The following is a 60948-nucleotide window of genomic DNA, read 5'->3' on the forward strand; positions in this document are numbered from 1 at the left end:
GGAATCATCATCACCTACAATTAGGTATTTCCTAATTGTATAAAAATAAAAATGGACAAACTAAAAGCTGGGAAAGTAGAAATTGCCTTGTAATATGTCCCTGCAAGGAAAGGTTTATTTATTTATTTATTTATTTATTTATTTTAATTTCAAAATATGGTACAAATATTAACAAAAAAATAAAGAAAAAATACAAATAAAGAAAAACTTTAAAAAGTGATCTTTGTGGTTAAAGCATTTTCCATTTCTACATTTATCAAGTGATGCCCTCTGGTGGACACTTAATGTTAGCTGCATAATGTCACAATTAATACATTTGAAGTTTGCTAATGAAACTAAATATTGGGCATATTAATTATCACATACAACTCGGTTACACACAATACAATCTGGTAAAAATCTAACATTAAAAACTCATGTTAAGTTTCATAAATGCAGGAAAATGTTACATAAAAAGCATTTCTCACATATTATTTCTTCTTTATCTAATACTTTATGTATACTAATTAAAAAAGAAAAAGTAAACAGAGAGAAAACAGAAGAGAAAGAAACTAGCTTGTTACAACACATAACTTCATCTCAGCTAGTTAGCATGTCAGCAGAAGGCACAATACAAATATATTAACATAACCATGTTATAGATTAATCAGCTAATTATGGATAGTTATAATAACATAAAAATAATCTCGGTTATGATTTTATTGGCATCTGAAGCATCTTTATCTGTTTAGACTTAAATTCTTCCTCCACTTCACCTAGTTTGACATAATCACTAGTTTAAAAAGAAAGAAGAAAGCACCAATCAACTCAAGCATGTCAGCGTCACAAGAATTCATCGCTACATTTAGATAAGCCAGAGCCGAGTGATGTGGTCTGATAAAATGAAAACTGAACTCTTAAGCCACAATCACCAATGTTTGTAGAAAAAAGAAAATAACTTGCCAACTGGTAAGCATGAGGATGGATCTACAGTATTACAAGCTATGTGGTTGTGTGGCAGCCAATACAGGTCATGTTATTGGAGAGAAGCATGCATTCTGTTCAGTATCAGTATAACCTGGAAGGATTTTTGGGCCCCCTGACAACTTTGCACTCTGGGCCCCCTATCTTATCACAACCCGTACAACATTTTTATTTTTCATTAAAAATTATCATTAATAATAAACATGAACATAATCATGATTGCGCATTTAATAAGAGACACGAAAAACAAATTTCAGTTTGAAAAGTTTATTAAAAAAGCAAATCATTTAATAGAAATAACTATACAATAAATGACTGTCATTTTAGTGAGTTTGGTCTGTGTTTCTAATGGAAATATTGGATTCCCTATCATAGGAACTTCTTCGCTAAGTCATGACATAACTGAGACACACCAGTGGTCACGTGGTCTAAAGCCCTTATACAATCACGCCAATTCATTGGCTGATGGTGCTTGAGTGATGCCCATAAGGAGCTCCTGATAAGCGTCAGCCCAAAGCGCCATTCCTCAGATATTCTGTACTTCAGTGCATGGATTTGTCTAGCCCGTGTTGTTCCTAGTGACTCACATCCAGGTGAGGATTATTTTCTCCCTTTTTGAGTGGCAATACAGGATGTCTTTTAGGAAGTGCTTACCTCCGTGCACACGGTTCATCGTCGGCCAAAATTCTCACGACATGTGTGAGAGTCGTCTGGGGTTTTGCTACGCTGAATCTGCGTTGGAGGGATCGCATTTCCCGCAGTGTGATCTGATGAACATCATGACATCACTCTGGCTGCGTCTCTGCTAGTGCAACGCGGCCGCTTGACACATGGGAGGCCGGCGTGGAGGCCGAAGAGATGAGAGATGAACAGCAGGCCGAACTTCGAAGATGGATTTCCAGGCCCTCGGTAACTTACAAGAAGTTGCTTGAGGTTGTTGCACTTGCAGGACGTCATGGAACTACGCTGAGCTTCTGATTTGGCGCTGAGAGCTACCAAGCATAACGCTCGGTCTGTTGGACAGAACACGGCGGGCCTTGTGGCAGCGGAACGCCATTTGTGGCTTACGGTCATGGATATTTGTGACAAGGACAAGGCCTTTTTAATGAACGCCCCTGTTTCACAGTCTGGACTGTTCGGTGAAGCCCTCCAGTAGGTGGATGAGAAGTTCCGTGCTGTGAAGCAGCAAACTGCCGCTTTCCAGCAGATGCTTCCTTAGCGGGAGAGGGGAAAGCCCCGCTGCAACTCCGATGTGCTCATGTTTGTCATTTTCACAACGTCCCACCAGCAAGCCGCACAAAGCAGTGGACACGAGTTTTGCGCTCCCTCCAAAGGATTGGGGTCCTCGTATGTTCCTGGATGTTGGTTTGGCCCCATTCAAACGGCCAGCCAGACACCAGAAGGCGAGCCTGACGTGCTCACTGTGAAACAAAGGGTGAGCCTCCAGTGTTTCCCCTAGGACTTTTTTCAGCAGCTGTGCTGTTGTGTGCACGTCCACAAGCCCGCAACGCCGGACCCGTATAAAGAATAGATTAAAACAGGGGTGTCAAACTTTGAAAATGTGGCACCAGCACCTGCTTTGGTAGCACCCATGCAAATAATATTACAGGTTATGTGCATTGAAATATTCTGGCCCATTCTACGAGGAGCATGGCATCCTCATGGGCTTTGGCTTGGGGTGTGTCCTTGGAGGACATCTGTATGGCGGCAGGGTGGTCATCTCCGCATACTTTTGTTCGATTTTATAATAGGAATGAGGGTTTGACTCCTGCTTCCCAGGTTCTTTCTGTTGGAACATGAGTAAATTCAAAGCTTTTATATGTTTTAGCTCACTTGTGTGCCGCTGTATGCATGCCACACAGGTTTAGACAGTCTTGGGGGTTCTGCTGGGACCCATATTAAGGTGCCCCTGCCTGGAAGTTTCCCAGCCAGTAAAAAAAACAAAGATGAAAAATGGATATTGTAAGACAATATATGATCCAAACGTATACGAAATGTAACTATGGAAAATAAAGGTTTTGTGATGGACTTCTCAGTTCCTAGACTTCTTGCAATATTTAGAGAAAATGTTTGGATGGTTCTCATACATGCAGTGCTTGCAAGACAAGCTAGAACATCTTGAATCTGATCTTGAAGCATTCTGCATGCTGTACGGAAAGAGGGGGAAACATTTTTGGCGAGCTGTGTTTTTGTGTTCAGTGTTAATTGTCAATATATTCAGCAAATAAACAGAAAATTTGCACTAAAATCTACAAAAGACTAGTTCACTTCAGAGGATTTTTTTTTTTTCACATTGAAAATCAACAAAACATTTAATCTGTCAAAATATTGTTCAAATTTGGCTTAATAATTACAATAATAATGTTAGTCTGATTAAAAAAAATCATGAAAAAATAAGATCTACTAATCTTAGAATTGTAACTTTTTATGTCATAAGTATGACATTTAATCTCATATCATGACTTACTATCTTATAATTTTCATTTAGTATATCATAAACATGACCTTTTTTAACTGGTAATAATGAGTTTGTATTTCAACATTATGACTTTGAATCTGATAGTAAATACACTATTCTATTATTAATTATTTTTAATTATTAATTAATACAATATATTAATTATAACAATTATTATAATATATATACAATATTTTCCCCCATGTGGTGGAAATAGGCTTCCGTACACCATCTGCAAAGAAATGCTAGAACTTTATTCAGAACTAACTTCACTTCAATTGTCTACCCAACTGGTCCCAAGATAATTTGTATTGGATGTATGAAGTCAGTTTCTGTAAGTTCACATATGTGTTCGTGTCCTAGCAGAGTAACCACAGGTGTAGTTTATCACATTAACTATGGGCACCTTCCACTAATGTTTGACAACCAGAAAGTGTCCAAATACTTTTTGTCTTTATTTTGAAGAGTATAGCTATTGTTTAACCACTTAAAACCCTCACAAACTTCTTTTTGTTCAACATTTGCTTGAAAGGTGTACTTGTGCTATCTTCCTTAAAAATAAATGCCTCCTGGCTTGATATTTTTTTTCAAATGAAATGGCATTTTTAAGTGTGCCTTAAAAGGATAATTCACCAAAAATATAATGATATTAACCCTTGTACATTTTTAATCGATGCAAATGACCCACAGCCTGTAGATGCTCAGCAGGAAGTTCTTAATGGTGTAGAAGACCAGCATTTGATTATATACAGAAAACAGCATCCTATCTGTAAGTCGGACAATAAAAAAAGGGCCATCTTGAAGAAAAAGTGTTTCTACAATGTTCCAAATATCTGTTCTGTGCTTGGAGAAGAGTCACCTTGGCCTTCACAAAAATTATCTTGGTTACTGTTGTAACCTCCGTTCCCTGATGGAGGGAACGAGACGTTGTGTTGATGTAGTGACACTAGGGTTCACTCTTGAGAGCCCCGTACACCTCTATTCTTTTGAGAAAAGGCCAATGAGAATTGGCGAGTGGAATTTGCATGTCACTCCCCCGGACATACGGGTATAAAAGGAGAAGGAATGCCCACTCTCATTCAGGTTTTGTGCTGAGGAGCCGAGACAAGGTCATTTCAGCATCTAGTACTGCGTTGTGGCAAGAGGGACACAACGTCTCGTTCCCTCCATCAGGGAACGGAGTTATGACAGTAACCAAGACATTCCCCTTCTGTCACTCACTCAACGTTGTGTCGATGTAATGACACTAGGGGTCCCTATAGAAAAACGCCACAACAGGTGAACCGTGTTACGTGAACTGCTGATGCAGGTGCAAGCAAGCTGCTGTGTGTGTAATAGCAGGTGCATCAGTCTGCACGTAACCTCCCCCAATGCCCCAAAAAGATGACATGTATTTCCCCACATCCTTGAGGGGGGGAAGCGACATAACTAGCATGGGAGCAGGCTGCGCCAGCCACGGCCTTTTCTCTCTATGTTTTCTCTCCACAGAGTAGTAGATCCGGCTGGGGCCATCTAACACTATTATACGCATCGGGGAAGGTGTTCTTTTCCATTCCTATTCTTTCAGGGGGAAAAGACCACGCGGAGACCACATCCTGCCCAAAGGAGAGGTCAACATGTGGCAATACGACACGTGGGCTCACCAGCCGCACATGGAAGGGGCGCGGTGGTAGGTCCTGCCTCGAGTGGGAGGAGCTCTACAAACACGGTGGCCGGGGGCAGAGAGGGCCCTGCCCAAGGGAGATGCAGGTTTGCTGACAGGGAGACCGTACCACAGAAAATACAACACAGGGGGTTACCTGAGTAATTGGCACCTGTGGAGCACCTATCCCAGTACAGGGCATATTAGTACCCGTAGTGGGTCTTGCTGCGAACTTCTCCGCCGAATTCGTGAGCCACGGGGCTAGGGAGGAAGGACATCCTGGGTCCACGACTTCGTGAACTCGACTGGGGGTAAAAGCACACGCTTTCACCTCAGGGAAGGGAAAAGGCACTATACGCAAGCGATACACCCAGCCAGTTGTTCTGTATTACCAAACTCTACCTGTTCATACCTGACAAAACACAGGACAAAACCGGCTCAACACGGAGATTGTAAAATCTCGCAAAGGTATTGGGTGTAGCCCAGCCCGCTGCTCTGCAGATGTCTGCTAGAGAGGTGCCATGGCCCAGTGCCCACGAGGATGCCACACACCTAGTAGAGTGTGCTCGTATTCCCAAAGGGGCGGGCATGTCCTCGGCCTGGTATGCCAGGACGGTGGCATCCACAATCCAGTGGGCAAGCCTCTGTTTGGAGACAGCGTTCCCTTTCTGCTGTCCCCCGAAGCAGACAAAGAGCTGCTCAGAGCATCTAAAGCACTGCGTGTGATCCAAGTAGGTGCGCAAAGCATGAACCGGACACAGCAATGACAGGGTTGGGTCTGCCTCCTCCCAGGGCAGTGCTTGCAGGCTCACCACCTGATCCCTGAAGGGGGTCATGGGAACCTTGGGCACATAGCCCGGCCGGGGTCTCAGGATCACGTGAGAATCTGCCGGCCCGAACTCCAGGAAAGTGTCGCTGACAGAAAACGCTTGCAGGTCCCCAACCCTCTTGATGGAGGTGAGCGCAATCAGGAGGGCCATCTTCAAGGAGAGGGCTTTCAACTCGATTGACTCTAGTGGCTCAAAGGGGGCTCCGCGAAGACCCAGGAGGACTGCGGAGAGACCCCATGAGGGGAAGAGGTGTGGCCTGGGAGGATTCAGCCTCCGGGCGCCTCTGAGGAACCTGATGATCAAGTCGTGCTTCCCTAGGGACTTACCGTCCACTGCGTCATGGTGGGCATCTATAGCGGTTACATACCTTCAAGATGTAGGAGGACAGCCACCCCTCCAGCCTCTCCTGCAGGAAGGAAAGCACTGACCTGACTGCGCATCTCTGGGGGTCTTCGGCTCGGGAAGAACACCAATTCAGGAACAAGCGGCACTTCAGGGTATAAAGCTGCCTCGTAGAGGAAGCTCTGGCCTGAGTGATTGTGTCTACCACTGCTGGTGGTAGGCTACTTAGGTCTTCCGCGCTCCATCCAAGGGCCAGATGTGGAGGTTCCAGAGGTCTGGGTGCAGGTGCCAGATGGTGCCCCGTCCCTGAGAAAGAAGGTCCTTCCTCAGGGGAATCTGCCAGGGAGGTGCTGTCGTGAGGAGCGTGAGGTCCGAGAACCAAGTCTGGGTGGGCCAATATGGGGCCACTAGGGTGACTCGTTCCTCGTCCTCCCTGACCTTGCACAGGGTCTGTGCAAGTAGGCTCACTGTGGGAACGCATATTTGGCAGCCCCTGGGGCCATCTGTGTGCCAGTGCATCTGTCCCAAGGGGGGCTCCCATCAGGGAATAGCAGAGCGGGCAGTGGGTGGATTCCCGGGAAGCAAACAGGTCTACCTGTGCTTTGCCGAATCGACTCGAAATCAGCTGGACCATCTGTGGGTGGAGTCTCCACTCTTCGCTGAGCGTCGCCTGCCGCGACAGTGCGTCCACTGTAGCGTTGAGGCTGCCCGGTATGTGAGTGGCCCGCGGTGACCTCAGCCACCGCTGACTCCAAAGGAGGAGACGGCAGTCGAGTTGCAACATGCGAGGAGAGCATACGCCGCCTTGGCGATTTATGTACGCTACTGTCGCTGTGTTGTCCGACCGGACCAACACATGCTTGCCCCAGATCAACGGCAATAGCCTCCGCAGGGCGAGCAGTACAGCCAGCAACTCTAGGCAGTTGATGTGCCAACCCAGTCGCAGTCCTGTCCAGGAACCAGCGGCTGCATGCCCGTTGCACACGGTGCCCCAGCCCAACTTGGAGGCATCTGTGGTGACCCACGATGCATCTGGACACCTGCTGTAGGGGAACTCCTGCCTGCAAAAACATGAGGTTTGTCCAAGGGCTGAATAAGTGGCGGCAGAGCGACGTGATAGCTACACGATGTGTGCCGTGGTGCCATGCCAATCTCGAGACTCGAGTCTGAAGCCAGTGCTGAAGCAGTCTCATATGCATCAACCCGAGTGGCGTGACCTCCGCTGAGGAAGCCATGTGTCTCAGGAGCCTCTGAAAGTGTTTCAGTGGAACCACTGTCCTCTGCCTGAATGACTTCAGGCAGTTCAGCACCGATTGTGTGCACTCACTTGTGAGGCATGAGACCGAGATTAACTCCATGCAGAGAAAAAAGATGCTCTGAACCGGGGAGAGCCTGCTCTTTTCCTAGTTGACCCGAAGCCCTAGACAGCTGAGGTGCCTGAGCACCAGGTCCATGTGCACGCACAGCAACTCTCGAGAGTGTTCTAGAATCAGCCAGTCATCGAGGTAGTTGAGTATGCGGAAACCCACTTCCCTTAACGGGGTAATAGCTGCCTCTGCGACTTTCATGAAGACGCGAGGGGACAAGTACAGGCCGAAGGGGAGGACCTTGTACTGGTACGCCCGGCCCTCGAAAGCAAACCTTAGGAAGGGTCTGTGTCGAGGTAAGACCGAGATGTGGAAGTACGCATCCTTCCACCCTTGTCCAAGCTCTGGGCGAGGGGCACTAAAGGGACAATCGCGTCTGACGTACCTGGAGGTGGGGGCTAGCGGCGGGGAGGAGCAGGTGATGATATGTCGAGGAGTGTAGTTTCATCCTGAGGTGGCTGCGCTGAGGGGGACCGTGGAGCACTTACCCTGCTCTGCGTATCCGGCATAGGGCAGATTAGCAACTGAGGAAGAGGACCTCTCGGGACGTCCTTGAGACTCGTCACAACCGGTTGGCCGTAGGCATGGTGCAGCCGGGTGCGCGAAAGCAGGGGGACCTTATTCTCGCAATGAGAACATGAACCATCCACAAATGCTGCATCAGTGTGATCGCTGCCCAGACACGCCAATGGCTGTCGGTGGCAGAGAGATAACTACCGCATCCAGGAATCACACAAAGACGGAAAGGCATCTTTATAAAGACACGTCTTTAAAAAGACGTTTGTGGCAGCGGGGGTGTGGTCAAGCGTCTCTCCGGAGAGAGAGAAAGTGGTAAGGGCGCTTGCACCTGAGCTAGATTATGTCTAACACCTGTCTTTAATTACAGTGAGCACGGGGAGAGCGGCATAAAAGAGCCACACTGCCAGCAGACATGGAGAGAGAGAGACTGGGTCCCCAGAGTTATGTTTGTGAAGTTAAGAGTTTATTATAGGTAAGTTGCAGAGACTGTTATTTAACACGGGAAAAGTTATTGTTGTAAAGTTGAGAGCAGTGTGGTCATTAAAGAAACGTAACCTGTGAGTAGAGAAACCTGCCTCCCGTCTCCTCTTTTCCATGGAACATTCACACTGGTGCCGAAACCTGGGAAAAATTTTGGTTGAAGATGGACGGAAGTCACCCCGTAGAGTCTTCCCAGTTGGCTGAGATCCTCCAAGCCCTCGCTGGAGGAGGACACCCTTGGCGACGAGCAGACGGGGTGTGGGGTCTTGAGCCACGCAGAGGCAGGATGTGTTGAATAGCCTCCATCTGCTGCTTCACCGCCAAGAACTGCTGGGCAAAGTCCTCGACAGTGTCGCTGAACAGGCCAACCTGGGAGATGGGGGAGTCAAGGAACTGTGCCTTGTCAGCCTCTCTCATGTCGACCAGGTTGAGCCAAAGGTCGTGTTCCTGGACCACCAGGGTGGAGATTGCCTGTGACCTTCGTTGCCCGGAGAGCGAGGTCGGTGGCCGAGCGCAGTTCCTGCATCAATTCTGGGTCAGAACTACCATCATGCAGCTCTTTTAGCACCTTGGCTTGGTGTACCTGCAGGAGAGCCATGGCGTGCAGGGCGGAGGCGGCTTGTCCAGCGGCACCATAGGCCTTAGCCGTCACAGATGACGTAATCCTACAGGCCCTGGACAGGAGCTTCGGGTGCATTATCCACCTGGGGGATCACCGAATACCCCTTGGCCACCCCAACATCGAGGGTAGTGAGAGCGGGGGAGCTGAAAGATTGGGACCGGGTAGTAAAAGGAGCCCCCCACGATCTTGTCAGCTCCTCATGCACCTCCGGGAAGAAAGGAACCCGGGGCAGGTTGGCCCCAGGAACCAATCATCGAGCCGCAAGTGTTCAGGGGAGATTGGAGGGTTCCACTCTATACCGACGCTCGCGACTGCCCAGGAAAGCATGTCCGTCATCTCCGCATCGGCCTGAGACTGGGTGACCACACCCAAAGTCAGAGTGGACGAGCCCGCTCTCCGATGCTGTGCTCGATAACTCATCATCTTCCTGGGCCCCGAATAAGAGGTCGAAGTCACCATGAGACGAGCCGGCGGTCTTATCCGAGAGCCTGACCGGTGCAAGCGAGCGTGCTGAGGAATGGGAGGTCCGTGGGGGGTTACCCGGCGGAGGTGGTCCCATTGGAGTCCCCAAATCGCCCCCAGTGGTAACCGACGCGGCCTCATACCTGTAGGTAGAAGAACCGAGGCGGCGAGCCGCTGGGGTGGCTTGCTTTCTTACGAAGGCAAGCCGCGACCGCAACATTGCCATGGTCATGTTCTCGCAACGAGGACAAGACCCATCCACGAACGATGTCTCCACGTAGGCAGCACCCAGACACGTAAGAAAGCGATCATGGCCATCAGAAGCGGAGAGATAACGACCGCAACCAGGAATAACACACAAAAGGAAAGACATCTTTAAAAAGATGTTCCGTGTGTGCCGCTCTTTTAGAATTGAAAATGTACTCTTTTATTAGAATATACTCTTTTCTTTGTTCTGCCGAAGCGCCCAGAGGCGTTCTCTGCACTCCACGGGTGCAGAGGGGGAGAAGCCGCTGAAATGCACCGTAAATCCAGCAGTTTGAGGTGAATGGTAGAGAGAATTGAATTCAGTGCACTGAATGCAACCGCTCGGCTCCGAAGAGAAAATCTGAATGAGTGGTTGCATACCAGCTCCTTTTATACCTTTTATGTATGTCCAGGGGAGTGGCATGCAGATTCCACTCGCCAATTCCCATTGGCCTTTTTTCAAAAAGCAGAAGTATTTGGGGCTCCCAAGAGTGACCCCTAGTGTCGCTACATCGACAAAACGTCGAGTGAGTGACAGATAGGGAACAAAACAATATGTTACACTATAATGCTTTATTGACTTTTTCCAAACAAAGCCTTCCATTGTAAAGATAGAAATTAACTAAATTAGCAACAATTCAAGTAACATTAAACATTTTCCAAAGTCTAAATGGGAGTTTGACTAATTGAAAGAACTAATCCCCACATAGGTTGCATACTCATTGCAATGGGCATTAAATCTCTTAAACTCTCATCCTCCACAATATTAATCGGATGGTAGACTGTGGCTATCTGCTTTGTTACAGCAATCGTGAAGCTGCATTCAGTGCCAGTGTGAACTCCACATGAAAACCACTTACAGACAAAAATGTCTCATTCTTCGTTTTGGTGATAGTTAAGACTTGCCATGTTTCTGTGGTAATTAAAATGTTCCTTAGTTAGGCTGAAAAATACTTGATTTCTGTCACAAGTTCCATCTAGGCTTGTTTTGCACAACAAATAGCGTTAAGTGCTCCTTTCCCCATCACTTTATCATTGACATGAAGCACTGCTGTGTGTGTTTTTTATGTGTGCATCAGTGAAATGACTCCGGGCGGACACATTGCAATGGTTCCTCCCTTCCAACCAGTGTTAGTTCTGTATTAACGGTAAATGCATTATCACGATTAAGAGAAAATTAACTCTTTAAACTTTTTAATTAATCACATGCGTTAACGCATTAATTTTGACAGCTATAATATATATATATAAAAACATCAAAAATTGCTTTTGATTCATGCCCAGTCCCAGGAAAATTCATACAGGTCTAAAGACAGCACAAATATTGCCAAATTGAAATTTTGCGGACATTTAAAGATATTTTATCCATGATTCATCTCCGTATGCCAGCAAGTCTGATGTGTGACTGGCGAGTACACATGCCCACCGGCACATCACCGTAAACTTCTCTCATTCAGAAGTTACAAATGTTTTTGTATTGTTTTCTGGTCTGATTGAGTCACAGTATTAAAAAACGTCTGTGATTATTCCATCTGTATGAATGTAGGAGCTGCTTTTAACTCCTGGAGAAGGTTTTTGTTGCATTTCACAGCGCAGCACAATGAAGGTATATCGAATATTGGTTACAAACATGGCAGTGTGGTCATACAGTGACGTCACATGAAACAGGTCAATATATCCACCAATCAGCCACAACATTAAAAACACCTACCTAATATTGTGTAGGTCCCCCTCGTGCTGTCAAAACAGTGCAAATCCGCATCTCAGAATAGCATTCTGAGATGCTATTCTTCTCACCACAATTGTACAGAGCAGTTATCTGAGTTACCGTAGACTTTGTCATTTCAAACCAGTCTGGCCATTCTCTGTTGCCCTCTCTCATCAACAAGGCATTTCCATCCACAGAACTGCCACTCACTGGATGTTTTTTTGTTTTTGGCACCATTCGGAGTAAACTCTAAAGACTGTTGTGCATGAAAATCCCAGGAGATCAACAGTTGCAGAAATACTCAAACCAGCCCATCTGGCACCAACAATCATGCCACAGTCGAAATCACAGAGATCAAATTTTTTTTCCCCATTCTGATGGTTGATGTGAACATTAACTGAAGCTCCTGACCCGTATCTGATGATTTTATGCACTGCACTGCTGCCACATGATTGGCTGATTAGACTGCTGCTGATCTCCTGGGATTTTCGAATGGTGCCAAAAAAAACAACATAACATTTTTTTTTAAAAAACATCCAGTGAGTGGCAGTTCTGTGGACGGAAATGCCTTGTTTTTTTGTTATTAAATTTTTTTATTGATTCCAAGACAGACAAAAATAAATGTAACCACAAAATGATGCATTAGGAATCAACTTATAACCCTTTATAACCCCCCCCCCCCCCCCCCCCACACACACACACACACACACACAAATATAAAATAACTAAATACCCACATATAAACAGACACACAAATACATAAGTATGGAAGTCATCTCCTCGAAAGCTGCCACTTTACCCAACTCAATGCACCACTCACGAAATGAGGGTGCATCAGTTGACTTCCATCCCCTAAGGATTAGCTGTCTGCCAATCATCATGCTGGTTAGGACCCAGCTTTTCATGTATTTATCTCTTATATTTAGAACCCCTCCATCACCCAAAATACAAAGTCTAGGGCAAAATGAAAACTGAGTGTCCAGTACGTCACACACAAAACGCTGGATCCTCAACCAAAATTCCTGAATCTTAATACAACCCCAAAAAACATGGGTTGTGTCCCCGTCTTCTGACTGGCATCGCCAGCAGGTGGGTGAGTCTTTAAGACCAAGCCTATACAATCTAGAGGGGGTCCAGCAGAACCGATGCAAAATTTTAAATTGCATCAGATGGATCCTTGCATCTCTAGATGCAGACCTGATGCTTTTTAGGATCCTAGCCCACTCTCCCTCCTCCAATAACAAGTTTAAATCTTTTTCCCATAATCTCTTGAGAGAAGACTAAGCTCCATCCCCCAGACTCTGAATTAACAGGGAGTAATACACAGAAGCTTCATGACCTTTCCCATAAGCAGTAATCACCATTTCCAAAGTATCTGCCTCTTTAGGGGGGTGTATACCACTCCCAAAAACAGTACAGAGCAGGTGGCGCAGCTGTAAAAACCTAAAGAACTGGGATCTAGGAATCTTAAAATGTTGAACCAAATTACCAAAAGATCTCAGTACTCCACTCTCATATAGGTCACCGAGTGTAGTAACCCCCCTCCCAATCCACTCTGACCAACAGAAAGGGGACTTATTAATATGTAATTTAGGGTTCAGCCATATGCTTGAAGCAACATTTAAATAAATGTCCAAACTAAACACTCTGGACACTTTAGTCCAAACCACGTGCAAATGCGAAATAACGGGGTGTAACTTAACTTCTCCGGTTAGTTTGATCGAAAGGCTTTGCAGTGGCGAAATAGGGGCAAGAACTTCTTGTTCAATAAGAAACCAGGGAGGGGTCCTCTCAGGTGGAAGCGACCAATGAACCAAATATCTAAGACCGAACGCATAATAATAAAACAAAATCTTGGGTAGGCCTAGCCCAACCTGGAAATGCCTTGTTGGTGAGAGAGGTCAACAGAGAATGGCCAGACTGGTTCGAAATGACAAAGTCTATGGTAACTCAGATAACCGCTCTGTACAATTGTGGTGAGAAGAATAGCATCTCAGAATGCTATTCTGAGATGCGAGTTGGCGCTGTTTTGGCGGCACGAGGGGGACCTACACAATATTAGGCAGATGGTTTTAATGTTGTGGCTGATCGGTGTGTATACTAATATATATATATATATATATATATATATATATATATATATATATAAATAAAGCTCTGGAAAAAAGTCCTGGAGAGGCCTTCAAGCCACAGTGTCTCGCACCCACTGTGAAATTTGGTGGAGGTTCAGTGATTATGGCTACTTGCATGTTACACCACCTGACTTTGATTAGGTAGACAAAAAGATTTTCAAGTATTACAAATATTTACAAAATAAAATGTTTTATTTTATTAGTCACTATGTATGATTTTGAGGTAATTGATGGCAAAATCCTGGAATAAATAGTACAGCATCTTAAAACATCAACCTGCTGTCTTTACACACTCCCCACATCATTTTTCAAAAATGTGTTTAACTGTCTAGAAAAAGATGTTAAAAATAGTAAATGCGTCACTCCTTTCAGGCACGTTTCCAAAGTCCCTGAAAACTGCAGTTGTCAAGCCCCATGAGCAATCTAGATAACTCAATATTGAACAACTACAGACCAATTTCAAATCTTCCTTTCATAGGACAAATCATTGAAAAGGTTGTTTTCAATCAGCTGAACAAATACTTAATCTAGAATGGCTACTTGGACAATTTCCAGTCTGGTTTCCGAATGCATCATAGCAAAGAGACGGCACTCATAAAGATCCTTAATGATATTCGGCTAAATACTGATTCAGGCAAAATATCAGTGCTGGTGTTATTAGATCTCAGTGCTGCTTTTGACACTGTTGACAACAACATTCTCCTAGACATATTGGAAAACTAGGTATGGCTCTCTGGGACAGCCCTCAGCTGGTTCAGGTCATATCTAGAAGGGAGGGGTTTCTATGTGAACATAGGCAACTATGAATCTGAGTGGACATCCATGACGTGTGGAGTCCCACAAGGCTCAATTCTTGCACCGCTCCTGTTCAACCTGTATATGCTCCCACTAGGCCAAATTATGAAAAAGAACCAAATTGCATACCATAGCTATGCAGATGACACCCAGATCTGTCTAGCCCTATTGCCAAATGACTACAGTCCCATAGACTCTCTGTACCAGTGCATTTGTGAAATTAACAGTTGGATGTGCCAAAACATCCTTCAGTTAAACGACAAGACAGAGGTCACTGTATTTGACAACAAAGGTGAAATTCCCAAGGTGAATACATACCTTGACTCCAAGGGTCTAAAGACAAAAAATGAAGTAAGGAATCTTGGTGTCATTTTGGAGTCAGACCTTAGTTTCAGTAGTCACATCAAAGCAATAACTAAATCAGCCTACTATCATCTCAAAAATATAGCCAGAATTAGATGTTTTGTATCCAGTCAAGACTTACAAAAACTTGTTCATGCATTCATCACCAGTAGGGTGGACTACTGCAATGGACTCCTAACCGGCCTTCCCAAAAAGTCCATTAGACACCTGCAGCTCATTCAGAATGCCGCTGCCAGGATTCTCACACGTACCAAAAAATCTGAGCATATTACTCCAGTCCTAAGGTCTTCACACTGGCTTCCAGTTACATTTAGAATTATTTAAAGTACTATTACTCATTTAGAAATCGCTCAATAGCCTAGGACCTAAATACATTTCAGATATGCTTGTTGAATATAAAAACAGCAGACCTCTCAGATCATTAGGATCAAGTCAGTTAGACATATAGAGGGTTCACTCAAAACAAGGTGAGACAGCGTTTAGCTATTATGCCACCCGCAGCTGGAACCAGCTTCCAAAAGAGGTCAGATGTGCTCCAACAGTAGCCACATTAGCCAGAATGAAAACACATCTGTTTAACTGTGCATTTACTGACTGAGCACTGTGCTGCACTTACTGATTGCACTGCATCATTTTATTTCTGTATTCTTTTTCTTTTTATTCATTTAAATAATTTTGTACTTATTTTTAAATTCAATATATTACTTTCTAATCTCTTAATTATTGTTCTTAATTGGTTTTAAAATTAATTTTTATCTTGTATTTTCTTTATCTTTATATGTAAAGCACTTTGAATTGCCATTGTGTATTAACTTGCCTTGCCTTTTTTTTAAAGAAATAATAATAAATATAAAGATTTTAATATAAATGCCCTTTTTAAGTCTCATTTTCCCTGAGAGAAAAAAGGTTATACATAAAAAAAAAATATATATATATATATATATATATATATATATATATATATATATATATATATATACTCACTTCACATCAGACAGTGTTTAACTGATGAACTCAAGGATATCTGCAGCTATACCCACAAAGATGAGCAATAACTGGGTGTAAGGGGGTTCAGTGGAAAGGAGGAGGCGAGAACCGGCTTGACAACTTAAATAATAATTTAATAAACAACTTAAACAAACACACAACCAAAACCACACAGTACAGCTGCCTGCAATTCTCTCTCTCTCGAACTGTAGTCCCCGGCCGCCTTTATCCCTTGCGCGCCCCATCAGGCTGATTGGGGACTGGGTGTGTCTCATTCCAGCCCGGCCCCGCCCTCCTCGGCTCTACACTAGGACATTTAATCTCCAATATTAGCAGGATCAGAAGAATTTGATGCAGGGCCAGGATCCAATCATTAGCACAAACTGATGACAACAACTTTAGAGGGTTCTAAAATTTAGATACAAAGGGTTTAATCATTGGAAGTGCTGAAGTCGTTATGACATCAAGCATGCCCTGTAAACCTCTCTTTTAAAGGTGTGGCAACTTTTGAAAAATGAGACCCTCTATAAGAACTGTGTGTGACCATGAACACAGGTCTGGTTTGGATTGAGGGTTGACACAACATATGTATTTACAAATCAACCAAGCCAGGGCAAAACTGAGTAAATAAACTACTGTATGCCTGAAAGGCTTTCAAGGATCTACACAGAGAGATTAGTTCCATCTAGACTTCCATGGAAAGAGTCTGTTTTGTGGCTCTGACGTCAGTATGAATGGCACAGAGACTGTACCTGTGGATTCACTGTTCCATTGGTCAGATTTCTCCATTCATCAAGAAAGACTTTTATGCTCTCTGATGAATCCAGTTTATTGCACTGCAATAAGCAATAGAGTCGAGATGAGACATTGATCATGAATAATGCATCTGCTGAGTAAATGCACATGCTCTGACCACTTAAAAAGACTTGAACATTTAAGCCACACTTTAATGGGTACGAATTTCATGGCATTTGAGGTTAAATCCATGTCTACAGAAGCGATATGTTAGTGGAGGATGAGAAACAGATCAATATTTAAGTCCTTTTTTACTTTAAATTCTCCTCTCTGGCCAGTAGGTGGCAATATGCATGAAAAATGTGAATTGCCAAAATCAAAAGAAAGTGAAAGTGGAGATTTAAAGTAAAAAAGGACTTAAATATTGATCTGTTTCTCACACACACCTATCACATCGCTTCCGAAGATATGGAGTTAAAAAAAAGAAAAAAGAAAGTCATACACATCTGGGATTGCATGAGGGTGAGTAAATGAGAGAATTTTCATTTTTGGGCGAATTATCCCTTTAAGGGTCTGAATACTTTTTGGGGCCACTGTATAAGTTTTAGTTTCTCTAATAAGTGCTCAAAATGGAGCAGAGAAAATATGCCTACTTAACTGAATGTATTTATAGAAAGTACACTACAGAAGGTTAAGCTGCTATGAGCCATTGCTTTCAATAGACTCTTAAATGTTACCTTAGTATCATTTGATCTTTTTTGCTGGTGTTGCAACTCAAGGATCCATATGGTTGGTATAATACTGATGAGGAGAAAACCTGAAAGATGAGAGTTGAGTCAATCAGCAAACTATGACCAAAATAGCTTACATGGTCTGAAGTTCACATGTTTAAACTAAATTACACCATATGAATTTCAGTATTTTGCTCCTTCCTGACCCCAGAAAAAGCTATCTTTGACTGCAGAAATTCATAGGCATGCACAAATACAGTAAGAGTCCGTAAGTTTACTTACTATTTGTAGTCCTTCCCTTTTCTCCTTCTCAGAGTCAAAATTATTTCAACCACGAGGGGTAGATAGAGGACTGTTAGAAACTAGTATCAATTAATATTTTTAACCCATATTATTTATACCCATATAATACCAATATTTTTCACTCTCTATACACCGATAAGAGACACTAAAATGAATAATAACCTGGTGATAACAGCGCAGGTAAATTTGACAAGCATGATCTCCATTAAAATACAGTTTTAATCGGGTAGTTAAAAACCTGAGGGAGGCTGAAGTGCCCAGTCTGAGCTCTGAGTCTGAATCTATGAAACCCACTTAATACTTTTTATCCCTTCACTTTTCACACCAGTGGGGTGGGACTTTTTTTTTAGTCTGTTGTGAGAAAGAGAAACATTAAGACCAATCCAGTTTTAAGCACAGGCTAATCTGATTAACGGGAAGTGTTTAAAATAATTTAATTTTTCTTTTAATGCTACAGTATACAGTACGTTGCATGTTTTGTATAGCAAAAATCGAGGTTACAGTGAGGTACTTACAATGGAAGTGAATGGGAGACAATTTTTTGAATTGTTAAAAACTCACTGTTTCAAAAGTATAGCCACAAGCCATAAAGGATATGCGTGGAAACATGATTTTAATGTGATAAAATCGCTTACTAACCTTTTCCATGTAAAGTTATAGCCAATTTTACAACTTCGTTACAACTTTACAATTTAAACAACTTTACAGCTCAAGTATTACACAAGTTTTAACAGAAGAATTAATGCAAGTGTTTTTATAAAATTATAAGTGTTTAAACCCTCCAAAAATGGTCCCCTTCACTTCCATTGTAAGTGCCTCAATGTAACCTCGATTTTTGCTTCTTTTTTTAATTTTTTTTAAAAAGGAGGGACGAGTCAAAATAAATTTTTGTGGTAATCAACATTATGCCACAAATGCTGTCAATTGAGCTCAACTTGTATTGAACCCGGAACATTCCTTTAAACTTTCCCTAATAATTGTTTTATGAATTAGGAAACGTGTGGCGCGAGCATACCGGTTTATCTTAATGATTCAATCCAGCTGAACACTTACTTATACTGTAAAGTGGGTAACATGTTAGAACCACAACACAGTATTTGACGCAACCTGTAGTTTTAAAATAAACATTTAAACTAAACCTGTGACGCAAACAGCAGTATTAAACTAAGCGTTTATTTAAGAGAATTGATTCATCGCTTTGGAACCAGTTCATTGAAAACAACTGTCCAAACCAACCGATTCCCCAGAATGAATCAGTCTTTCCATTGCTAGAAGACATGACCGCACCAAAGATCTGCTATACTTGCATTCGATTATTTGCATTTTTACCATAGGACAGAGCATAATGGTCATCTAGCATGTTACGACAGTAAGTCACCATTTGCGGATATCATACAAATAAATAGTGGAAGCCGTAAACTGACACTTACTTGTCGTAAAATTGTCAGTGTCTTTTCTTATAAATCAGCAATTTCATCTTTGTAAACTCCACACATAGCATAGGTGAATTACGGACTGGGCCAATGGGGCCAGTGCACAGGGGCCCTTGACTACGGGCCCCTGGGCTACAAGGTCTCACGGCCCATCAACTTTGAAAATAAATGTTTATATATGCTTAAATATGAGAGAGCTTATTCAAGGCCCCCTCAACAGGGCCCTGTGATTAGGGGGCCCCCAACCCTCTTATAGGACCCTTTTGCCTTCATGTATCTAATTACATTTTTTGAACAACTCATTAACCTTATAACGCTGCGCGTATCATATTTGATACATTACGTTCTAAAGCCTCTACATCATCATCACGATGTGTATGAGTTGTCTACTGTCTCCTGGTGAAAGTTTTCATTCTGCACTGGAAGTAGAACACCTTATGTAATTTTCCAAAATAGCTACCATCAAAAGTAGTATTTATTGAATTCAAGCAGCATGTGCTTAATGTCATTATTTTGTAGAAAAATAGGTTTAATCAGATTTAAAAATATACTTTTCTGACTTATTTCATTTGTTAGGCTTTATATGGTTAAGCTTTATTCTTTGTATAAAAGGGCTGTCGAACAAAAACGTTTATTATAATATTCATTGCTGTAACTGCATGTTTGCCCTACATTACAAAAAAGAACTTAGGTCGTTGGGAAAAAGAAAAATTGATATTTTACTTTGTTTGGTTCAAAAGTAATGATTAAACTAGATGTCGAGACAAACTATAATTTTGGTCTTACAAAATCTTATCTGAAAGTTGAAAATAGTTTTAAATGCTTGAAGTTAGAAATATTTACAGGTTTAACAGTAAGTAAGTAAGTAAAGATCATTTTAAAGGGCTTTTGTGTAAGTTTTGACATATGAAGTTTGAAATTACGAACACTCCAAAATAGACTCGTAGCTCATTTAAATATTCTGGCAATGGAATGAAGTCTAGGGGATTTTTGGACTCTTTGAAAAGGCTTAAATCATGCCTTAGCAGGACTTTTCGATGGAAGAATATATTGGTAGCCAAGCTGTGGGGTCGTTCCAAACAGAATTACCCCAAAAATGTCCAAATGACCACTATTTTTGAGCCCCACACCTTTCAGCCCTTCAAAAGTCTTTGAAGGAAATAGGGTATAGGAATGATCACTTCTGAATGGAACGCACCCCATCATTCAGATGAGTTAGAAAAGATATAGCAACGTGAGCCAGAACTGTCTGAGCTCTTTGCCGAATTTCACCAAACCCTTGCATAGATACTGTAGGAGCCTACTGTATTTGTTAAATTCATCAATATTTAAAGTGTTTGATAAAGTTAAAATAATTCATAATTTAGTATGGCTCCTTTAAATATATGCATTTTGTATGTATAAATTGTAGTATTTACATTGAGTTTACATTATGTATAACAAATGTTAAAATGGTACTGTCTCTTTAAGAACAGTGGCCGTTCAGCGAATGTGTTTCTGTTGAGCAGTTTCTTTACCATGTCCGTGCTGTGTGTTTGAATTAATCTGACTGTAAATAACAGAACAGGTATTAAAATAGACTTAAATCAATGAAAATCGATTGCGTAGATCTCAACGTTAAAAGATAATTGGACTTGGGGGGCTAAAAGAAAACTGGCCCCTGGGCCCTTGCTAGTCATAATCCGCCCCTGACACATAGTTCATTACAAAAGAACTATTTTAGTGTGAACCATGTTGAAGATTAGCGGACAGGCGGTCAGTTCATTAAGTGATGAGCTGTTTCCTTTTCAAAAGCAGATTTTTCAGCACTCAATCACCTTCTCCATAGACATCCATTAACAAAATGGCCTCTTGTCTTCTCACCAGTGACAGCCGCGTTATGAATTGTTTTGCTAGGCTTGAAGGCTCAACTTGGTAGAAGGGCTCTGACCGCACTTCACTCATAAGCGCGCGTGGACACACCCGCCCGCGGTTGTTACCTGGGCAACAGTCTGGGCAACAGTAAAGTCTGGAAGAGTCAGATCTGCTGAAAACTCAAAGAACGAAGGAGATCAAGACTATTCGCTGCTCAAAGTATGTAAACAAATGGCCGCATACGGATTTAATCTTTCACGTGCTGTTTACAACATTGCAGAATGATAAAGTGAATGACTCGACAGATCGGGGCTAGATGTCACACGGGGAAGTTGTCACAATAGCTCTCTCTGCAGCTAGTGTTTTAGTCAGTAGTCCAATTGAACAAATGCTTGTTTCAACTAGCGGTGTTTTGTTGGTTTGTATTGAAACAAACAGCTATTTTAGTTTGCGTTGAAATATAACTTGTTTGTAGCCAAGACTTACGGTACAGTATGTCGTACAGTAGGCCTACCCAGAGAAATTAAGTGACTTATAAAGTGTAACAACTAGCCTCAGTCACTTCTTTATGTATTGTATTGTACAGTAATAGTATCATGTCATATTCAAGGAAATGGCGATATCTTTACCTCAATGGGAACTTGTAGAATATGATCAAATTAAAATGATGCTCAACCTGCCAGTGGACCAAGTTCAGTTGTAAGTGAATTGCAATCATAGCAAAAATACCAATCATTCAATCACTATGTTCTTGGGCCCAGTCGCAGCAAAACTCTTAAAGGGATAGTTCACCCCAAAATGAAAATTCAGTCATTGTCTACTCACCCCTGTGTTGTTATAACCACATTTGACTTTCTTTCTTTTTCTTAACACAAAGGGAGAAATTGTGAAAAATATTTGTGCTCAGTGATGTCACACAATGGCAGTTTATGGTGACCACCTCTTCAAGCTTCAAAAGGATGCAAAAGTATAATTCAGAAGTCTAATAAATTATTCCATGAGACTCATGATTGTTATAAAAGCATATGATGAGCTTTGGTGAAAAACAAACTGAAATCTAATGTATTATTTAGTGAAAATGTTGACCGACCGTTACTCCTCCTCTGTTTATCTAAAGACAGGTCCACTGCCCACCACAGCAATAGAAACAACAGAACACAACACAGCTGCACACAAACCAGAGAACAGAACTCACTAAATATGTCTGATGAGTCTGTAGTCAGAGAATAGATGCATTTCTATGCCCAGCCTTATTTATTTGTAACAGAGTTCTGAATCAAACTGAGATAGACAGAGGAGACTGAAGGCAGCTACAGTTACAACATGTCCTAACCTGACGGTAAACGACAAATGAGAAAAGTTATATTTTCTATGTTAATCAGAGTTTTGGTCCTAACCAGCCGTGACAAGCAACGGATCATTTTGTTGATCGCTTGGTTTCTATTTTCGGCATTGCACCTGGAAACCCTGTCGGCTATGAACTGGCACCGGTCCAAAAACCTTCTCATAACAGTATATTGAAGCCAACATCTCACTTACCAATTAAAAACTACTTGATTTTGGCCAAGAATGTTTTCGCTGAGGTATCGCTCTTTTCAGTTGGAGATCTGTCACAAATGCTCACCGGTTCAGAATGGAGGAGAGGAGATGGACATTCCTGCCTCCTCCATCTCTCTGTTTGATTGAGTACTTTGTTTCAAACAAATGAGGCTGGGCTTAGAAATGCATCTATTCTCCCACTACAAACTCATCAGACATATTTAGTAAGTTTGGTTCTTTGGTTTGTGTGCAGCTGTGTTGTGTTCTGTTGATTTTTCACTTGAACGCCCCATGTCGCGAGGGGAGGCTGCGTGAACTGCAGCTCTCGTGCAGACTCATCATGAACATGCAGAGGAGAGTAACGGTCGGTCAGCAGTTTCACTAAATAATACATTAGATTTCAGTTTGTTTCTCACCAAACTCATCGTATGCTTTTATAACAATCGTGAATCTCATGGAATAATTTATTAGACTTCTGAATTATACTTTTACATCCTTTTGAAGCTTGAAGAGGTGGTCACCATAAACTGCCATTGTGTGACATTTCTCCCTTTGTGTTAAGAAAAAGAAAGAAAGTCAAATGGGGTTATAACGACACAGGGGTGAACTATCCCTTTAAGTTAAGAAAACCCTTAACTAAAATTTTAAGGCTTTTGTCACTAAGGGTTTTCTTAACTTTTTAAGAAAAAGGGCAACTGAGTGCAATTTTACATGTTATTTTATATTAATTATTTATATATTTATTATATTACATATTATTTCCACAAATATATATAAATCACATGATTGTTGATTGTACTTTCTTTCCTTTTTAGACAGTTTGAGGATATACCTGACTTCAAAAACCACCAAACATGTTTGAAAGAAGCAGCGCTGTTGGATTATTTTGTCAATGGATTTTGGTGGGCCAAAGAGATGAAGTTCACTTGTCGGCAAATCTCATTTGTCATGGCACTTTTACAACAATCACTTGACAACATAAAAAGTAGGTTGATTTCTCTGAAATCAACATTTCTTTCCTGATTTTTAACCCCCCCCCCCCACTGTAAACCCTAATGTTATCATTAAGTATCACTTGAAATGTCAAGCTTTGGGCTCATAACTCTAATATCTAAGTTCCTTGACCTCAGGGGCGTAGATTCTATCAAAACAAGCAAGTACAACACCCCCACCCCCCCCCCTTATTTATACCATGATCAATGGAAACATGTAAATTCTTCACACTGTAACCCCCCCAATGTTCAAGCCAAATCTATGCCCTTGCTTGAATTTATTGAATCTTAAATGTCTATAGACTTAAGATTTTCAGTGTAAACTCAAGCTGTAGATTACAAAATTGAGGCTATGGGAATACCCACAATGCCTTGCGCTTGAATTATTTAATTGTGTTTTCTTGGTCAAAGGGAACATATGGGGGCATTTAAATTGTTGTTTTTAAAGGTGCTGTAAGCGATTTTAGCTTTCTGAAACTTTCACGTGACTGAGCCGTTGAATTAGCCACGCCCCCTCATTCCAAAACTCCGCCCTCCAAAGATAACTTAACCGAGCGAAAGAGCAGCATTATTTGTTCCTTTGGCTGTCAAATTCAACATTGGCACAATAGGTCCCTCATCTGACACACATTATGAATCATACAGTAGCCTCAATGATCCGCTTCAAATGAGAATGAGCAAAATGACTGACAAAAGCGTCAATATCCACGGTTCTCAGACATTTTTGTTTGCTGTTTATAAAATCTACAGCTGTCACAGAGATATCACAGGACACTTATTTCATTAATATCTTTAAGGGAGTAGTAACACTTTTTGCATACTTTTCCATGGAAACACCTCCATAGAATTCATAGAGAATTCAAGAATTCATAGAGGTTTTAGCTCTTTTGTAATATTATTTATGTTGTTTTGTTTCAGCTGTTTCAATGACACCATTAGGGGGATCTGTGTCCTCTTTGGTCAAGTTGGACCCTGTTAACACTATCTCAGTTCTCCTTGAGCATGTGCAACCGGAGTACTTGTTTAAATGCATTTCTGTGGAGAAATAAGTTTATTTAATTATTGGCCTATAAGCAGTTTTAATTTGTATAATTTATAATGTGTTATTGTTTGACCTAGTATAATCAAGTGATTAGAAGCAACTTATTAAGGTTTTCAGTGAACGAATATTTGACATACAGTAAATGTATAGAGCTGTAAAATTAATTTGGATAGATAATTTGGTTTTGGAAGAATTTGGTGAGAAATGTTTGAGTTTCTATTGAAATTCCAGACTTTTGATTGCAGACTTGGCTATCTTCAGGTATCTTGAGATCTCTTTTGAAACTCTAGAGGAGACACATGTGAGATTACTGGCACCTTTTTCTCAGAAAAACATCTGAAAAGCAGAAGACTTAAATGTGCACTGAAGCTAAGTTCGGAATTGCATACTGTTATACTACTCTTAATATTTTCTGCCATAGACAGATATGGCAGAGCAGAAGCAGATCGAGTAGTATAATAGTATTCCGAACTCAGTGTCAGTAATTTTTTTGTTTATGTTGCGCTGACCGATATCATCTTGGACTTATACTGACACCTAGTGGTGTGGATGCAACATCATGCAAAAGTAATAGCTTGTGATTACTGAGGCCCTTTTATAAATACTCTATTGGCAGTCAGACATGATACATTTATTCTGTGCGCTAAAGTGTCTTTAGGATAGGGAGCACTTTTACAACAATTTCTTGACAAAAAGAAAAAGTGCATAGTATTCAACTGGTCATGTTATCTCAACATGGCATCCCCCTTGAGGCAAATCAGTTACATGTAAAATAAATCAGCTTTTATTATGCTACTGATGTGACTGGATTCTTTACCTTATGTTAGGGTACATTATTTGAAAAATATTTACTGTTCATTTTTTTTCTCCCCTTTTTCTCCCCAATTTGGAATGCCCAAATCCCAATGTGCTCTAAGTCCTCGTGGTGGCGTAGTGACTCACCTCATTCTGGGTGGCGGAGGACAAATCTCAGTTGCCTCCGCGTCTGAGACCGTCAATCCATGCTTCTTATCACGTGGCTTGTTGAGCGCGTTACCGCGGAGACCTAGTGCGTGTGGACGCTTCATGCTACTCTCCGCGGCATCCACGCACAACTCACCACACGCCCCACCGAGAGTGAACCACATTATAGTGACCACAAGGAGGTTACCCCATGTGACACTACCCTCCCTAGCAACTGGGCCAATTTGGTTGCTTAGGAGACCTGGCTGGAGTCAATTAGCACGCCCTAGATTCGAACTCGTGACTCCAGGGGTGGTAGTCAGCGTCTTTACTCGCTGAGCTACCCAGGCCCCCGCTACTGTTCATTTCTATAAAGGCAACACTTTTTTTATTAAGGAAAAAATATACTCACTGCACCTTTAAGGAAGTCTCTAAGGCTACATTAACACCACAGCTGAATGTGGCCAAATCTGATTTTTTTTTTGTAAGGTTGTTCACATAACGTTTTAAATGTAGCCCATTTCAGATATGGTCTGAACACCCAACACTCCCAAGCTGATCTACATGTGTATAACACTCCCTGAGCATGCGTATAACAAACCCGTGCATGTTCATCTTTATAATTTGTACAGTTACTATAATTAAACTACAATTAAAATTGTGATTAGAGTGGACATTATTTTTGTTTGTAACACGGTTTATCTAATACTGTACACTATCAGCTAGTTAAGGAGAGACTTCTTGATGGCTAATGTAGTATTGTAAGTCATTGGCTGTTGTATTGTGGGTTTTAATAACCATCAAAGGTGAGTGAAAAATGCCATTACATAATTATAAATATATTACATTGACCAGCTTGCATTCACATTTTGATACAGTTTGAGAAATAAAGTAAAACTGCTTTCTGTGTGGGTGACATGAATAAAGAGATACATTCATACACATATTTGACTATTTACGTGTGTAATCTAAACAAATGACCAAACCCAATTCTTGAAGCCTGTAATTTTATTTTCTTCCCTTAAAAAAGGATTAAAGTTAAGATATGACTCACAATTAAGTGTTTAAAACCATAACATGCACATAGATGGGTTAAACCAAAGATGCAAATGATACATGTCAAAGTTGAGTAAGACTGATGTAAGAAAAAAAAAAAATTATGTAATAAAAAAAATAAAAAAACACATCCGACCTGGCTGTTCACACTGACTGGCTTTGAAAATGTCTGATTCAGTGAGCTTGCGGCTGTTCACACTGTCATCCAATTAACAGATCTGTGTCACATGTGAGTGAAAAAGTCCGATTTGGGCCACATTCAGCTGCAGTTTGAATGAAGCCTAAAAGTATCTGTTTGCTCTCCATTTAATCTGATTGCTGAGCTCTGTTGTTGAAAATCCATTCAGATTGGACTGCTTGAAAAGACTATGCCTGTTTGTTTTTCATTTTAGATCGACAGTTATCATTTACTGATAATTTCAAGGCATTTACCCAGACAGTGCTTGCTACCAGGCTGTCACCATCAACAGAGGCTGATACCAGTCATTTATTTGATGCTGATCAAATCAGAGCCATCGCAGATTACTTCAAGACCAGGTTTGTCTGACATTGTCACATCCTTATTTAATTTAATTTATTTCTTCTCAAATACACTGTAATTATCATTAAGTGTATACAGTACGTGTGCATGTTGAATATGTTGAATATTAATTAAGTCATTCTCTCCCCTTTGCACATGATTAATAGATGCAAGATGCTGCTTTGCCATTAGACAACCAGCATGATCCATTTTATGGCCTTCATAATTAATGTAATGCATTATTCATAAAGCAAAGTATTGTGAAGCATGCAGACTAGTGGCGCATAACAAGCTGCATGGAAATTTGTCAGTCTTTTAGAACGCAAAAAGGAAAATGAATGAACAGTGCTGTAATCTTAAAAAATGACACACAGTGTGTAGATGATTACGTTTGATGTCTGTGCTTACTTAAAAGCCTCAATGACGTTCCCTTTGCCAGATTTAAATTCAGAGTGCTCATAAGTGCTTGAGTTTAATTAATCTTTAGATTCCCTCAATATTTTTTCCATTGGCCTCCTTTACTGAACAAGATACACACCTTCTTTTTCTAAAAGACTTGTTATTCAAAGAACATCATTTGAATTTCAATGCAGGCAGAGTATTTTGTGTTGTTACTATTTTGGTCCTTTAATTCAACTGCTGGAAGGTCATGGGTTTGATTCCCAGGGAATACATACATTGATAATCGGATGCACTAGACAAAAGCATCTGCCAAATGCATCAGTCAGTATACATAAGCAATGACTGGTTCATAAATGATGTGTGGGTATTCTAACAATTTTGATCAATAACAATTCTCACAGTATGACAGGTCTTTTAAACTGAGTTTCTCTTCTTCTATACCATATAAACAGTCTTTTCCAGCACTACCGACTATATGAAATACTGTTCACTCACCCAAGGGAGGAACAACTCTTGGGAATGGAGGTAAGATCCTGATTCTGATCTGAGCATATAAAATGATAAAGCTTAATGATTAGATGTCATTTGATCAAGTTTTTACAGTTTTTTTTTACTTTATAACTGACAGTATATACTAGATGTAATTACATAAATGAGTATGTCTGTGCATTATGTACAAATTATTTTGTTCTTAAACATGATTTATTTCACTTAATTGTGCTGTGCTCTTTTATGCCAAAACTTAACTGAAGCAATGAGGCACACGAAACCATGTAATATTGTAAATATGGTGAATAAAGGGTGTTGTTAGCAGTGTTGGGTGTTATGTAATAACTAATAACTTTGTAACTTAAATATATTAACTTTTTTAGTCAAAAGTAGTGTAACATTTTACATTTTAAATTCTTGTAATCAGATTACAGTTACTGACCTATAATTAATTTAACTACTTTTAAGTACGTTACTAGTGTTACACATATTTCTAAAAAAAATAGTATTTATGTACAGTAAATACACTTAAAATGTGAATTATGTTCATATGTACGTCCATTTGCCTATTGATGGCTGAAGAGTCACTAATGAGTAATTGTAAAGTTGAAATGTAGGGCTGTAACTAACGAATATTTCGATAATCTATCGTTTTCGATTATTTATTCACTTAGTAGATTAATTGGATAAAAAAGTGACATTTTATTTCCTGTATTTTATTCAAATGTATTTATTAAAAAACATTTGATTAAGGGAGTAACTATTCGGTTCACAATACTGAATTTACGATTTTGACACTCATATGATACTCAAGAAAAGATTAGTTTGTTTATATTTTTAATTACTTTTAAGACATATGCAAAACTGTTCCTTTCCTTAACTTGTAAAAATTAACAAAAATAACTGTGCAAAATGATTCTTAAGGGGTGGAGTGGGACTAAAAATCAGCCCAGCACAGGACAATGGTGACACCAGAATAGAAATATTAATAATTCTGTGATAATGAATAATTCTGAATATTATAAATAAATACATATTATAAATGTTTTAAATATTTAAAATATTGTAAGTTTTAAAAATACTATTGTCACTGATTACATACTTCTACAATATTCTTAAAAAAAAAATTTTAATGGCAGTTTATGCTTATTAGAGGTGTAGCGATCCATCAGTCTGGATTGATGCAATGTCATCGATTCAACGCATAAATCAATTTAGATTTTTTTAAGATGTGCCTTTATTTTTACATTCTCATTCCAGCCACTTCCATACGCATTTCCGTCAGGCGATGCAGCAACCTTATAATATTCATCTCGCTTTATAAGCACTAAATATGCTTCTCATGTGGGACACGGATGTGCACGGAGTGATAGAAGCCTGACGAGGGAAAGCGAAAACACCTGCTCTGCACAAGCATCTATTACTAGACTTTTCACATCTACACATCAACACCCTTACTAATATTTATAACAGTAAACTCAATAGAATTTTTCAATACAATTGTGGAAGTTGTAGCCAAGAAAAAACACAGATAGCACATACTCTCCTGTCGTGGGTATGCAAGTATTTTGGATTAAAAGACTTGCTTGATGGTTGTAAAGATGAACAATTGTCACTGTAGTTTTTACATCATTCCACAAGGCAATGAGCTGCCATCAAACAATTGATGATCACTTGTATGTGTGACTTTATTTCTTACAGTATATAATTCATTTTTCTGAATTAACTGAATTACCTTATTTTTGGTTGATGTCCCAATGTGGATACTGGATTTGCACTTTTCATACAGCTCATTAAAATATTCAAATCGATCACAGGCCCCTCAATCTAATCGAAATCACATTGCGGCAGACTTTGATGTATCGGCAAATATCACATCGCTGGTTAAGAGAATTGATATAAGATTGTACTGTGATGAAACTTGCAATTTTTACCCCTAATGCTTATCCAGTAAAATAATGTTTTCCATACTATAAATTAACTTGTGAAATCAGTCACTACATTTGATGATATGAGTGTCACACTACTGGGAATGACGAGATGAGAGTGGGGATCCAAATGTAGAACTATTTATTATTATGGAACTCAGAAAATGAAAAAGAAACAATGATGAAAATAAAGCACTGGAGCAAAAGGGAAATCAGACATAACAGCAGTTTGCTGGCTAACTAGGTATGCCACATTCAAACACTAACATGCTAACAAACAAACAAACAAACAAGAACCAACCATGAGTGAAGGAAACAAGAGGGTATATATACACACAGATGAATAATGAAGGAACAGGGAACAGCTGTGGAAGATGGAGGGCAGGTGAGTGTAACCAAAAAGGTGCATACTGGGAAATGTAGTCCAACTAAAAGTCCAAACATTGGACATTGGCGGAGCCGCAGGGGAATCAGGGAATTGAGTCTCAAATGGGGTGGGAGGAGTCCCTGGAGGAGTCTCAGGAGAAGTGGGTGGAGCTGCTGGAAGAGGAATCACAGGAGGAGCAGATGGAACCGCTGGAGGAGGAGTCTCTGGGAGAGCAGACGTGACCACTGGAGGAGGAGTCTCTGGGGGAGCAGGCGGAGTCGTGGAAGACTCCGAGGGCAGAGTCACTGTGGTCAGGTGCAATGGCAGCGACTGGGAAACGGCCTCCATGGCCAGGAGTGCTGGCAGTGACTGGGAAGCAGCCCCCATTGTCATGGGCATTGGCATTGACGGGGGAATAGCCTTTGTGGCTGTGAGTACTGGCAGTGACGGGAATGACCTCTGTGATCGTGAGCACTGGCAGCGACTGGGGAACAACCTCCGTGGTCGTGGACACTTGCAGTGACTGTGGATTAGGAGCCCTCTTCCACTTCTGGATGGCCGTGAGCACAGCTGTCGAGACTTGGAAGGCGGAGCCGAGGGAGGCTCGATGAGGGAAGTCTCCAGGACCTCCGAGGCTGGGGAGAAAGTGGTCTCCATTGAAGGGAGCTCGGAGACCACTGGAGCCATAGTGCCTCCCCCTGAAACTTCCTCTAGGGCTGGAGCGGGCATGAAACTAGCTCTGGGACGGACGAGGCTTGCAACACTGGCTCTGGGACGGACGAGGCTTCAAGAACTAGCTCGTTGGCCATGGCAGGCGTGGCCGTTGGCTCGTTGGCCATGGCAGGCGTGGCCGTTGGCTCGTTGGCCATGGCAGGTGTGGCCGTTGGCTCGTTGGCTGTGGCAGGCCTGAAGGAAGGAGCCGTGGAAGGCCTGTAGGAAGGAGCTGCGGAATCCACTGCAAGAGTGTTGGCTTCCTCCATCGCTCCTACAGTGAAGGCTGATCCACTCCATAACAAAGCCATATCAATGAATTGGGCCAGGGTCCAGGGGCTTATGCCATAAGGCATGACGGACTTCACTGGCCCGTTCAATCCAGCCTGGAAGAGGTCCTTCAAAGCCACATCATTGAAATCAACCTTATTAGCCAACTCACAGAATTCCTCCATGTAATCTTCCAGCAAGTGATTCTCCTGACGCAGCTGGAAGAGTCTCACCTCTGGGTTCATCCTCTGTTGGTTCGGTTCTTCTGTCACGCTACTGGGAAGGACGAGACGAGAGAGTGGGGATCCAAATGTAGAACTATTTATTATTATGGAACTCAGAAGATGAAGAAGAAACAATGATGAAAATAAAGCACTGGAGCAAAAGGGAAATCAATAGGTATGTCACATTCATACACGTGCTAACAAACAAACAAACATGCAAGAACCAACCATGAGTGAAGGAAACAAGAGGGTATATACTGTATACACAGATGAATAATGAGGGAACAGGGAACAGCTGTGGAAGTTGGAGGGCAGGTGAGTGTAATCAAAAAGGTGCATACCGGGAGATGTATTCCAACTAAAAGTCCAAACATAAAGGGAAGGTGATGGGATGATTGAGCTGTGACAATGAGGACCATCAAATATTCCCCCTAAGCATTGTTATACATTACATTTAGCATTATATACAGTAGTTTAATAAGGCGCAATCATCTGTAAACTTTGTAAACTGGGCATTTGATTCTCGTTCTCTGGTACTCCTTGCATCATTGGTGTAGGGCTTTACTGGTTGTTTAGATCAGTGTTACTATCAGAAATAATTAATAATTATTCCTGTAGTTATTAATTCATATTTAAGTTAATCAGTTGAATCTAACTCATTAAAACCTCATATGGGGCTCCAGTAAATGCAGTGTGCTACGTTTAGGAGCAAGTTTGGTTATTAGCAATAATTAATAATTATCAAAGATAATTATTAATTATTAAAATCAATAGAACATTGATGAGAATCAATGTTAGTTTTTTTTTTTAAATCCTTTAAATCAACAATTATCAAAGATAATCGTTAATTGTTAACATCGATGAAACATTAATTAAAATTAACACTAGCTTATTGATCATTCAAATTCAACAATCATCAAAGATAATTATCAATTATCAAAAATCAATAGAATATTAATAAGGATTAACATTGACGGGGCACCACCCTGAAATCAGGGACTAATAACCAAATAGTAAAACAGTCTCAATATTAGACTGTTTTCTTAGGAAAATCGACATCCGAAGAATATTGATTTTCGGGAAAAAAACAATGAATGAAGGTTTGAATCCGAGCACTGACATCCCGTCAGCATGACACAGGCGTATGCAAAACAAACCAAAACACTTCTATTTGTAATATAAACAAAGTTTATTTATGCAGTAATATCAATTAATAATTAATACAATGCAGTCAATAAACTTCCAACTTACAACTACAAACTAAACAGTGATATGATTAGATATGGAAATAAAATAATCCTATAACAAATAAGGTGTGTGTGTGACAGTATGTGTGTGTGTGTGTAAGGAGGGATGTGCACAAAATGGCGGACGTGACTCTCGGGGAGAGTATGTCATGCGAGACTTCCGGCCAGGGAATATGACCGCGAATGGGGGCGGAGATGGCGTCTACCAGTTACCGCGTGTATCTGCTTGTACGATAGCTTAGGGACAAAGCTGGGCTTTAGCATTTAAGCTATCTACGAGCCAAAAATGTGTGCCAGAATGTTTGTGAGGGGTCGCGTGCGTGTATGTGTGCGTGTGTGGTTAGTACGAGAGAGAGAAGTGACGGACCTAAAGCCGATTTCGCGATTGTGGGAGAGAAAGCAGCTGTTAGTTCATCGCTCAGAGACGCGGTGGACGGCTCGTAAACAGTCCCGCGTTATTTGACTCTTTAATGGATGAACTCAGTTGCTGTCTCACTCGCGATGGCGAAATTGCACAACAGTCCAATTTGGTTGGACCACAATACAGCAAAACAAATCCATGATAATTAATACCCTGAGTATTAATAATGAGCGGACATGGCGGTCCGTAAACTGTACAAGCAAAAACCTTGAAACACAAGAATAACAGACTATAATATTCTATCTCTGCCCAGACGTAAACCTCTTACTTGAATCGCATGAGGACACAGGTAGAATGTGTTTTCCTCCTTCCTTTAACTCTGACCCGGTTCCTTGAGGCTCAGGTGATGACGGGAGGCTGTTTCCTCGCTCTGTCGGCGGGCGGTACGGCTGTTGATTCTCGGCGGGCTGGCGGAGAACTCAGAAATGTCGACTTGATTGAAGATGGAAGAGAAATCTTTAATCTCTTCACTTCTGTAGGCAAACGGATGAAGATGCGAATTGCTCGGCGGTCTCCTTTGGATCCGTTAGAGTGTTCGGTTGAACACAGAGTAATCTCAACTCGTCCAGCGAGATGGAGATTGTATGGCTACAGTTTCAAGTCGGACGTTACTTCCTTGTGCCACGAGGTTGCACCTGAGAGCAGCAAAGAGCTGCGTCCACACGCTGCAAACAAAGTTGCTGGAAGCAAATCCCGAAAGCATTTGAAAGGTATTTTAACTCCTGATGATGTCATGGTTTGAGGTGTGTTCTGTTGTGTGCCTCATCCAATAGGAGTTGAGAGTTCGATCCTTTAGTGAGCAAGGCTTCATGGGATTTGTAGTCTGTTTTGGACTCCCTTTGTTTGATTTTGGCGCGATTTTTATCAGTATAATTTACGACTTGGAATGTGGGGGCTTGAGTTAGGTTTTTATGACTGTGTTAGGCCTGCCTTTGTCTTCTATCTGAATACATGAGGCCCGACATTAGCAACTTTTCAGCTTGAAGTTGCAGCTTCCTTAACATATTATGCTTCTAAGAAAGACATAAAATAATTTGTGGACATGTCTAAAATGCTTTAAAATCTGCAGACTTTGACCTCTGAGACATCGGTTTGATATCTATGAAAGCTGCAAAAATTATGAAATTGCATTATGCTGCATGGTTACTAAAATGCTACTCCCTTTCTCTGTTGTGATCGGTTTGATTGATGCGGATGCGCAGGCTCGTTTGTTCAGTGAAGTTTAACAGAGACTCACCTGTGATAAAGTCAAACAGCTTTCGCAAAATGTAAATACGTGCCTGATTTTCAGTTGATAACATTTATACATTATAAAAAATAGGAAAAAAAGTAAATGTAAGTTATGCACTGGAGAGAAACAACTCAAGCGTATCAGACAGCACATGCACTCTGTCAATACACCTGACGCAGCAACTAGTCCACGTTAAACTGTATGCTTATGAAAGTTTATGAAGTGCTCCTGTGCACTGGACAACTGTAACATTGGAGCCGGACAGGTAGGAGACGAAGACAACGATGATGTAAAGAGAACCCAAGTGCAGTTTTATTATAATTCCGATGTGAAAACCAAAACAAATAGAAGAACTAAACAAAAGACTAGTTCATGACTAAATGATAACTTGACAATAAGCAAAAACCATGAACAGGAGCTAAATACAAAGACAATATTACACATTCACAATACTCAACAAAGTATAATGGCAAACATGAAGGATTAAATACACAAACTTGTGTTAACAACATTATAAGAAAACCAACATGAGAACCTAAAACAGACAGAACTGATAAAAAGATTATAGGACTAATAAATTAAGGGCCAATGAGAAGACAAGACTAATAAACATGGTTGAAAATGAGGGTCACATGACAAACGGGGAAATAGGAACAGGAAACAGAACAATGACATGACATTTCAAAATAAAAGACATGACAAAATGCATGAACAAAAAAACACATAACATAACACAAACACGTTACAACAACTTGTGACGTTTTTTTTTTTTCTGCTTCAACTTCTGTTTGTAATTTTGTAATGAGTTATCATGCAAACACGTTTTTCACTACTAAAAAGTGACATCAGTCACGGAGCTTCTCCGTGCAGACCAAATGTATCCAACTTAGTCGATAATAAAATTTATTGTTGATTATTTTCATTATCAATTTTTAACGATTTTATCGATTACATGATGAAGCACTAAATAAATGTTTGTTGCTTAGTGTATAAGTTGTGTGCGACAATGAAAAAGGAGGAAATACAGACATAATTTTGAATTTGTTGTGTCGAAAAATAAAAACTTTACTTTTAAAATCCCTCTCCAGTCACTGGTTTAACCCCTAAAAACTCATCTGTGTTAATCAAAATTACATATTTAAAAGTTTTTTTCCATGAAAAGAATCCCTTCATGCCTTAAAATGGCTTAGATATAACTCTAAACCTTTGCCTCATTTAGTATCCGCAGACCTTTGAATATGCAAATTAGTCCCCGCCTCCATCTCCACTCACCCTTGCACCGCTCGCCTGCAGCTCGGGCTCGCTGTGTCCATAGGATAAATTGATGGAACTGCGTTGAGCTTCAATATAAGTTTAGTGGCAAAACCCATCTGTTTTTGGGTAAAATTTTCAAAACAGTTCTCTGCACAATGACTACTGTAAACCTGAGTTTTCTCTGGAAGTTTTTCTGGGACATTATGGTTTTTCCAAATAAACTACACCCATTTATCACAAATTTTCAGATCCTTTGGTAATACATGAAGGGTCACCATTTGTCCTTTCGCAACTGTATCCGACAACAGAACATGTCTTGCAAAATACAGATACGTTGCCACACCCGGCATCTCCTGATACCCCTTGCTTCGCCGTAGCGTATGCTATTGATATGGAAGCCCCACCCTGCAAGTTGACGGGATTGGTTCCTTAGGTTTGTGACATGAAACCCTGGCTGTCTGAATCCGTGTTTTTGAGATTATCTTTGGTACACTGCAGTTCCAAGGCGAAAATGCTCAGCTATGGCGTTGACTGCTGATTTCACCCATGGTATGTCTTCTAGCATATAAAAAACCCCATATGGACATGTAAATAAGGTTAAAGACTTGATTTTCACTAATTTAAGTTGCTTTCTAAAACTCTTTTCAGAGTAAAGTAATTTGTAACATGATTTCCCATGAAATGTAAATCTGATTACAATTTTAGAGAATTTAATTAATAATTTGTAGTGGATTACTATTTTAAGTAAATTACCCAGCACTGGTTGTTAGGCATGCTGTGTGGCGGAAAGACTATATTATATATGAACTACATAATTACAGGGGGTCTAAGGGTGTCTAAGACCTCCTAAATGCAACAGCAGACCCCCTGGAAAGTCATTTGCACTGTGTGTACAGTGGACTTTAATCATCAACGAAGCTCACAAATGCAACATGGGCATGAAACATGGTCTTCTGCGATCTGCAGCATCTTCAATTTAGTTTCCAGAAACTTGCCAGTCAGACATGAGTCAGATAGACACTTGTGTATGCGCAAGACAAACTGTGTGTCCCGAAAATTATAAAAATTAAGTTTTTATCGAAATGTCTTGAATGTAAATGTGTCGATTGTGTGAAAGTTCGCAAAGAGTTCAGAGGTGCAAGCACAAAAAAGTTGATAAATGAGTCGTTTTATTAAGTGCTATCACAGGGGCATATATCAAAGGGGGAGCACAAGATGAAGGGGGTCTTCATCTTTCCATTATTTTTTCCCACTGCGTTTTTACTTCATTCACCAGTTGCGCCTTTGGGAAACACTGGAAAAATATATTGCTTATTTACAGTACATGTAGGCAATTTATAATGATTTTAATAAATATATAATAATCTATATTTATAAACGAATTGTTGCCTGTGTTTTTGCCTGTGTCCCCTCAGTAACCCAACATCCCCCTCCCCCACCTTCATTGTAATTCGCTCCCTGCCTTTATTTATTATTAACCTCAATGGACAATGCACATGCATAATATTTTGTAAACAATTACAGAATACAACAGAATAACTTTATAACGGAATAAAGGCATTAAAGGCTTATGGTTTAAACATAGTACCTCACTGACTGACTGACACTTCTGTTCAATTATTTGAATGCATTTTCCAAGTCATTATTGTGGTATCATTTATTTCAGATAAAACTGCCCCTCCACGACTACATATTAGTCATACTATCTCTTCCTGTCTAAGCGGGCAGTTTTTGGCCAGAAAAAGCTGCAAACTGGACCAGACTTTATGTCATTAGTCAAAAGTCTGGCTTCCCAAGACTAATTAGAGGGAGTCAGAAGGGGAGAATCCCATGAAAACAGATGCTGAATTGCCATGCATTTAATGACTAAAGTTATTGTCAAAACTGTGTTTTAGGATTCACAAAAAGAAAAGGAAAACAAGAAAAATAAATGAGAAGCATCCACCAAAGGTAATGCTTAATAATGTTTTCAACAAATTTGAGTGCTTAAGTGTTTTCCAGCTCACAGTATTATCATGTTAATCAGAGCTTGGTAAATAATTTTCACGTTCCTCAGTATAAATTTGGTCTACACTTTAGTCATATTCAATGAACTATGCAGTTAATCACAGATCATAGCGTCTACATTTTCCGTTACTTAAAAAAATACAGCATCATGGGTTTTGCAGGGAGGACCCAAACACAGGAATGAGTGAAATAAATTATTTTATTAAACAAAAGAAAAACAAACAGGAAACACAAAACTCTCATGAGGAAGAAAACTGGTGAGAAAACAAAAGGAACAAAACACAATAGCAAACCGATAAACAAGATAACAAGCCAGACAGAGTAGCACACAAACACCCATCGACAGACATGGGAACGAAATGATCCAACAAACACAAGAGGAAAGGGAGTACAATATATACAGGCAGAGCACATGAGGAACAGGTGAAGACAATCAACATAATGAGGACTAGACTATGGGTGAGGCCAGAGGGAACGAGGGGGCGGAGTTGGGAGAGCACATGGCAAACAAACACTAGACTCAGCCATGATAACAATACTCATACACAGTACAAACTCACACAGATGAAAAACAGACCAAGACAAAAGGGCAGGCAGAGTGGGATTCTGACAGTACTCTCCCCTTTACGACACCTCTTGGTGTCCACACCAGGCTGGATAGAGCAGACAGAGGACCAGGAGGGACAGATCGAGGAGGGAGTGGGTGGGGTAGACCAGTGGAAAGGAATGGACCAGAATGAGAGGCAGATTACAGACCAGGGAGGGTGGGGGAGACCAGGTGAATGGTCTAGTCCAGGTTGTAGGAGGACCAGAGAAGCAGGGTAGACCAGGGCGACACCGGAGGGGAGCACGGAGACCAGGGTGGGACAGAAGATCAGGGTGGACCAGCAGACCATGGACAGGGAGGCCAGGGCAGAGCCAGAGGAGAAAATGGAGGCCAGGACGCGGTCCGAGCAGCTGGAGTCTGCAAAGGACCTTCCTCGTCCTGATGAGTCAGACGGGTCAGTTTGACCGCTGGGCAGAGGTCAGATGGGTCAGTGGCAACCGCGGGGCAGAGGATGAGGTCAGAGATGGCAACTGGGCAGAGGGTGAGGTCAGTGGTGGCCGCTGGGCAGAGGGTGAGGTCAGTGGTGACTGCTGGACAGAGGGTGAGGTCAGTGGTGACTGCTGGACAGAGGGTGAGGTCAGTGCTGGGCAGTGGGCGTGGTCAGTCGTGGCTGCTTGGCAGAGGGTGAGGTCAGTCGTGGCTGCTGGGAACTGGACATGGTCTGACTGGACGTTGGTGGCCGCTGGGAACTGGACAGGGTCCGATAGGACGCTGGAGGCACCTTGGAACTGGACAGGGTTCGACTGGACATTGGCGGCCGCTGGGAACTGGACAAGGTCCAACTGGATGTTAGTGACTGCTGGCGATGGGTCCGACTGGGCGGTGACCTGGACATGGTCAGTCTGGGTGGTGGCCGCTGAACAGGGGTTAATTTGGGTGGCGACCATAGGGAACTGGACTGACTGGGCGGTGGCTGATGGACAGGGGTCAGTCTGGGTGGTGGCCACAAGGGATTGGACCGGCTGGGCGGTGGCTGCTGGACAGGGGTCAGTCTGAGTGGTGGCTGAGGGGTCAGAGAGTGCTTTGGTGACTGCTGAGTAGAAGTCGACCGATAGTGGATTTTACCAATACCGATAACTAAGTTGGGCAGTACCTGCCGATAACTGATTATTTAACTGATAGTTTTTAAAATTGATACTGAATAAAAAAATAACACTCAAAGTAAAATAGTGCTAAACTTTATTAAAAAAATAAACAGTACTGACTGAATGATGAAAATGTATTGTACTTTTTTAAATGAAATACAGTAAATATATAAATATATAAATTAATATATATGAACTAATATTCAAATGTTAAAGTCAGCTGATTTTTAAATTGACGTTGTTTCCATAGTCCACAAGAGGGCACAGTAAATACATAAACCATTCAGCACCATTATATTATTTCATAGAACATTCCTATCCTGGCTGTTAAAAAAGAGCATTTTATTTTCAACTAATGTGCATAAAATAAATAAATAAAAAGTTTTAGTCAGTCCATATTCTCAAATGTTAAATCAAAAGTAAAACGAGGGTGGAAAACGCTTCAATAGACAGTTCACGTGGTTCACACCGAACGCTTTTGCAACCATCCATTTGTTTTTCTATGTAAACGCAAGCTAGACAAACGTCTTTGTTTCCCTTTGTTTTTATTTATTCAGCATCTTGTGCAGGAGCGCTGTTTTTTAGATGATGTGTCTAATCAAAAAGAACTTTAAAAGCATATTGAGACACTTGCTTTCTGTTAAACTGTATTTGTTGCGCCGTGTCTAGCCTTTTTTAGTGCAAGAATGTGATCGATCTGAAGTCATCGTATTACAGTGATGATAAAAAAAATTAGCAGATGCATTTCTGATTTGTTTATACGTTTCTCTCGGCTGCATGAAAATATTAATTTGCTTTCTCACATCAATAGCTTTAAATATGCAACTTAGCTGGCTTACGAATGCATAAACGTGACCAGCTGGATATAAACTAATGCAAATAGATGGTAATAGATGGTAACAATCGTGACATTTAAACATTTGGGTAGGACTTGTGTGTATTTTTGAAACATTGTTCTAACCGCTTGGGGTTAGTTTTAATGTTAGCGTCCTCTCAGCGTTGTCGGAAAACATACTGTTGTTCTCTACTAATGCAGCATCTAATCAACAAATTAATTACTTTATAATGATATGACAACGTGTACTGTAGTGTACTGTATACATACCTGAACCTGAAGGTCTTGTTACAGCGGCATTCAAAAAGATGTCATCTAAACAGCTTGGCAGATTAGACACGTATGGTAAGAAATGGGACATGTATTTGGCCTTTCTGGAGGGCTCTCAATTGTTAACTTATATATATATTATCTATATCAGTTGTGGTGGTAATTGTAAATTCTATTCTTTGTGGAATTCTTTTCTCTGTTTGGGGTTGTGTGTGTGTGTGTGTGTGTGTGTGTGTGTGTGTGTTTTTTTATATATTTTTTTTTTATATTTTCATTATGTTGGCATGGTGTAATTTAGGCTTTGACCACAGGGATATTTGTTTAGGGACAAGGTGAGGTTGGGGAGGGGGAAATGAGTTAAGTTGATTCTGTGTGTGTATATGTTTTGTTTATTCCATATTTCACATAAGAATCAAAAACGTTAAAGGCAATAAATAAAGGCATGAGAGGATACACGTGCCGCAAGACCATAGTCGGTACTGGGAGTCATACTGTCACAAGAGGCATCACCAGCTGCTGTGCTGAAGCACTTATGGAGAGCGGGTAATTTTTTCCACACTGCCTCGACCGTTCTGAAGCTTGATGCAACCTACAGAGTGTCCAGAATTCTCCCAATTTTGTACATCTGAATGTCTAGACTTTCTGCACATTTTTTCATTTCTATTTTTGTTGGATGTGTGAAAGTGAGTAAAGCTTATTCATGAGGATTTTGAAATGATCGATTGCTCCAATTTCTTTGAGCATGTCACTCACAGCAAGCTCAATTCTATGAGCCATACAATGCCAACCTGTGACATTGGGGAACAGGGCCTTCATTCAAGCTATTACCCCGCTTCTATGTCCAAACATCACAGACACTCCATCACCTGTTATGCCAATCAATTGTTTGGAGAGGAAATCTGTAGTAAACTTGTCTTTTTAGACATGATAGTAGGCTGTGAATGATCCCCTCAGCACTTAAATCATCTAGTTCTACCAGATCCACATATATCTGCAGGCATGGCCATATCATGTAACTGGAGGGGTGGCACAGGCAGAATCGACCAGTGTGCACAACGAGGTCCGGTGGCTCCAGAGCAGGCATGTGTTCCCGCAGCGCTGAAGCAGCCCCAGGGTCGAGCGGTTCCAGAACAGGAGTGGGCAGAGGGTCGGGCGGCTCCAGAGCAGGAGTGGGACCTGGGCAGGCAGGGACCGGGGCAGACAGGGTAGCGAGGCTTCGCTCGACGGCTGCTGAAGAGTGGGCATGACTGACCACTGACCACATAAACCAACTTGCTTGGCTTTCGTATTTCAAACTTGTCATTCTCATCAGTGATGGCCATAGGGCAGACCAGCTGAAAGGTACTTTGCGGCATCTATCGTACAGCGTAAAATTGCTTGTTGATCAGTGCCACCTATTGTAAAGCCGTGAATGTGCTAATGGAGATCATTTGCCTTGCTTTTAATGTGAAAGAGCCATTCGTCTGCAGTTTGTTTTGCATTTGTTCCTGTGGTGTGCAAAGGCCTTTAGACAGATGTCATGCAAGGTTTTTGCCCCTGCAGATTTCAATCCAAATTCCAGCCCATGTGATAGGCGTTTCTAATGCCTGTTCAAAAAAGTATTGATAACTGATTCTAGATAATCAAAATATATACCTGGGCCTTCAGTGTATGCTGTGTTAGCAAGACTAATTAGCTAGTGGTATGCAAAGCTAGTCTCTACATTCCTTAACCCAGTGACTGCTGCTTATTACTGTTAATAAATCCTTTGAACTGTTTCTCTGCTCATGGGTCTGTTTGTCTCACTATCATTCATTACATTTAGTGTCTTTAATTATAGACCATTTCAAGGACTATTCAACGATTTAAGGAAGTGAGTCGTGATGTCTTTGTCCCTTGAACATTTCCTGCTTGTTGTCAAACTCCTTCAAAACAACAGCGGGAGGCACTTCATTCATAGTGACTTTAACATGATTATCGTTAACACGTGATTGTGTTATAAAATGTCATTATTTAAATGTGGATAATGTTGTTTGGTGGCTGGATGCTCCCTGGATGCCTGGAACTAACTGAAATTAAAGTGTCTGGATTAGAGCCCGACCGATTTTTCGAAAATTCACCAATTACCGATATAGCTAATTTTTAAGCTGGAATGAAAACCGACCATTTCTATGTGGATTTTGCACCGATATGACTATGCAAAGGTACTCAGAAGGCTGCTTTCTTAAACATTTTTATCAGAGACCATTTGACATTATTATACATTGTCAACATATTCTTGAAATGAACACCTGAGAAAGTGAAGAAGAAATAAAAATACAATAACTAAATAAACATCAGTACTACTGTCTAGTATCAGTCAATTGCTGACCATTTAAATAAAGAATAAATAAAATAAATAGCTAAATAAACATCAGGTGCCAATTGCACCAGCTATACGTCCGTTACAACTTAGCCTAGTTGTGGCATAAATGGGCACTAAGTCACAATTTACGCTTTACTAAATATTTGAGCGTTGCACCATCAAACTTGGGTAGGACGTAATCTTACGTATAAACTAAATATATACGGATAGGCTTTAATCCTTTCGACATATACGACGGTGTTGGCATTTACACACTTACATTTACGCGAGAGGAAAAAAAATATTTTTAAGCGGCTCTTCAGCATGAAACTATTCTAACGGTGCCGTTTTTAGGGTGCGTCGCCCGGTGTCAAGTTTCAACACATTCAAAATATATAGGATATTAAAATGAATGTCTATTTATTTTTTCAGCCTGTTGTATTTAGTATTTATCACCCCTCATTTATTTTAGATACAGTTCCTATATATTATTTACACAGGGCAAATATACTATTTATTAAATCTACTTTTACGTATCCTATTTTAATGTCTGGAAAACCAGACTTTTAAATATTACATTTTGTAAATGCAATGACTGGAATTGTTCGGTTGAAGGGGTACCAAACAGTGAATCCTGAACAAAACAGTTTGGTGAATATACGTTTACTCATTAGCTTCCACTCAGCTGACAAGCAATGAAAGTATCTACGTAGTTAGCTATAAGCTCATTGCCACGGAGATTAAAAGATGGACTTTATTTACTTTCCAGCATTGTGTCTCACCAACTAGGTAAAAGCGACGCGTGAAATTAACACTCACCACACACAATCCACCACCGTACCGTTGTCTGCTGAGCTGCAAAAAGATGCTCTGTTTACTTTTCAATCTGCTACATTACTTACTGCACTGACAAAATATAGCTGGCTAACAGCAAACAGATGTGAATGTGATAAACATGAGTGACATGGTTGTTATACCTGCCTGTTAACGTTATATAGAATGATGGGGTCTTTTTTTTAATTAACTTTCCAGTATGTATTTAACAAAGTAGTTAGCAATTTAACGAGAAGAGACCGCTCAAATCTGCACTGTTTAACTCCGCCCTGTCTGCAGAGCCACCATCAGTTCAGAGTCAGCTCTGTAAACGATGGAGTCGGAGCGCGCTCTGCTGGACAAACTACGCTATGACACCAATTCTAAAGCATTGTTTTCTGCATTTGTATGTTCTGAAAATGTTTTTATATCGGTAAAATATACTAATATCGGCCGGCCGATATATCGGTCGGGCACAAGTCTAGATCTCCGAAAAACCAACCACAAATGGACGCATGAACTGCTACAATGAAACGAGATGGCTGGATATGTGCAGTACTAACAACTGTAGCACACATCTTATCTCTGGTATGTGAACAACATTTTTGCCAACTAATTGAAAGTTTGAGGAAGACTATGCTCCCATTATAATGAATGGAGCTGCGCAAGTCATTTACTATTGCATTTAGTCTTTTAGCAGATGCTTTCATCCAAAGCAACTTATAAGTGAGGAACATAACAAGCAAGTCAACAATTTCCGCAGTATCACACTGCTAAGTACTCTGAGTAGCTAAGAAAGAAACAAGAAAAGTATTTTTATAATTAAAAAATAAATCCTTAACTTGTCTGCAGAACATGCAGACAGCTTCATTGAATGGCTTCATTGATTATAATAGGAGCGATCCAATATTTCTTATCTTTCTGCTGAGGAAATAATTGTGAGCATCTAAATTACAATACACTTTCATCACCCCTCTCGCGTAGATGCGCTCAGTATCAACAAGTCTTGATATGTCACTTCTGTAAATATTTGATATTCTTTGAGAAAATATTTTAACACCGAGCCTTATTTAATGATACCGGAAATGCTTCAGTGTCAGTGTTCTAATTCCTTTGTTATTGTTTACATTCTTGAAATGGTCTATATGCTTCAACTGCTACAAAAGAATAACCAGAGGTTTTGATTATCGAGACCAAGATATTGCGATGACCCATACATTTTTGAACAGGCATGACAAACTGCTACCACTTAGGGTCTAGGGTGGATAGGATCTTGAATTACACCAGCTAATTGAGTAATATTTTCAAAAGAGACGGTTCAGACAGTTCTCGATTCAGTGAGTCGTTCACTTGAGGTCCACCGTTTCAGTTTAATTCATGATCAGATTGCTCAGACTGGTTTTGTAGACCAGATCAACAATTCATTGAAAAGACCCAATTCAAAAGAACGATTCTTTATGGTATATCCTCTGTTGTAGTGATGGGAAACATTCATGCAGGTTGTCATCTGTCTGTGAATTTCAGCTTCTGTGGGGTGAAATCTGCCTGCCAGCTCATTTGCTCATCTATAATTAACATGTAAAGAGCAGACTCATGCTCTTGAGTAGACTTTCAAAATGTCAAACCAGAGGAATATTGCCAATATTTTCATTTCAATTACATCAAATTGATTCTGTGTGCATGATATATCTGTATTAGGGCTGTCAATGAATTTAAATTTTTTGTAATTATATTACACAATTTGATTAATTGATTGAACTAATCATATACATCAAAATTTGCATTTGAAGATTTGAAAAAGTCCTGCAAATAAAGAGAATTCAATATATAATATTCAAAATAATTATACATTTAATATATAGTAAATAAAATTATGAATAACTCATACACTACTTTATTGTGGCAGACAAGTAAAGCATTGATTAGACAATACAAAAAGTGTCTTTAGAAGTCAATATATTGTTTATTTACATATCATTGAACAAGCCTGTCACTGGCCTACAGTTCACTGCAACTCATTTTGCAATTGAGTACACAGGACACGTTCTTGCATTCCATCTGTACATATACATCAGATGGACACTTTTTGTGCATCCCACTGTGCTTGTCGTGTTTCACTGTTTTTCAGCATCTCTAGCCATAAACGGCACATTTTTAGGATGCGGAGTCAAGTTAAATGTAGTTTAACTTTAAATAGCCCTGCATTCTGTCTTTTGATCAGCTTTTGGTTTGTTGTTTGTACAGCTGCACATTGCCTTTACAGCTTGAGCTGCGCTTACTGCCCCATACTGACTGAGACTTGCAAAAACATGGAGATTGCACTTCAAGCTTGATCTCCTTAAAGGGGTCATGAACTGCCTTTTTTTTTTTTTTTTTAAACTGTTCTCTGAGGTCCACTTATGCTATCAAGATTTTTACATCAAAAAACATCATAAATTAGAATAGGCTATTTTCTGTCCTGTTTTGACCCCCCTCATCGTAACACATGGTTTGAATAGACGTGGCGGATTGTAGACTTGGAAGTAAACGTCCACTGGTATGATTGGCTAACAGTTTTGCATATTTAAAAATCCTACATCCTTCATAGATGGATGCTGCTGTGATTTAGGTTAAAAATGCATAAATACTCAGTACATATCAAACAATCTGTAATAACAGACAAAGCAATAGTGACCACGTAATAAAAATGGTTACTCACACTTGTGTGGTGCGATATTACTGTCGGATCCAATATAGTCAGCACAGCATCATCTTTTAGTTTCAATCTTTCTGAAAATGTGTCGAATTGTGCCTTGTTTGTAAACGAATCCGCGGTAAAATGAAGTGAACAAAGGACCAAGTTCTTACTGACGCGGTCTGGAACTTCATTAAAAATAAAGTTCATCCACTCTTTCCTAATGTTGGGATCAGAAGGAAGGCAATGCAAAGACTGTGTTTTCCACAACTTGGCAATGCACAGCACCTTGTCTTCGGAGCCATCTTTATCATTTGGTTTCTGCGTAGACCTGCATTTGCCTCTCTCGTTATTTACCTACTACATGCGTGAATCAGGCAGTGATGTAGAAGCAGGTGTTGATCTTCTGCGGAGGCTGTTTAGCCACACTATTACTTAATAAAGTGGCATATTCCACAGCCTGTTGTTTTGGCAGATTGGCTTCAATATAAGCTGTTTTTAGACTAACGAGAAAGTTTTGAGTTCTGAAACTTACAGGATGTTTTTCTAGTACAATGACCTCTTATGTCAAGATCAAGGGAATTTTGATTTCTCAATTCATGACCTCTTTAAAACTGGAACACTTGATTATATAACAAACATCAAGTTGCAGATTTGTTAAGTGTCTAAATGATGCTCTATGCTGTTGCATACACATAATGATAGCTGCAGAAACAGAATCTAGGTCACAGATACAATGGGTGCTGAATGCAATATAACAAAACCAATTTTTATTTGTTTTGAAAGGGAGATCAAAGCACAGTTTAAATATTAATGTACTTGTTTTTTTCCCTCTTATTGGAACCATTCTGGTGAATCAAGATGTTTCACGAATTACAAAAATGCAAAACAGGACAATGAACTGGAGCAGGCATTCTATTTTTTACTCCTATTAAAATTATACTGTTGATGTTAATTTGTATATTGCTCAAGATGGAAAACACATGAATCATGTCAGTAGGAATAATGGGAGACAATTCGGTAATGAAAAAGCATTGTTCTCCTCTCCTGCCTCAATTTGGCCTTGTAATTACATTCAATATATAAACCACAGACACTTTGTTTTTGTTAGTGTGTGTGCTAGTTTTGGATTCTGGGTAAAGGGTTTCTTGCCAAAGGAACAGCAAAATGTTCCAGCCAAATGAGAAGAAAAATTAACTCCGCTGTTAATGCAGATCTTGAATCTTTTCAGATGCATCACAAGACATGGACGAAATTATGAAAAATTCATATAGGTGACACTATGGCAAGCCAAATTAAAAAACAATTGTGTGTATTTTGGAATTTCAACTAATAATAAATTAATTGTACAGTTAATGTATGCTATGCTGTATAATTGACCGTTGTCCAAGGCAGGCAACCAATATTCTACACAGGGTTCCCACTCTTTTCAACCAATGAATTTCCATGACTTTTCCATGACATGATAGCTAATTTCAATGCCTAAAAATTTAGCCTTTTATTCTGAAAATGGCACCGAAATCACAATTGCAAATTTGTAACAAACAAACAAACAAAAAAAAACAACAACTTACAATTGTTTGATAAAATGTCAAATGAAAACATTTAATTTTACAATTTAATCCATATGAACACATTGCATGAATCCTAAAATGGGTGGAGTTTAGTAGTACATCCTTGTCTCTAATTGGTCAGGTATTCTAAATGTAGCATGATTTATTTTAAACTATTCACCGTGTGTTTTTAGTCCAATGTAACGTAACACCCCGGTTAATTTTAGGACTGAGCATAATAAATAAAAATATATTGTCACGTATTCCCTGTGTTTTTACTTAGACTTAGACTTATGTTGAAATTCTTGTTTAGTTCCTGTTTCCTGTGGTTCTGTAGTCCTTTTGTAGTTTTTTTTTTTTTTTCATGATTGGTTCTCTCTGATTGTTTCCCCATGTTTCTGTGTCTTCCCTCATGTATTTAAGCCCTTGTTTTCCCTGGTTAGTTTGTCAGTCTTTACATGTGTTGTCATGTTCTGTGCTTGGTTTCCCGTGTTTTGTTTTTTATATTCTGAGTTTCTTTGTTTATCCTTTTTGTCAATAAAGCTGCGTTTAGATCCTCATTCCTTGCCTGCCTCGTCACATATATTAAATATAAAAAAAAAACATGATTTTTCCATGACTTAAGATTTTTTTTTTTTATTTCGATGACTTTTTTAGGCCTGGAAATCACAGTTTTAAAATACCCTGATATTTCCAGGTTTTCCATGAACGTGGGAGCCCTGTCTACATAGCTAGTTTAATGTCTTTCATATCACTCCGTGGTCTCCTTTTCACAAAGTAATTTAAAGGTGCAGTATGTAAGATTCAGAAACCCTTGTTATTAATGACACCTGTGGCCATTAAGTGAACTGCAGCCAGCTACCTGTTGCTCATGCACACATTCCATAGGGATGCGAGCATCGGCCAAAACAATGATGTAACGATGTAAAGTGATTCACCGACATCATGCTGACAGATGAGGTAGCATAATTAAAATTACACAGTTATGATTATTTTACTACAAACTTTGAGACTGTATATTATATTTGACTCTCCAGTGCTGGAACAGGGCTAAAATAAAGTGGATATAGTTCTGACTATGCGAGACTGTAGTTTGAAGTAATCACTTTTCTTTGCATGATACATAGGCTATCATATAAATGCAGTCAATGTTGGCGTTAGCCAGCTTTATCAATAGCTAAATTTGGTGGATGATGACAGTAGCGGTTTATAAAATAGACTGTACATTATAAATATGTTGAGACAATTCAGTATTGAACTGTCATTTTGATATATCGATGCGCTATTTTTTTTTTTTTAGAACAATAGAATGTATATATTTTCTGTATAACCAAGTTACGTTACACTAATGAATGGAGCTTTTTGCATTATCTTTTACATTGCCTAGCATTCATTTCATGTATTATTGTAGTTTACCTTGCTGAATAATTACAGATTAACATTGACATCAACCTGACTTTTAGTATAAAGAGAAGATCGTTGAAATTAATTTGAAAGTTACAAAGCAAGGTAGCTTGCAATTCGTCAGTGCTAGCAGCCAAGATCAAGTTAGCTAAAATAACACAGATCAATCCTTATGGCACTATATTTCACATGCTTTGCAGTTATGCAAGCTTACCTGTTCAATAAGAAGAATGCCAATTCAGGGTCGGTTTTGATCCCCAAAACCAAATGAAAATCCCTCCAGGAATCAAATGCTGTTTGCCAGGGCGATCTGTTAGGAAAACTTAAATGTTAAACAACTTCTTAATGCCACTGGTCTGCGTCATCGGTAGGTGAAACCTGGAGCTCCACCTATTTTGAGGCCAACAGCTAACTCTTTTTACGTTGTTCATGAAAAGTTTCATCACAAAATACAATAACAGAGTGTAACTGGCGCATATTATGGCCGCATATAGCGTGTTAGCACATTAGCGCCATGAATGCACAATGTAAACATTGCAAATAATACATTATCCACTTCATACAAATTACTTTAAATCATCATCGATCAGTTAAACAGATTCTTTTACTGATCTTTTGTGAACTGTACTCATAGAATGAGGCATATAGTCATTGATAACACATTTTAATGTCATATTTGTTGATGTTTTGCATGTAGTCTTGAGCGTCTTCATATTTAAATGCTGCTCTAAACGCCTCCTCCAGCGGCGCAGCTGGTGTTTGAATGTTCGCAAACTGTATGTCATTGCTCAGCTGTTTCAAACTTTTTACCTCTGAGCGAAGAACGAACAAGGACTACTCTGTAAGCGTGCTGGGGCCTCAAGTTGGACAAACTACATTTAGCTAGTCATTATCACAGTGTAAACCCCTTCAGCATGGTTTGTCTGGGTTTAATTTGTGATTAATGACCAGCTGACTGTACATTATCCCTTTATTAATTTTAAAGAACTTAATTATTGATTGGATTTTTAACACTTTGGACTTTTGTTTCAGAAAAGTGTTGAGGTGATCAACCCAGTTGACTATGCCACCCCTCTGGAAGAGGGCATGCCCGCTGATCTGTACTTCCATTATGTGGCTCCCTCATGTGTCGAAACACCTGAGCAGGTAAAATTTTTCTTTTTTCAAGCTGGTCCTTGCTATAATAATGTTTGAGCTATCCAAAGCAGTTCTACTAGAGTAATTAGCTTGCAATAAACAGCTGTTTTCTTTGTGTGGCTCAGATTTTGTGCGTTTGGGTGGTATTACCCTTTCAGAGAAGATGCGTTTCACATGTTACTCATTTACTCAGTCTGCTTCCAAGTATGAGTAACTTTTTTTTTTTTTTTCTTCTACTGACACTGCACTGTACCGCTGGATATGACTGTACAGAGCAGAGGGAATCGTATATTTAAGCATGAAGATTGCATCACAGCTCACTATTCATCTGTAAATTTCTTCCAGGCCCTTGTACAGTATCTGAAACAAAGGCCTGTATTTATGTATTTTTCTTTCTTTCTTTTGAGTAAGGGAAAAAAAGTGGTTATGAATAAAAAAAAATTATATAAAAAAATATATAATCTTTCAACAAACATTAAATAGACTCAAGGTTCCCACTGTCATGTGAAACCTTAAAATATGAAAACATTAGTAATGGAAAAGTTATGGAAATTTCTATACTGATACGTTTTGCTAGCTATGCCCAGCTTTAATGTCAACATGAAATAAAAAATTACCCTGTTTCCTTTCTTACTGCATGTTCCTAGTGTAATTATGCTTGATTCATAAGTGCATGTTATTCCAAGTTTGCCTTTGTAATCTTTTTCAAAATGCACTTCCTTTGCCCCCAAATTTACTCTTTTAAAAAGACTCATGTTTACATCAGATTACAGAAGTAAAATGGGTTGCTAACGCCACTGTACGTCATGTTGACTTTGAAATGTACTTCTAAAAAATGCACATTATCTTTGCAATATCTCTAAAATGATTTTTTGAAATCTGCAAAAGTCACAGAAATTCATTGGTCATAAGCTATAGGAACTCTGTGTGTTGCAGAATCTCATTAAAATGAACAGTTTTCCATAACCTATAAGTCTGTGCAATTCAGAAAAAGGCCACATGCTGGCGCTGTGTATTTCCTCGTTTTTTTTTCCTGCAATATTACATAAAATCTAGATAAATCATATCTAAGCATAATAGCATAATTTGTTTTTAATATCTGTTAATAGGCTCACATTTAACAAAGCATACTACACCATGTATTGTAGAATAGGGTCAAATGCTGGAATCCAAATTGAGGTTTTACCTATTTATTTTCATTGCACTCATTAATCTTGTCCTGTACTCATTAACCCTGTATTGCAGTCCGCATTTCCTTTCAGAACATTTGGCACCAAGCCAGATCTGGTGAGAATTTGTTTAATTGACTCTAGGGCTCACTGGAATCTCACGAGGAGAATGGAGAAGAACCTGGAAAGACTGAAATGGAAGAAAGTGACGAGAATCATGCAGACTTCAGTGTGAAAGATGTTCGAGAGGTGCTGGGAGAAATTACCCAGGACATGTTAGCAAAACTGCAGGTATACACTCTGGAGCAAATTACAACTCTGCAAAAAATCATTTCCTTAATCAGTATTTTTGTATTGCTCTCTGGTAAATATGCATCCTGAAAAGGAAAACATTTTAATTTGCATAAGATGTTAAGGCTTGTTTTCAGAGAATGTCTTTAATTGAGTGTATTTTTTCCTTACCCCCTTTAAAAATGTTTTTTCTTTCTTTCCTTCATGTTTTTAAGCATAAATCTAACCAAATTAGTGAGGTTTGTTGAAAAATTGAATAATTCAAGATATTTTCTCAAAACAAGTCTTAAAGGGATAGTTTGCCCTAAAATTTATATTTTGTCATTAACTCACCCCCCCCCCCCCCCCCATGCAGATAGATTGACAGCTGCAGTCACCATTCACTTTCATTGTATGGAAAAAAGGATGCAATGAAAGTGAATGGTGACTGAGGCTGTCAATCCTTTACATTCTGCCTAATATCTCCTTTTGTGCTCCACGGAAGAAAGAAAGCCATATGGGTTTTGAGCGACATGAAGGTGGTTAAATTATGTTATGACCTATATTTTTTTTATTTATTTTTTTATATCTTACACAGTTTTGTTTCTCAAGTAAATGTACCTGTATCTCGTTTGAAGGACATGTTTTTTTTTTTTTTTTTTTTACAGATAAGCCTTATATAAACCATGGTCTGTTTATGAGAAATAACATGCTGATTAACACCAAAAGAGAGAGGGAATAATGTTTTTTTTATTTGCGTGTGTCAGTTATGTTTGCACAAGAATAGCATTCATCTCTTGAGGAAAGGGATATTGCAAATAACATTAATAAAACATCTAAAAAGGCAAAATGAATTACAGATTATGTATTTTAACAGTGTTTCTGAAAATATCAAGTTCAGTTGATGTTCTCCCACAAACCTCCACCCACAGTGTGATTATGCCCCAAAAAAAAAAAAAAATCTAATATTAAAACTTGAATTACGCTCCCCAGCCTAATATCATTGGCATTCTCTGCATAACGTAAAGTACATTAGATAGCTGCTGGCAGATATTCTGATTAATTTTACGCTAGACTTAAGGTGGAATTGAATTATTGGGACTGCCACGATTGCAGAAAACAACCTGGCGGATTGCTAAATTTTGTCATCTCTATCACAAATTTTTACACGTCGAATGTTACCGTGGGCCGTGCTGAAGAGACCTGAGCGAAAGGGGGTTAAAAAAGACAAGTCATTTTTCACTTTGATGGGATTAATGAATATGGGGGTCATTCAATTCGTCTGCCATGTTCCATGAAGTCCTTTGTCGTCTTTGTGACAAGCCTTTATTTCAAATGGCAGGCACTCTGTAATTTTAGAGCCCATTTGTAGTGGCTTGTGTGTGCATCTTACATCCGAGTGATATGCTGTAGAGCCGATGCTATTTCCATCAATTCTCCAGGGCTTCTCCTCTCCTTTTAATGCTGGAGGAAGGTCAGTTACATATATCACTTGACTAAATATAACCTTATGATCGGTAAAAAAGCTGCTTAAAGCTGAAGTGTGTAATTTCTGCACCACTAATGTTACAAAACAGAATTGTATAAACAATGACTTTCAAACAGGTTTCTGAAACCTTCCCTCCTGTCTACCATTGGCCGTCGACGAGGTAGTCCCGCCCAAAACTCAGTCACACCAGTGGTTAAGTCGATGTTGCTACTGTATGTTGGGATGCTCAAACAGAGCGATGTTTAGATCAGTGTTGTGGAGTAGTTTGCAAAAAGTAGCGACGCTACGCACTTAACTACATTTTTCAGTAGCGTGACCGTAGCTCAGCTATTTTCACAGCAGTGTAGCTTTTACAGTAACAAGATACATCTTCCAACGAGTTTGGCTGTAGCATCACAAATCATTTCATTTGTCACGTATTTCGAATGGAGCCAAGGGAGTAATCAAACGCTAACTAATTGCATTATTAATATAAAGGTATTATCCCATTGTTATATATCTAAAATTATTTTCTTCTTTAAATAGCTTCATGTTAAGAGTAGCTTGACTGTAGTTTAACTACTTTAAGTAACGAGTAGCTTGTAGCCTGGGAAGCTACAGTTTCAAAGTAGATTCTCCAGCACTGGTTTTGAAAGATTACCTTTAAGTTGATTTTTCTATGCTAATTGTAACTAATACGACTCAAGGGAGCAAATAAAATCACTGAGAAACATGCGCAATAGCACCATGTCATAGTCATCGTAATAGTCATCCATGTTTAGGGTGTTGTTTAAAGCATTTTCTTCATCTATATTTCTTTTCTTTGAATATTATTGTAGTTTCATATGTTCCCAGGAATGTCATAGCTCTGTGGATCCCATCATACCTAAACACTAAATTACTGATGCTGGAATTACCAAAAATGTCTTCCTTAACTATTACATTTCCTTTCCAGATGTGCACCAGAGCCATTCAGTATGCCTGTTTGCTGTTAGAACTGTGTACAAGGCGTAAATGTTTCGTGTATTTTTCATTTAAGCCACAACATTGTGGTCACACACTGTACCTGGTGAATTTCACAAAATCATGTCCAGGTTGCCTTTCACCTCCAAATCAAACTTTAAAAAAATGTATTTGTAATTTGTTTTTATTTCAAAAAACAAAACAAAAAACAAGTTTTTTTTTTATTCTTTTAAAAAAAATGCATTACCATAATACTTCAGGTTGTTTAATGTGATACAGTGAGATTACGGTGACACTACACTGATTGAAATAAGCATAAATTATTGTAAATTATGTATAAGTACTTGGACTGATTAAATTTTTTTTAATCAAATTACATGATATGCCAATTAATCACAACTAATAACATTTCTACCATGGTGTATTCGAATACTTGATCCTGGTTGGCTGGAATGGGTGCGTTAAACTGTTTAATGTACAAGTAGTTCCAGTCAGTTTTAATCGGTGTTCTGTATTAATGCGCCTTCTCTTACCGTCTTCCGTAATGAGACATTGTGGGGGTTTTATGCCTCTGTTCAAACTACCTCAGGAGCAAGTCTAATGAGTCTCAGGGCCCGAATTAAACCTCACACCACAAAACACGACATCATGAGGTCATGCTATGCCATCTTTAAATCAATAGTTTTTAGGACGCTGTGTCAAGTTAACATACAGTAGTTTGAAACTTAGAAAAACACGTATCGAGACCCCTGCATTCGGAGTTATGCTCCATCCAGCTGTTTGAACACAAGAACGCGCCCTCATTCTGTGCTGTCTGCTGTCGGTAAGTGTGGTTTGTTGCCTGTAAAGGTTTGCATTGCTTTTACAGCTAGATTTGTGCTTACTGCCCCCTGCTGACTGGGACTTGCAAAAACATGAAGGCGGTACTTCAAGCTTTAATTTCTCTAATGGTTATTCCTTATTACGGTATGATTAATTGCGATACTTTTTTGGCGTCCTAATAAACAGTGTTCAATTCAAATATGTCATTGTTCTTTTTAGCATTACAGTAATCCTTTTGCTTTGCGATAATATTTTTATGAGGTGGAGGGAGGGGGCAATGTGCTTATGCTGCGTTCCATTCAAAGTTGGATGTGGTATCTTCCTACTTGACATTTACATAAGATCTCTGACCATAAAGGCATTCCATTGCCAGATGTTCGGAAGCATTGGTGTGAAGTATTTGAGTAAATGTACAGTACTTCGTTACTATACTTAAGTATATTATTGGCAACTTTGTATTTTTACTAAGTCTATATGATATTACCAGTTTTCACTCTCTGCTCGACTACATTTTTAAAAAATATATGTACTTTTTACTCCAATATATTTCAAATGACAATGATCTTTACTCATTTCATTTTGCATGGTGCCCAAACTTTTTCTGAAGTGGCTTGTTTCTGCTACAGAAGAAGCAATATCATCATCTGCAGGGTACTGAAGGTACTGAAGGTGCAAGATCTTGTGTTCTTGCCCTAACGCACCCAGACTTGTCTACGAGGCTACTCCACGCGAATGTGAGTGCAGTAGCAGCTAGTTGGCGAATCTCTCAGCCAGTCCAGCAGGTGTTTCATATGGCAGATGAGGTCATGGCTGCAGCCGGCAATGAGGATGAAGCAGAAGCTAGCAAATCAAGCAAATCTCCTCGCATATCAACTGTTTCTTGTTTTTCACTGTCATGTCTCTTAGATGGTGTGAAGTGCATGTTTTGGAGAACTACTGCAACTTTGAGCCTACATTCAGTACGTGCTAAATACTCAAGTACTGTTCAAATCAGACACTTTAAGAATTCTACTCAAGTGGTATTGGAATGGGTGACATGTAACTTGTCATTTTCCCAGTAAGGCACCTGTAATTTTACTCAAATATGGTTTTCAGGTACACTTTACACCTCTGCTCAGAAGATGACGTGTAAGGAAACAAAACTGCAATGCTCCTGGTAGCTTAGCAGGGGTTGACTCGTGGCACAGATTTACCATGTTTTATACACCTGTTCCTGCAGGCATTTGTTAAACAAGCTTTAATATAGTGTAACATAGGAACTCTGACTCATTGATCGATATTATTTAATAAAAGTGAATGTTTATCACTAACATTGTACATCTCCCTGCATGCCGACATGTTTGCGTGATGTCACGCAACCTGCATCTCGGCGATATCCGAGTTGAAAATAATTTTTTGGGGGGGGGGGGTTTCTCCCCAATTTGGAATTCCCAATGTGCTCCAAGTCCTCATGGTGGCGTAGTGACTCGCCTCAATCCAGGTGGCGGAGGACGAATCTCATTTGCCTCTGCATCTGAGACAATCAATCTGTGCATCTTATCACATGGCTTGTTGAGTGCGTTACCACAGAGACATAGCACGTGTGGAGGCTTCACGCTATTCTTTGCGGCATACACGCACAACTCACCACGCGCCCCACCGAGAGCGAGAACCACGTTATGGCGACCATGAGGAGGTTACCCCATGTGACCATACCCTCCCTAGCAACAAGGCCAATTTGGTTGCTTAGGAGACCTGGCTGGAGTCACTCAGCACGCCCTGGATTCAAACTCGTGACTCTAGGGGTGGTAGTCAGCGTCTTTACTTGCTGAGCTACCCAAGCCCCAGAGTTGAAGATTTGAAGAGTTGGAAGTCTGACTTCAGTTGGCATTCTGTTGCACTTTTCCTTGTAGAAAGTTCAGACTTGAATGGAATGCAGCATTAAGGCCACATCCACACTACCACGTTTAAATTTGAAAACACATTTTGATTTCGCTACGTTTACGCCTTTTAATCCACACTGGAACAGCTTTTGTCCTCCACCGAAAACGTTTTCATACATGGAAACATCTCAGTTGTCCTAAAAGTAGGTTTCTTTTTCTTTAAGCAAAACATAATTTCTTATTTCTTTCTTATCACTTTGGGGTGAAACGTGGCCTGGACATGTTTTTGTGAGATTCATCCACCTAACTGAAATCTCCACACTGGACTGGTTTGGCATTTTTATGGATTTACAAATTCTTGTGTGTTCAACAGGCCGACTTCACAGAGAAACTGCGAGTTCATGAGGAGACCTACATATCGAGGTTAGAACGACTTCAAAAAGTGTCAGACAAATAGCACAGACGAGAAGCAAAAAGGATTTCCCACCAGTATTTACCAATTTAATCGAAAACCTTTCAAATAAAACAATACAGCATTAGAATGTTGACTCCCATTCCTCTCCATTAACACAGTCACACTCTTCATTTATTGAACATTTTCTTCACTTAGGTTTTATTCATGTCAAGCAAAATTGCTTCATCAATTTCCACAATGTTGATAATGGATTAAATAAATTAATGTTAGGGTGACATTCCTGATTCATTCAGCAAGATAAATGATGAAAACGAAATGCAGGATATCATATTTGTGGAAGTCAAAGAGGAAACAGAATATCTAATTAAGTTGTTTGTATAACGGTTTCGCTGCACCTTTCCCACAAGTCATTAGCTGTCTGAAAGTAGCCCAGCGCTATGGCAACGCAGTGTAACTCAGGCTAAATAGCTGAGTTGCCATATAAAGTGATGTATTATTAAAGCTGAATAGTGACTTTTCCACTGCATTTGAGAAGGCCCACATACATCTATAAATATACCCCACAGTATATGAAAGAATGCTGATCATATTTTCTTTAACTCACTGCTTTTTTACATTTTCAGAGCATCATTATTTCACATCACAAAGCACATTGTTGAGTCTGCATATGCAATGCGATCAAAGATTTTTATTATTATAAAGATGAATTATTAAGGAGGTTCAAGCAAAATTATCCATTTGCTCTCCATTTAATCTCATTGCAGTCTTGGAAAAACAATTGAGATATTAAAGAGATCTCACTTGTGATTTTCCTGTATGGGACTATACGTTTCATAATTACATACACGCACAAAAAAAAAAAACAGGTCCATTTAATCATCACGATATGAAATTAAAGCAATATTACTTCATGTGGCTGTGTTTTCATGCCCTGTTGATTTATCACTTCATTAGATTTCCCGCCCACATTTGACATGATGTGGTAAAGTTAGCTGCTTACCTTGGATGCCTTGAGAACAAGTTTAAACAAAGTGTTGTTTGAAGGCGTACTTTTTGTTCCCAAACTGATTAATGGAGAAATTTGTGAGCCAAGAGCTGCATGACCTTTCAGCACACAGACAACAACAGTCCCTCTTCTGGCCACTGAAGTGCATTAAAGAAATGCTTAATGGAGCGCTGTAGATGGGATTTAAGTGATCATTTGGTTTAGAAATCAGCTGAGGCCCATGTTAATAAAAGGGTATTTTTGGAAATGTTTGGTTTTATATACCGTTTGAGAACTTGCATCATTGAATTATTTGGTTCATTAATTGCTTATAAATAAACAATGGTAAGCGTGAGGTTGCATTTTTGCTCTGAAATTACTAGGGCTATCGATTTAACGTTAATTCAATGTGATTAATAATTTTTTTTTTTAAATAAGACGTTAAACAAATTAACACAATTAATCATTCCCTTATCTTAATAAGGAATATTCCTACAATCAGTGCAATTCAAGCTTGAAGTACCCACTTCATGTTTTTGTTGTCCCAGTCAGCAGGGGACAGTAAGCACAACTGCAGCTGTACAGGTACAGGCAGCAAACCACACTGTGCGACAGTAGACAGCACAAGGTGAGTACGCGTTCCTGCGTTATTGCATTCATAATTCTGAGTGCAGGGTTCTCGAGATGTGTTTTTCTAGGTTTCAAACTATATTTAACTACATGACACAGTGTTCTTAAAAATGCTGTTTATGATGTGACAACCAAAGTGAGATGCCTCAAAAGCATCTGTCTGACACATGTGTACATATACAGTATGTGTCCTTAGAAAAGACCTTATTATAAGTCTACCTCGGACAAATGGACAACATTAATAGCTAAATGGATTGCTGTGGACTGTAGGCCACTATTGAAATAATATATTGATTTCTAAAGTCACTTTTTTTGTATTGTATAATCAACATTTTACTCATCTGCCACAATAATGTAATGCATTTTAAGTATGAAAATATAATATTTAACCATTATACATAGAATTATAGTTAGGCAGAGGCCGTTTGCACTAAGTGCAAATTATGTTAGATGCTATTTGCACACCAGTGGAAATAGTGGTTGATACTTTTTGCACTTCTAATTAAGTGCTAACATACAATATAGGGGCAACACTGCAGTGAGTTTATTGTGTTTATTTAGAGTCCCACCTGGCCTACACCCCCCCCACCCCCAAATGACAAATATGAATAAAGTATTCCAGAGAGCTGTGTAAAAAATATGTTTATGTCTATGTTAGATGTATTACTCTTTGCAATGCTGGCACTGCAGCTTTTGTGTTTAGCAGATGTCGGTTTTGCAATCTATTCAAAATCTAAATGCATTAAAACCAGACATTTTAACAAGCGAATTAGAAATGAGGATGCAGTTGCTGCCAAATGATTGTGTACATTTGGTAGGTGATTAAAAAAAACATTTCAGAACATTTGTTGACGTGGTGATTTATAGCTTTAATCATCCCCAAAATAGCTGGAAGGAGTGCGATATACTGGCAGCATATTTTTCCAAGGTACTTATTTCACAGCAACCCCACTTCCATCAAAAGAAAGCTTTTCCTGACACATCCTCATTGTGCTTTGCTTTTTTAAATAAGATGAGCAGGACACAAATGCAAGTCAATAACAAAGTCATATATGCTCAGGCTTCCAGTTGCTCATCGTGCTTTACTCACGGTTGAATTTGTCATGTTGTAACAGAATGAAACACTTATCCAACATCTGCCCCAATCCAGATTTCCTCCTCCGCTTTTCCAGGCTGATCTCATTGGGAATGCTATTAATTGAGATCAAATGCTTTTCCGAACACACTCTTTGCACATGGCTGCATATCTGTGGTGCCCCGTGAAACTTAATCTGCCTGTTTCTCAAGCGCTCGGTTGTGACAGAGGCAGGTTTGCCTACAGTATGAGACTTTGCCAAAAATGAGATGGCAATGTGGGCTGGATATACATCATGCATGTTATGCCACATGTGCTGCAGTCCATTTTTTGTTTTTTCAGCATTGATACCGTGTTCTATATTAGACCAGTCTGACATTTGAGAAAATGGATCTAATAGAATGTCATAATGAAACTTATGTATTAAAAACTGATGTATGTAACTTTTTCTGTGTTAAAATACTTTCTCCTATCCAAGCTTAATATGCAGAGACAGCTATTAGTGAGCCATTCATGAGTTCTTTTTCTCGAAAACTTAAAACACTGTCTTTCTGTGCACTTTGAAAATGTCTCTGTTTGTTTAGATCGACCCGCTTAGACCAGCCCCAACAATGTTATTCAACTAATGCCGTGAGTTGGGGGCGGGACTGACTCTTTGTATGACCAACCACATATGGGGGGTGTACTCAGAAAGCTGTTTTGCTATTCCGTTTGGTGGTGCTAGTATTGCAGGAATTACATACTTCAGCTTTAACCGAAGAAAATAGCAGTGCTTGAATGACAGCAAAAGAATGGCATTAAAGTTGTTGGTAAAATTATATTTTAGAAAGGTTATAAACCCAAATATAGGTAGAGGGAGAAAGGGAGAGAGAGAGATTAATAGTAATATGCAAAGTAGATGATAAAATAGAAGGAAAGACAAATCACAATTCAGTATAAAAATAGATGTATGAATGAAGACCAATCGCAATTCC

The 60948-nt window shown here is 39.8% G+C and overlaps 1 protein-coding gene and 1 pseudogene across 1 annotated transcript; one reads left to right on the forward strand and one right to left on the reverse strand.

Annotated features, from left to right (window-relative positions):
* Positions 1-2083: 2083 nt before the first annotated feature.
* On the reverse strand, positions 2084-17882 carry LOC127427217 (transmembrane protein 26-like; annotated as a pseudogene).
* A 3269-nt stretch (positions 17883-21151) lies between these two features.
* On the forward strand, positions 21152-57390 carry cabcoco1 (ciliary associated calcium binding coiled-coil 1). The gene is made up of 8 exons (XM_051673771.1): positions 21152-21191; positions 21583-21671; positions 23327-23496; positions 26936-27080; positions 27918-27990; positions 50211-50324; positions 51629-51775; positions 57243-57390. Exons 2-8 carry the CDS (start codon positions 21586-21588, stop codon positions 57324-57326), a joined length of 819 nt encoding a protein of 272 aa, XP_051529731.1. The 5' UTR covers positions 21152-21191; positions 21583-21585; the 3' UTR covers positions 57327-57390.
* Positions 57391-60948: the final 3558 nt, after the last annotated feature.

This window comes from Myxocyprinus asiaticus, chromosome 36 (assembly GCF_019703515.2).
Source record: "Myxocyprinus asiaticus isolate MX2 ecotype Aquarium Trade chromosome 36, UBuf_Myxa_2, whole genome shotgun sequence".
Classification (NCBI taxonomy): domain Eukaryota; kingdom Metazoa; phylum Chordata; class Actinopteri; order Cypriniformes; family Catostomidae; genus Myxocyprinus; species Myxocyprinus asiaticus.

Coding starts and splice junctions, on each gene's coding strand:
- cabcoco1 (XM_051673771.1), top strand. CDS start 21,586: ATGGCGATATCTTTACCTCAATGGGAACTTGTAGAATATGATCAAATT. Junction 23,497..26,935: donor ATCACTTGACAACATAAAAA/GTAGGTTGATTT, acceptor TTTTCATTTTAG/ATCGACAGTTATCATTTACT. Junction 51,776..57,242: donor ACATGTTAGCAAAACTGCAG/GTATACACTCTG, acceptor TGTGTTCAACAG/GCCGACTTCACAGAGAAACT.